The 72,089-nt window shown below is 42.6% G+C and overlaps 4 protein-coding genes across 4 annotated transcripts; 2 read left to right on the top strand and 2 right to left on the bottom strand.

Annotated features, from left to right (window-relative positions):
• Nucleotides 1-856: 856 nt before the first annotated feature.
• LOC117461117 (calcium homeostasis modulator protein 5-like) lies at nt 857-3,371 on the top strand. The gene is made up of 2 exons (XM_034102832.2): nt 857-1,490; nt 2,543-3,371. The coding sequence occupies exons 1-2, from the start codon at nt 948-950 to the stop codon at nt 2,930-2,932; spliced, it is 933 nt and encodes a 310-aa protein (XP_033958723.1). The 5' UTR covers nt 857-947; the 3' UTR covers nt 2,933-3,371.
• A 28,545-nt stretch (nt 3,372-31,916) lies between these two features.
• Nucleotides 31,917-39,306, top strand: rwdd1 (RWD domain containing 1). The gene is made up of 7 exons (XM_034101495.1): nt 31,917-32,101; nt 33,055-33,120; nt 33,332-33,462; nt 37,006-37,149; nt 37,618-37,750; nt 37,828-37,890; nt 39,000-39,306. Exons 1-7 carry the CDS (start codon nt 32,029-32,031, stop codon nt 39,110-39,112), a joined length of 723 nt encoding a protein of 240 aa, XP_033957386.1. The 5' UTR covers nt 31,917-32,028; the 3' UTR covers nt 39,113-39,306.
• A 9,989-nt stretch (nt 39,307-49,295) lies between these two features.
• On the bottom strand, nt 49,296-53,264 carry LOC117461088 (amine sulfotransferase-like). The gene is made up of 7 exons (XM_034102789.2): nt 53,156-53,264; nt 52,704-52,856; nt 51,812-52,029; nt 50,672-50,798; nt 50,462-50,556; nt 50,150-50,330; nt 49,296-49,963 (listed from the first exon to the last, which is right to left on the bottom strand). The coding sequence occupies exons 2-7, from the start codon at nt 52,852-52,854 to the stop codon at nt 49,851-49,853; spliced, it is 885 nt and encodes a 294-aa protein (XP_033958680.1). The 5' UTR covers nt 52,855-52,856; nt 53,156-53,264; the 3' UTR covers nt 49,296-49,850.
• Nucleotides 53,265-54,643: 1,379 nt separating this feature from the next.
• On the bottom strand, nt 54,644-63,315 carry zufsp (zinc finger containing ubiquitin peptidase 1). The gene is made up of 4 exons (XM_034102182.1): nt 63,188-63,315; nt 60,613-60,770; nt 55,244-55,464; nt 54,644-54,769 (listed from the first exon to the last, which is right to left on the bottom strand). The coding sequence occupies exons 1-4, from the start codon at nt 63,313-63,315 to the stop codon at nt 54,722-54,724; spliced, it is 555 nt and encodes a 184-aa protein (XP_033958073.1). The 3' UTR covers nt 54,644-54,721.
• Nucleotides 63,316-72,089: the final 8,774 nt, after the last annotated feature.

The raw sequence follows: 72,089 nt of genomic DNA, 5'->3' as shown, positions 1-72,089 counted from the left end.
ACACTACATACATATGAACCTGAAAATGAGTGTAATAGGGCCCCTTTAACACGAATGCATGTTATATACATGCACATGCACCCAATCAGCATATAAGCATCAGGCATTGTACAGACTAGTGTTGCTGTAATGGCAGCAGATGTGGAAGGGTTTTCCTGTGAAGCACTCACAGGGATTGAGTCTCTCTAATGGAAATGGAACATAAACCACCAAGAGGATGTGATCCCTTCCTCTGTGCACTGCTGCTGATGCTGACTGCTGCTCTGCAACGTATGGTATGCTCTAGATGGAAACATTCAAAAGCATGGATATGCTCTTATTCAGTATGACTTTCTGCGTGTAGGCTACACTTTCCCCCTGTGCACATTTTGTCATCCCTCATACAATTGGTTGATTTCATGCTTGTTGAATGCACTCTGCTGTCAGTGGAACTGAGGTTTGTTTGTGTGTGCTTGAAGAGAAACAAATCAAGTTGCCCTTCATTTCCTTTGTATACGAATGATTGACTGCTTTGTATTAAAGTGAGTGGAAACAGTTCCTCTGGTGTGTGTTCATTTCTGTTTTGCTTCAGGCTGCATTCCCGTCACTGTCACGCGACACAGACAGGTGCTTATAAAACGAGAAAAGCAGGACTTAGAGCTGTTGAGGGAAGCGTTTAAAGAGGAATGTATACATGAACAGAGAAGGAGAAGTAGAGTGAAGCTGTAACTGTACAACTGGGGCTGTGCCTTTGTTTTTAGTGACAGTAAAGCAGGGACTTCCCTTTGGAGAAAACGTATGTGGTGAGTAAAGTGAAATACTGTAGGGAGGGGGCTAACTGAAGGAGGAGTCTGGAGAGAGGCAGCCAAAGGGAGGGGCAGGGACAGGCTTGTCTTCAGCTGAGAAAGGAAATAACAACTCTTTCACACTGTCCACATCTCGTGGAGTGTGCCATTTCCGCTGACACCATGGATAACTTCCAGACCGTCCTGCGGTTCTTCATGAACCAGAAGGCCACCATTGGCTACAGCTTCATGGCTCTGTTGACTATAGGCGGGGAGCGTGTTTTCTCCATGGTTTCCTTTCAGTGTCCGTGCAACCATGATCAGAACTTTGCCTATGGGCTGACTTTCCTGTTGGGCCCGGCTGGCGTGCTGCTGATTTTAGGTCTCTTCTTCAGCACCAGGCTGTGGAGGCTGTATACCGGCTGCTGCCTGAACCCCATGAAGCTGTGCCCCCGGGGGAACTGCTTTGGCTCACTCAGGGTTTTTATGAATATCTTCAGTGGAGCCTGTGTGGCTCCTATTATGTGGCTCTGTGTGGCCCTGCTCAATGGGACCTTTTATGAGTGTGCTGTCAGCGGTCTGGACGATAACCTGGTGGTGGATCTGTTCTGTAAAAACAAGACTCTGAGGTGTCGGGAGGAGCTGGCCCGGGTGCCCTGTGACCGCTCCAAACTTACTGCTGATGAGCGGATGGAGCTGCTGCTCATGTTCCGAGCCCAGTCACAGGTGAGACACACACACACACACACACACACACACACACACACACACACACACACACACACACACACACACACACACACACACACACACACACACACACACACACACACACACACACACACACACACACACACACACACACACACACACACACACACACACACACACACACGACTTGACTACTTCAACTCCCACCTGGCTGGTCTACCTGCAAGGACCATCAGACCTCTGCAGCTAATTCAGAGTATAGCAGCTCAACTCGTTTTTCCACAGTTCTCCCAAACTACTCCGCTGCTCCACTCCCTTCACTGGCTGCCTGAATCAAGCTCAATACACTGGCTGTAGCCCCTACAGAGATCACCCTGATGATATTGCTATGACATCATAGGGTGGCCGATAGGGGAAGCTGATGCGTGAGGCTCAAACTGGAAGCAGATGTTAAGTGTTCATTACCAGGGCCGGTCCTAGACATTTTGGTGCCCTAGCCGAGATTATGATTTGGTGCCCCCCCACCCTCCTCCAAGTAATACACAATAGAATATATAAAGAATAAATGAAAAATCTCTTCAAAAGACCAATACACTACAAAAACTGAAACGTATTGACATGTTGGTTATATACATAAAGAAGGTTTCAAATGTATTCATTATTGTAGGGGGTTTCTTTCCCACATACCAGCCCCCCCTCACTGAAACGCCTCCATTGGACTCCTTTGTTTACTTCCATAACATAGTGACATCACTATGTTACATTCGTGCTTCCATTAGCTAGCACTCCAACACATTGTATGTGAAAGGCTAAGGGACGGGACACCTTTAAGCGGTTGACAAATCACAACAGACAAATCACAATCTGGTTTCAGACAGAGGGTGAAAAGAGGGGCTGCAGCACAGGCAGTATGAGAAAAATAAAGACCTTTTTGAAAATTAAAGCATGGAAAATTGTCACAGTAGAGACACAATCTAAGGTGATGTTAGAAGTGGAACTATTTCTCATGTATTTTGTATTCATTTCATAGTGTTGAGTGAGTGTGCATTCTTTATCTCTGTCTACAGATCCTCGGTTGGTGCATCATCATAATTTCTGCATTCGTGGGCCTCCTGGGTACCTGCTACACAAACTGTCGCTCCAAAGTCAGCTACCTGCAGCTCACATTCTGGAAACGCTATGTGGAGAAAGAGAAGGATTGCTTCGATACCTTTGCTGCGGATTACGCAAACAAACTGGCCGAAAGAAACCTGCATAGCTTCTTCGGGAACAGCGACCCTGCTCCGTTCCCTTTCCCCAATCACAGGGCATGGGAGGAGATCTCTGCACTGCACACCTTCTCCAGGAGCGAGCAGTATTACAGCACCCTGCAGCGCTACGTGGAGAGGACAGACAGGGACTTCACGCCAGAGAAGAGACCTGTGTTGGACGTTGAGCATGGAATAGAAATGCACTGACTGTGGGGACAATGTTAGCTAATAACCACTGTTTGTATTTAACTCTCAGTGTATTGTATGTGTGGTCTGACTCAGAAAAGCTTCCTCCTCACTGACAATGCTGCCACTTACTTTGTTGCACAAAACAATGTGACCAAATTGCAATGGTACTATATCTTCCCTAAACACATGAAGGGCATAACCACTATCGTATAGTCCCTAGCTATTTCACACTGCATGCATGTGAGGTGTTCTATTTCAATCTAATAAACACACTTACAGGAACATCGGAAAACACTGAGGTCATGTCCTGGCAGGGTTGGGAGTTTTTTTATTTATTTATGTCTTCTGTTACCTGTACAAATATTTAATCAGTAACCTAATCGGAGCATCACAATATAAAAGTAATGCAACTTTCTGTCACCTCAATATCAAATGCAAATAAATACGTGAGAAAATATGTTTTTTGTAAGAAGTGTATGTAAGACAACAGAATAATGTAACCTTAGAAAATAAGTAACCAAGATATTTAGTATGAAAAATTATTGTATTTACAGAAAAACCTGCCTTTCATTCAGCATATTCAGGCAGTAGCCTATACATCAACCATGAAACAAAATTCAAGACTGCCTCAATGACTTAAAAACGTGGATGACTTTTTGATGTTAAACACGGCCAAAACTGAAGTTATTGTACTCGGCCCAAAGAATCTACGAAAAACAAATTATCTAAAGATATACTAACTATGGATGACATTAATTTGGCCTCCAGTGAGACTGTAAGGATCCTTGGTGTTATATTCGATCAGGATTTATCCTTTAACGCCCACATAAAATCAATCTCAAGAACTGCCTTCTTTCATCTACGTAACATAGCAAAAATCAGGCATATCCTACCTCAAAACGATGCAGAGAAACTAGTCCATGCATTTGTTACCTCAAGGCTGGATTATTGTAACTCTTTATTATCAGGGTGTACCAAGAAGTCAGTTATGTCGCTTCAGCTGATTCAAAATGCTGCAGCACGTGTACTAACCGGAGTTAGGAAAAGGGACCACATTACTCTTGTTCTGGCTGCCTTACACTGGCTCCCTATAGAACACAGGATAGAATTTAAAATTCTTCTTCTCGCCTACAAAGCCCTTAATGGGCAGGCGCCATCTTACCTTAAATAACTCATTATACCATATCCAGGGGTGCCGCCAGGGATTTTGGGCCCCATGAAAATATATCACATTATTGGGCCCCACCACCAGGCCCAGGCCATGCCAACCAAGCACAATTGCTGCAATAAAACCTCCAGAACCCAACCGACTAATTTATGCTTTAAATAACTCTACCTGTACAGGCTTGCATCAATCTTGTAGTCCAATACTAACTGCACAGTGGCGAGCCGTCAGGGCCCTCTAGGCCCTCTGTGAGGGCCTAAGATATTCTAAGAAATAATATTTGAAAACATTAAAAAAAAACATTTAAAAAAAAATATTTTTTAATATATGTTTTTGTTGTTATATTTTTCATTAGTTTTACCAAAATAACTTGATTTAATTGTATGTAAAATAATATTTCCAAAGAAATAAATCCTTCGAATCTGCCTGTTCAGTTTCTGTTGGAATGTGAAGGGTTAAATGCCGTCTCTGCGTACTGTGAAGACGGGAGAGCTTGATGGTCCCTCTCTACATTCACAGAGGGCCCGCTATAGGAACTCAACGAGAGAGTAATGTCAAATGACAGTACAATTGACCAATCTTCCCTCTAAATGGGCGGGCTTTCTTTTCGCGGACTTTATGACAAGTTCCGCCCGCTGTGAGGTCTATGCAAGTGGTGCAGTGACGCGTCCTAAAACCCGGAAGTAAGCTTCGCTCGGATTCCCTCGACAGAAAGCAGTGGGATTTCTCCATAGGATTTTGGAAAATAGCTCGAAATAAGGTCTGTGGAAAACGAACCTGTTAGATACATGCACGTTTAGTTCAGACGGATAATCTCCACATGTCTACCCTACTTTTATTATTTTCGAATCATAAATCTAAACGATAGATTTATGATCGATATATTTATAATTAGCATAAGTTTGTTCATGATGGCTCACTTCAGTGATAGTGATGACATCGTTGCGAAATTATGAACCGAGTCATTTTCAAGATTGAGTTACAATGATAAACTGGAGTGGCAAAGGATCAGCTGAATGACCCACAAGTGCTTCATCCAAAAGGACAGGAGGATGGACTTTGTGTTTCAGTGATTTATCATCAAAGGTAGGCCTTTTTTCAATGCGGGCCGCCGTGCCGACTTAATTCATTTGTAATTGCTACTTGGCTGTGGGTGCCCTGTCATGAAAGGTGTTTATATAAATTGTGTTGTTCTGTGTGGTAGAGGGTCGCTGTCATTGATGCGTTTTGCACCCCGGGTCGCTGTTTTGATATTCCGCTGAAGTATACGTTGAGACGTAATATCTCTTCTTTTTTTTCGAGGGAAGGGGGGGTCAGAGGGCCTAGGTATAAAAGTCACGGTTCGCCACTGCGGGCTACCAATATGTCACAGTGTCGAGGAAGAGAGGTCGAGGGTTCCAGCATCCCTTCCGCATAATCCTCCCACCCGCTCTGGACCTGACCCCAAATGATGGCCTCGCTACGTGCGGGAACAATGGTATCGACTGCACAGTAACTACTTGAGGTTTTAATGATGGGTTAAGATCAACCAGGGGAAATTGCTTGCCCATAATCTGGCAAGTCTTTTTCCTTTTCTCCTTTTTTTTTTTACCTTTTTGTTTTGATATATATATATATTTTGTATTCCAGTCTCCCTTCAGATATGTTAAGTGGCATGGCATTCAACACAATGCTGCTCACCTCCTTCAGTTGGGAGAAAAGCTGGTTCAGCCTTATGGGGGGACAGGGCTGCTGAGCCTAGAGATGGATCTATTGGTCCTGGCACCAGGGGGGAGGGACAACTGATTTAGTATGAATAGCTGATGTACCTGCATTTATTAAATGTCAGCTAAAAGAGCAGTGAAATTAAAAACCTCTGCATTTGCTGTGAAGATTTTAACAGTAGGCTACGTACTTAATGTCAGCTTAGTCAATTATTATTTACAATGGACTTACTACGCTTAGCTAACAGTCTCATTTCCACCAATCATGGACACCCACCTTTTCTTTAGAAAAACTGGGTGACATAATGTCACCCTTTAGTCCCTCTCTCTTTTCTTTCTCTCCTTTCTCTTCTTTTTTGAAAGGCTGACTTTGTTAGTCGTTGAGATATGGATGGTCGATGGCCCTCTAGTCCAGGGCAAAGCCATATAATAGAAGAGTTACGACAACGGAAGTCCAAAAATGGTTATCGTCACGTGGTTCATGTAGACGAGGATCGTTCCCCGGAAGTTCATGGCGTGCAATGTGAATGCATTGATAACAGGAGATAGAACTACGATTTTTGGTAATTATTAGTGAATAAAGGTTTTGATTTGCAATATCTATACAACAAATCGATATGTGTATGTATTTACATCAATATGTTTTAAAAAATAAAATCGAATTTGCTAATATTAAGTGATAATATTAGGATTAGTGTGAACAACTAGTTTACATGTTAGGCTAACAGTGCCATGGTTAAAGAGCCTGTTGCTGTTTATTTATAGCTTTGAATTCTTTCAAACCAATATTATCTTCTTAAACTTGTATGGTAGTCAGGAGCTTCACTTTCTAATGTTTATTGATACATTTAGAGGGAGGGGATCTAAAGTAATGCTTTAAAATTCAGATTGGATTAATTTCTACCATTTTCTTAAATTCATGGTAGTTTCAGTAATCCCCTGGTAATTGAGGACACAAGCTATCTAAATGACTAATGTAATCTTTATGGCTTTCAGAAAGGACAGGAGACCGACAGGTGACTATCAAAGGACTAGCAGCAGCAGCAGCAGCAGCAGCAGCAGCAGCAGCAGCAGCATATGATGATGATGATGTTAAATGTGTTGTTTTAGGAACATCCATTGCAAATACATGGAATTCAATAAACATTGAATAGCATATCATGCAGTTTGTCGGTGCCTTTTCCTCCGTGTTGTCCTGGTTTGCTGTGCTGCCTCCTAGTCGCCACCATGGTTTGCTGTGCTGCCTGGGGATGCTCAAATCGCTCAGAGAAAGGAGTACGAATGTACGGCTTCCCCACTGACACAGAGCGGAGGAAAAAATGGCTGGCTCAAGTCAGCAGGAGCAATTTCACGACCAACAGCAACAAAATATGTGATGTAATTATATACAAACACTGCATTTGCACTTCTTCACAAAACGAAAACCACACCATTGGGAAAGCTTAATGTTTTGTTTAATACAAAAAAACAGGGAAAGGCTTGAAAAACACTGAGAGTTGAGACCCAGGGTGCAGGGTGAGGGTCTCAGTGCAGGTATTCAGGCTCCATTGAATCCCCCTCTGGTTCTTGTGCTGAGAGAGGGAGCAACAGACAACCTATTGGATGGGAAATGCCTTGGGGTGATAACGTGTTTACATATATAAAACAGTAGTATTAAACTTACCTTGTGTTTTCACTCTCACTTAAGTCTCTCTCCCTTTGCCATCAATCCAAAATCAGCTGAGCTGCAACATTATACATACAGGTAATAATCAACAGAATCACAAGGACACAATATGGCTCTGCTAAAAACACTCACTCTTACACGCACCAAAGTTATATTTATCTAATATTTAACTCCCTCCACCCCCGCATACAATCCCGTTTAGAAAACCCTCTTCTCTAATTCAACAACGTTGGACGAAATGACATTAAGAGAACGGAATTTACAATTAAAAGGCTGTTCAACGTGTGTTGCTAACTTGCTTCGATATGCTAGCTTAATCTGTTATCTGTAAACGTTCCCTAAATCTACTAATTTAGGAATAATCCACTGACATCCTTTAATACACATGTTAATTTGAATCAGATGTACTGATAATATCCGCAATATAAATCTTTAAACTTCTTCTTACCTTTAAAAGTCAGTCACGAACGGTCTATTATGCTGCAACTCTATAGCTCTGCTAGCCTTGGCGCTAACTTCCGGGGAACGATTGCGAGGCTCCACGATCCGCCATTGCTGTAAAAAAGTGGTCCATTGGAGTGAACGGAGATGTCGTAACTCTTCTATTATATGGCTCTGGTCCAGGGGTATTCAACTAAAATGTAACGAGGTCCAGTTAGAGAAAATGTCCCTATGCAAAGGTCCAGAACATCAACATGTCTAAGGGTGTGTTCACACCTAATTGTCCGCTCTCTGGTGCGCACCAGACCACAGTTTGTTACATTGTTTCATTTTTCAGAAGGTTCGGTTTGCGTTCACACTGGCAAAAACTCAAAGGGACTATAAACTTTAAACACAAGTCATGTGCACAGAAATGCTGTTCAACCATTGGTCAGACATTAAGGGGGTACAAACGCAAATCCCGGCAATTTCTAGCGGAGCCTCCGCCATGGAGCATCGGCACTTTCGATTTAACTGTATACAGTTTGGCTGAAACTAACTGACAAGAAAACAGCGGAGAAGTAACGGGCAGAAACCTTCCTTTTTACGCAGCGGTCCAGACATAGGTCAGACAGCGACACATATTCAGTTGCCAGTTACTTTGGCATTAGGGCAGGGATATCTAGATACTTCCCAAGGTTTGACTTAATGAATTGTGCTACTTTTAAAGCAAGCAACGATTTTTTCAAATCTGTGATCAAAAAGCTCCTCAAAAACGCTATCAAAGCAGTTCCTGCCGTTGCTACGTTAGTTCAAACAGTAACAACGGACATTTTTCTAAATCCACAAAAGCATTTCAATTAATATTGTGAGTCATGTCGTTACTTTGTTGAGAATGTGGGCATGTAATAAGCGGCATAATGTGCAGCAGCGCGGTCATTATGTGGAAAAGAACACCTTCATGCCGATCTAGATCCCTCCGCTTCACGTCGGGCTCCTGATCAGCCTGTCGGTGTTCTTTTCCTGCTTATCCATGAGACGTCCTGCAGAGGAGGGGCGTTTCACCGACGACAGGTGTTCTTACTTTTATGTAGCTGACGGAGAATTTTTACTTTACACGATACTGTTCAACACTTAATTCTGCTTTACTCTTTAACTAAACAACCGCGGATGTCTTGAAAGACTCTTTCGCTAAAGATTTTTTAAGATATCCGCGTTCTTGTGACACGTAAATACTGCGCTTCCTATGTTTTGGTGCGGACTGCGTTCACACCAGCAATGAACCGCTCCAGAGTTCGCAAGCAAGCGGTCCGAGACCACCTATTTTAGCGGACCAGAGTCCGGTTGTTTAGTTCACTTAAGAGGTCTCGGACTGCGTTCACACCGACCCAAATGAACCGCACCAAGCGGCTAAACGCACCAGGGTTCGATTCAACCGGACTATACAAGGCAGGTGTGAACGCACCCTAAGTTGCTTTATGAATTAGTGTGATATATATTGAAGTGACCTGTAGCTTTATCAATGTCTGTATGTAATCAACAACTGACTGCCAATCAAATAAAGAAAGTACAATTCATAAACAACAATATTTATTGTCAATTAACATTGAACTATACAGATATACAGTAAATACTGTGGATATGTGTAATGTTCCTCTCGGGCTGCATTTAAAAAGAAAAAAGAAAATAAATAAAATAGCTTTTGAAAATGTGTGCATCTTAAAAGTGCTTAATTTTAGATAAATAAAATAAAGTGTAGCAGCAGCTTGAGTTTCCCTTTTTCTTTGTTAACCGTTTCACATCATGACCTAACAGTTTCAGATGATTATAGAACAATATCAGTCTTTACACATCATAACAATTGAACAGTTTTAAAGTTTCTCTTTCTTTCCCTCTTATATTGCAGTCCCTCACTCACTTTTTTTAAATTCAGTGCGCGAATTGAGCTTGTCCTGCCAGGAGTTTAAATCTGGGCTAAAATTGTGTCAGGGCCATTGTTACAACCTTCCAAAGGCTGGAACAAACAGGGAGGCCACACAGAGTTAAATGCCAAATATATGTTTATTTAACAGGTTATTGAAGAACACCTCTGATGAATAATGTATGTAAGAATCAGACTGTCAGTAGTGTGAGCAGTGTGTGAGTGTGTGGAAGGGTGTTGTAGCATGTTGGAGGGTGCATCACCTAACACAGGCTGTAGGCTGAGGTTGCTGCAGCATGCCAGGATCTGAATCAGAGAGTGATCCTTGCAGCTGGGCAACTTTTATACCTTCTTGTGGCTCCGCCTCTAGATGGGCGGGCACAAACAGGACGACACTCCCAGTACCTGCCAGAGGACAGCATGGCAGGGAGCACAGCCAGGCAGAAGGGGTCGTCACACCCCCTCCCTTAAAATGGAGGACCCACTAGAGAGGCTTCTCAATTCTTAAATGTCCCCTCCTCGAGACTTAGTCCCGCCCACAGGAGATGCGAGCGGAGGACCGAGGAGGGGAACCGAGGAGAGAGGAGGGGAAGCAGCAGACGTTTAAAGAAATGAGAACTCCTCTCCTCTGAGCGGTCATATTAAAGCGACGTCCGTTCATTATTACGTGGCAACAGCTGCATCAGCTGTATAGTGTTTTGTCATATTTTATAATCTCTGTTAGATCAGCTGAACATTGTTCCCCCACATATTTTATTTGAATTCATTGAGAGTGCGGTATAATGAGACAATACCAGGCTACAGATGCGGGGACACACACACAAATATATTTATATAAATATATGCAATTTAAAGTATGAGAGCACTCTCATAATAACGTAACACAATCAGAGACTGGATATATCCCCCCCCCCCTCTCTCTGGTCGCTGAAATGGGGAATTGAAATTACGGGCCAAAAGTTGTATTTGCAAGTATTAAAAGTAAGCAGAGGACACCAAACCAACTGAGACCTGTCTGTCCGCCGCATCTGCGCACTGTACAACACACACCGACACACTGTACAACACGCACCTACACACTATAGCCTACCACACACACACCTACAGCTCCTAAAGCATAATCAGGCTTCAGCCGTTGTGTATTTTATTATGTGAAGCACTAAATGGTTTTAGAAAAATATCGACTCTTTGTTTGTAGATATCTACTAAACTAAAGCAAATAAAGAGAGTAGGCCTGTTATACTGAGTGATACATATTTTACACACTGCTCTGCTTTCTGCAGGACCTCACAGCTGTTCTCTCTGTAAACATCGCGTTGCGATGAGAGCAGTTTCTAAAATAATATCCAGGGGATGCATGCAGAGCTGTCATTGGCTGAGATAAGTCCGGCCGTGCGTCACGCCTCCACCGTTCCCGGGAAATGCATCCGCGGAGGAGCCGTGGAGGAACCATCAGTGTATCCTCGGTTATAGCTCCTCCAGAGAGCCTCCCTCGACGCTCGATCCTCGGTGTGCATTTAGAGAAATGAGACGTCCTTCAAAATGGCGCGCTGAAATTCATTTCCGGGTCACTACCGGAGGACCGAGGAGTCGAGGAGTCGAGGAGGGGAAATTTGAGTATTGAGAAGCCTCTTAGGATCCTCCAACCTGAGGCACAAAAACACAACCACCAAACACAATAGACACCACCAAAGTTAACCTTGAATTGTTCATACAACCTGCAAGCACACCTGTAGCCTCTTGCTCAACCCCTCAGCAACTTTGGTACCTAAGAAGCATTTTAAGAGAGGGCAAAACAGAAAAAACAGACACCCCTGCAGGGAGAAAAACACTAGTTAACCTAGGAGGTTATAGCTCTGGACATGGCATCAGCCACTGTATTATCCACACCTTTGACACGCCTAATGTCCAGATGAAAAGGGTGGAGGAAGAGACACCAACGTATAAGACGTTTGATTAGATCAACTAATTCTGTTCGCTGTGGCTCAGTTACATGACTCAACATTTCATTCGGTAGAACTTGGCTGTACAGAGCCTGAAGGGTGGGATCGTTATTTTGCTCATTCCCAAGGTCGCTACAAGAGAAAGGCAAATGAAAGGTAGGCACAGGAAATACAGATTCTTTTTTTTTTATCTTTTGTAAGGTCACAAACAATACGGCTGGCCGCACGTGTTACTGCGCCGCTGGCAGGCATCACAGAAGGGGTTTTGGGGAACTTAGCACCTTCTACCTGGGAGATTGGAGACTCAGGCCATACCCGATCACCAGCCAGGTCATTTCCCAAGATGATCTGTATGCCACCCATAGGCAGAGAAGGACGCACTCCCATGACCACTTCCCCTTGCAGCAGACTGGAGACTGTTAGTTTATGCTGTGGAGCAGAGAAGACGGTTAATCCCATCCCCCGGACCTCAACACTGGAACCGGTGTCTGTCTTAGGAGAGAAAGGTAACACTCAACAAATCCTCATTTGGGGACTCAACAAAAATATTCAATAGAAGCCATTTAACTGTTTACCGACCAAGGCAAGGTTTTTCCAGCAGTACTGAAAGACAGTTTTACATATGGAGACCCCAGTCCTCTGGCTAACTACCTTACCAAATGCTTACTGACTCACTCAACCCTAGTCTTCGTGTAGAATTGTGGTAGGATTTTAAGCACAAAAGCCCAGTGACCCGGTTAATTCTCAGCAATTGAAAATCACCTAGGCAGTCATGGAGTGCACCCGAGCAAATGCTCTAGCCACTTACTACACCAAAATAACAAACAAAAACAAAAAAAGGTTCAATGGAGACAACTCGTGTCTCGCATTGCTTATACCTAACAGGAATAAGGGTTCCAAACATTTGACAGCCTTTAACACAAAACAGCAATACCGGAAAACATAGCTTGCCTGGGACAGAAACACAACTGTGAGTAAGACCAGTTACTTAGACAGAGTAAGATCAACCTTCACACCATTCTCATACACATCCAGGTACTCATTGGTTACAGTGATGCAAACACAGGTATGGTGAAAAAAGAGAGAACTATTAGAAGCAGAAAAAAAACAGCATAATATACCATCTGACAAAGGCCTGTGCTATAATGCTTAAATTAACTGGCTATTCTTTATAATATACTCAGATCAATAGGAGACAGAGATGTTAAGTTATAAATCAAGGGTTTTTATTATTATTTACAGCAGGGGTGGGGAACCTTTTTACTTTCAATTTTTACAACATCCTCCGAGGGTCGTACAAATGATTGAACTCAACCTCTGCTTAAAAAAACTAAAATCACAGCCCATTCATTTGGCCTTTCTTTCATGCTGTGCAAAGAAAAAGCAACCAATCCAGATATCTCACCATGACTCACGCATGCATGCATGTGCACGGTGTGGCGTGACCACCAAAACAGAAAGATATGGACACAAGATGTGTGCAAATGTATTTAGTATCCTATCCATGTGAACATGATTTAAGTGGAGGGGGACCTAACCTTCTCTAGGGGGGTCCGGGGGCATGTTCCCCCGGGAAGATTTTTTTTAAAATATTGAAGTTAAAAGCATCAATCTGGTGCACTTTGAGAGCAACATGAAGAGATCTAAGATATACATCTTTCAACACCCATATGAAACAGAACTGTAAGCAGATTTTTCTTTTTGGATATTTTACAAGTCACTCCCTTTTTAAACTCTATTCTTGTTGTTTTTAACAACTTTTTTGTTACTGTCATATAGTATTTTATACCTGTTTTTCATTTAGTCTCATTAATAACTATAATGATCATATCAAGGTGTGCCTTAACCTCACTGAGCTGAGGTTATTTGAGCATCTCAGGAGAGAGCTCTCTTCCACCTGGTTTTAGAAAAGCTCTTTAAATTCGTTAACATAGCTAGCTACTCAGATGCTAATAACAACAGATCGCCACTGTGCTTACAACTAAAGACACAGCCACGCAAACACTGCGGCATGTGTACGGCTCCTTATGGGTATTGCAATATTTGAAGGGCTGGAGCGGCGTTCCGGTGCTCTCTGTCAGCACTCATTTCAGACGAGACATATACCACGTGAAGACACGTTACGCTCGTGTTGTGTTCAAGGAACCTGTCCTTGGCCAGGAAAAACAGGTACTCACTTGTTTAATTATTTTTGCGGTCTAGATTTCTTCTTCTTTTTTTAAGTGAGAGGTTGTCCGTCAGTCGGACTGACGGACGGACTCCCCACCCCCAAAAAGAAAACTCTTCGGTTCTCCACGAATTACACAAGTCACCCAAATCAGCGTAAAAAATGCGGGAGGTGCCGAGAAATCCTCTATTAATGTATTGATTATAGCTCCGGGTCCGTATAGGCCGGCGTCTGGGTCCGGATCCGGACCACGGTCCGCCTGTTGCCGACCCCTGCTCTAGTCCCTCTCTCTTGTCTTTCTCTCCTTTTTTTTTTTTTTTAAAGCCTGACTTTGTTAGTCGTTGAGACATGGATGGTACACACGTAAGTAGCCTACTAGCATCCCTCCTCACATGCTCTCACTCTCTGCTAGAAAGTGCCGGTGCTGCACCGTGTTTGGAGGCAGGACCAAACCATTACATGTAAATAGAAGGGGGTGTACTACAGAGGCTTTGGACAGTTACATTTTGGAAGAAAATAAGTTAAACTAATCGTAGGTTTAGTGAGTACATCAATATAACATGCTATTAATGTTAATTATTGATGAATGATGAAAGGTTACTTAAACATTTTTTTCTTAATGTTCTAAAATTGTTCGGGCCCCTGTCAGTCACAGGCCCTTAGAATCGCCCTAACTTTTCACCCCCTTACAGCGCCCCTGACCCTATCAGTGGCGGCCCCAGAGTATTTTTGTTGGGTAATCTATGGTAGGGCCAATCCATAGAGTGGCGAAGTCACGCCCACCTACTTCCGGTCCATGGGACCTTATTTCGGAAAAATGATGTATTGAAGTCAATGGAGAGAAAACGTATCTTTAAATCCCAATTGAATTGTGCCATGAATTACACATATGATGTTTGTCAATCTTAAAAAATAATTTCCATGTCAAAAAAGTCACAGTTTGTCGTAAAACTGTTGAAATATAAAACTATGAAAAATATGCAACTAGAAAGACTACAAATCCCAGATGTAAGTGATGTCACAATTGTTTTCCTCCACTAAGAGATAGCTAAGATCAGCGCCATATAGATATCATCTATATGGCACTGGCTAAGATAAGATAACTTTAACAAGATGCCTGTGTGCTTAGTACCAGGTTGTTATCATACCAGCAATGGGTCTTGCTCGTTCTTTCGCTTCCCGTCTGATGAAAGGACCAGGAGGGAGATCAAGTTAGCTACCTAGCTAGTAGCCAGCACATTAGTTAGCATCACAGCCTTGTCATTTTTATTAGCCTTAATATGAAGTAACATTAAGTAACCCAAAATGTTAAACAGTAAGAGTAGTAGTCATATTTCGTGAACCCTTTGAAGAGTACTCTCACCGGTGTGATCATTCTATAATACACAATTTAAGCCTGGGGGAGAAATGCTAACGCTAGCATCGGCGATCGCCGATCTTTTCTACTTCATGCTATCTGCACAAATGGTTGACATTAAACATTAAAAAGACCAGGCAGTTCAGAGAGAATCAAAGGAAAGCATACTGGCAGCTTTGCATGACATTCTTCTGGACGTGTTTCATTGTGGTGATAGTGAGGGTAGTCAATCGTTTTGTTGACAAGACAGTAGTGACGGCCATCTTGGTGATGTGTGTTGTTCTGCGAGACCAGAGATGTAGTTAATTGAGGCGGAAGTAGATGGGCGTGACTTCGCCACGTAATTACATACACGCTATATCGCCCCCCTTGACAGTGAAACTCCACGCGTGAGGTTTAGATTATTTCCCTGTCTCAATCCAAATTTAACTGTATGAAATAAAAAGGCACATTTGTCTTGTAGTAAATAAAAAGGGCGACCTGGAGCCAATCCTGCAATTTCCCCACAGGTGAAAGAGTTGACATGCTGAAAACCCAACCCCTGCAGGACCCAGGAGAGTTTTTGAAATACTAACATAAAATACACATTCTGGTACCCTATGGGATTAGTTTTGTATCATAAAGATAAAGCAACACTTTCTCAGAATAAAGCAAAACTATGAGGAAAAAAAACTGAGTCAAGCAAAATAAAATAAATTTCAAAAATAAAACTATAAGTTGCAAACAAATCATTTGTGTAATCATGTAAACTACTAGTATTTTTTCTTTGTTTTAACATAGATTTCTGTTTGCAGTTCTTGTTTCTTCTTTCTCAATGATCAGACTTTTGCTCTCGCTGCAGCTCTTCTCGTTTGCGCTCCCTCATTTTTTGTTTGAGATTTTGACACAAACATCCCAGGTGGGCGGGACTTTCAGGGGTGTGTCCCCATTGGCTACTCAGTTTTTGAGTGACAGCCCACTGCACCAGAGATCATACAGTGCAACTCATGCAGCAAACTCTGGAGTCCACTCGGCCACGTTAGTGTCGGTGTCTTCTGGGGAGTTTTAATGAACATATCGGACTTATCTTATGGATTGCTGTGCATTATACTTGTGTTGTGTAGTTTATAGAATTACTAACAAATAACTGCTAACAGAGCACTTGTATACTAATAAAGGACTGGCTTATCTATAGCCAGTTGAGTAGCACTTGAAATGTTTGGCTCTATGAAACCTGATGTACTTATATGATTCTGTTTTCTTCAAGGTTGTGTCTTCCTGGTCGAATGTACTTATTTAAGTCGCTTTGGATAAAAGCGTCAGCTAAATGCAATGTAATGTAATGTAATACTTTATTCCAACTTTTAATATTTTAATACCTGAACACAATGCTACTGTTAAATAATTTCCCAATTTAGGATTGATAAAGTGTCTGTCTATTTATTTTATACAGTAGATTAAAAAAACACATCTATGTATTTTCAAGCTAAAGATGATACAATACAGAGGCGCGGGAAGGTATTTTGAGTGGGGGTGCTGAGGTGCTAGGACTCCAGTGAACACTATTACGGGCACTATAGAGCACGCACAAAAGCACTCCCCACACGAAAACACACAGTACACCCGCGACTGTTACAATGAAGGCTCGATAATCAGCTCACGTCATATAGGCAGGGGTAAAGTGTTATTTTTTACGAATGGGGAGCGGACCTCACCTCCTCTAGGGGGATCCGGGGGGATGCTCCCCCGGGAAGATTTTTTTAAAATATTGTATTTAAAAGCATCAATCTGGTGCACTTTGAGAGCAACATTAAGAGATCTATGGATACATCTCTCAACACCCAGATGAAACACAACTGTAAGCAGATGTTGTTTTTCTTTATGGATATTTTACAAATCATTCCCCTTTCAAACTGTATTATTGTTTTACTGCCATATAGTATTTCATAAACTGTTTCCTTTATTCTCTTATTTTTTTTATAACTATAATGATAATATGAAGGGGAGAGAGAAGTGAGGAGAAGACGAGTGAGAGAGATATATAGAGCGAGAAGAGAGAGAGAGAGAGCGAGAGAGAGAGAGAGAGAGAGAGAGAGAGAGAGCTATAGAGAGAGAGTAGGTCTCTCTATATCTCTCTCTATCTCTCTATCTCTATCTCTCTCTCTCTCTCTCTCTCTCTCTCTCTCTCTCTCTCTCTCTCTCTCTCTCTCACTAAATGCGCTATTTCCGCACACTTTTTTTCTGAAATTACAGTCCTGCCATCCTCTCTAGTGTCTTGATGAGGTTCACGTAAAGCACGGTTAATGTAGGCTATTATATTATTGATGTAGAATTGTCCGGGGCTACAGAAAAAACATTCGGGGCAGGCCAAAATATTATTTTACCAACAATGTGGAATTTATTGGCTACATATTACACAGATTATGCACAGCGTGAGCATGCAATAACGTCAAATAATAATTCAGACAGGGGAGCTCCGCACCCCCTGCCTGCCGCTAAGGGGTGCTTTTTCAAAGACATGTTACATTTCAAAAGCATATTGCTATGTTTAGGACAAACAATTAAAGACTGCTTTAATTGAACAAATTCTACAATATAAAAGTGGCAGATTTGCTTTATTAAACAGACCAGACCGAGGCTGCATACCAACACAATTAGGAACATACTCACATCTTACTATATTGGTCTGAAGAGCTGAAGCATTCATACACAATGGATACAAACTGTGTGGTCTCATTATATATCCTGTGTGTTACAACCTGCCTTAAGGCTGGAACAAATAGGGAGGCCACACAGAGTTAAATGCCAAATATCTGTTTATTTAACAGGTTAAAGAAAAACACCTCTGATGAATAGTGTACGTAAGACTCAGACTGTCAGTAGTGTCAGCAGTGTGTGGGTGTCCGTGTGTGGTATGTCAGCCGGACATAACATAAATAACATAAATAAAAGGACATAACACAAAAAGGTGGATAATAATAACATCTATTAAATGTAAAGACATTTGGTCAAATGAAATGACACTGAGCCAGTGATAACAACAACGCGTGGAAGAAGCTGGTGCAGGTCTTTCTTCATGCCCCCCCCTCCGTGCTGGCCCCTCAGAGGAAGTGGGGAAACACCACACCACTCTGTCTCAATGATCCACACTGTTAATATGAGGAAAATAATGTTTTAGTAAATGAAAAATATGAAGTTAACAAATAAAACACAGCTCAGGGGCAGTTATGGACGGTAGGTTTTCCTACAAAATTAACTCAGCCACCATTGATTTTCATATCAAATTAGCGTGTTAATAAAATAAGCTATCATGGCTTTTACTTGCATATCCAAACAGAATCATGAAAGCCTGTTGGTAGAGTCAGGCACACAAGTCAGTTTGAGTGTGTGCACCGATGTCTGACTCTGAACGCTCACTCACTGCTAGCTATGTAGCTAACTGTTACGGCCCCTACACACGGCGGCGTGCGTTGCCGCTTCAACGCTTCTGCCCATTCACTTTGAATGGGGTGACGTCACGATTCACCGAACTGCATTGTGGTAGTAAAGCGTAGCTTTTCTCGCGGTGCTCGCTGCAAAAGTAGAGCAATGTTGTACTTTTGACGCCTCGATGGAGGCGTCAGCCAAACAAATCCCGTTTATGCCAATCTGCCAGTACAAGCGCTAGCCAATCAAACCGCGTGTATGCTGGGAGAGACTACGCAGGTCATTTCCTCATATTCCAAAAAATGGAGGAGAAAATAATCGTAGCGGTAGTGAATCACCCGGTGCTTTATGATCAGTCTCTGTTCACCTACCGGGATACAAACCGGAGGAGCCAGGCATGGAGGGAGGTGGCAGAGACAGTGGGTGAAACTGGTAGGTTTTCGCCTGTTGGGGAGTTTATATCCAGTTTACTTTGTTTGAATGGACAGCTAGCAGACATAGACAGTATTTAGCCAGCATGGAATGTTGCGTAAAATAGCACCATAGGCATTAATGTCATAAATGTAAAACCTTTTATGCAATTGACAGGAGAGATTCATGTGATTGGTTGTTGGTCGCGTTGCTCGCGTAAACTCCCCAAGCTCAAGACACGCCCACCGCCAAGCGGCAACGCTTCACCATTCACTTTGAAAGGGGTGACGTCACTTTTCGCCGAACTGCATTGTGGGAAGCGACGCGGAGCATTGCTGGTGTTGCTCGCTGCAAAAGTTGAGCAATGTTCAACTTTTGAAGCCTCGGCAGAAGCGTCAGCCAATCGAATCATATGCCAGTACAAGCTCTAGCCAATCAAACCGCTGCTTGTGTGTCAGGGGATTCATGTGATTGGTTGTTGGTCGAGTTTCAGACACGCTCGCCGGCAAGCTTCAACGCACGCTGCTGTGTGGACGGGCCGTTAGGCTACTTAGCTTGCATTGTTATGGATCTAAAGGTAACAAAAGCTACATTTCATAGCACAGCTTTACTTCTCACTTAACACGAAAAAGAAACAGACCGTATAGTACAGCACAAACAACACAAATGATCAATACTTATATTTTCACTTGTAGTGTATTACAATAATTGAAATGCTGGTTATTCTGGGGGTGTTCTGTGGTTCTATCTCAGCTACCGCACCGCAGCTGCCTGCACTGTACAATCGTTGGAGGACTGGGCTGTCACTCAAAAACTGAGTAGCCAATGAGGACGCACCCCTTAAAGTCCCGCCCACCTGGGAGGTTTGTGTCAGAATCTCAAACAAAAAGTGAGCAAAAGTCTGATCATTGAGAAAGAAGAAACAATAACTGCAAACAAAAACCTATGTTAAAACAAAGAAAAAAACTTTCGCTGTAGCGCCCGGTACATTAATGGGAAACCCTAAATGTTTGAGCACCCTCTATGAAACGTCAAGCTACCCACAGCACCCCCAAAAGAAATCTCTGGCGCCGCCACTGAGCCTGACTATTTGTGTTGGGGCTGCCGACTTTTTTTTTCTCCAAAGGGGGTGCCTGACAGAAAAAGTTTGAGAACCACTGTAGGGCATTGCGTTCCAAGAATGCAGGGTTGTTGGTTGTTCCTAGAGTCTCTAAAAGTACAATGGGAGCCAGAGCCTTTTCTTATCAAGCTCCACATTTGTGGAATCAGCTTCCAGTTTGTGTTCGAGCGGCAGACACCCTATCCGTTTTTAAGAGTGCGCTTAAGACCTTCCTTTTTGATAAAGCTTATAGTTAGGGCTGATTAGATTCAGCCCCTAGTTTTGCTACTATAGGCTTAGTTTGTCGAGGGACACCTTACTTCTTCCTTCTCTCTGTCTATACCTGTGTACTCTCATGTTCCAGTTTCCCCCAAATTTCTTTTTGGTGTCTATCTACGCTGGGATCCTGAGTCGAGGCTGATCCTGTTGCTGTGGTCCTCCTGGATCATGAGTCCTGGATGGATATCCTCGTGGATTAATCTTCTTATTATAGACACAGTGGCGTTTCTATATGTACAAAAGTGGTGGGGCACAAAAAACTCAGATGTCTATATATAAGCTTCTGCAGAGAGGTTCATGGCTGGTGAGGCGCTGGCACTGACTCTTCAGGTTTACAACTATATTAAATAAAAATATAATATTATTTTCAAAAGCTTTTTTTGTCTGATGCTTCAATTACTTTTAAACAGACAGTTCAACAGAAGGATACCCAAAAAAATGTAATTTTATCATTTAAATATTGAATTGTTCTCTCTTTGTAAGATCCCATTTTCAATAAAATTGCAGTCTTACCTTGACTTGAAGATGAAGTCCATTTGCCTATCCTTCTGGACAACAATCTCTATTACTTTTTTGTAAAAGTCCTCCTTATCTTCTTGTAGTTTCAAAAGTCATAAATCTAATCTAATCAATAGATTTATGATTCGAAAATGATAAAAGTAGGGTAGACATGTGGATATTATCCGGCTGAACAAAACGTGCATTTATCTAACAGCTACGTTTCCCACAGATCTTATTTTGAGCTATTTTCTAAAATCCTATGGAGAAATCTCGTTGCTTTTTTGTGGAGGAAAGCCATGCGCAGCTTACTTCCTGGTTTTAGGACGCCTCACTGCAGCTCTCTCTCCTCCTCTTCACACACCACACTTTTCGCGGCACACGTACTTACAGCCAATCAGCTCTGACTGAGTGATGTGAGATGACGTATGGTGGGGATGGCAGCACTTTGCCCCTATGGTCATTATTTTTTGCTACACACATTAAATAGGAAAATACTCTGAGCATGCGCAGTGTAGTTTTTGCAGTCACCGTTCACATAGTCAGAGGGAGGGGCAGGATCAGGTTTTGTCCCACATGGCTCTAAACATCTCAATAGGCACACACTGTAGACACTAATTAGAAGAGCACAGACTAAAACAGAAATGTACAGACGAATCAGATGATTAAACATGATCTTAAAATATATTTTATATATTTTTTAATTTATTTTTTGCATTTTGTTGTAATCATTATTTTTAATACTTTCTGCTGACACTAGGTGGGGCTGTGCCCCACCTGCCCCTAATGACCAGTCGCCACTGTATAGAGAGGCGAAGTCACGCCCATCTACTTCCGGCCCATGGGACCCCGGAAGCGAAAAATTAACATTGAATTCAATGGAGAGAGAAAACGTATCTTTTGATCCCGTTTGAATTGTGCCACGAACTACACATATGATGTTTGTCAATCTTAAACAATAAGTTCCATGTCAAAAAAGTCACATTTTGTCGTAAAACTGTTGAAATATAAGACTATGAAAAATACGCGACTACAAAGACTACAAATCCCAAATCCCATTCTGGCTCGCGTAAGTGATGTCACAGGCGATAATGCTCCAAGTGGTTGCGACTCGTAATTAAAGCGAAGAAGAAGAAGATCTCATAACTGATTTATTCCCTCCAATAAATAAGAGATTGCTAAAAATAAATTCACTTTTACAAGATGCCTGTGTGCTTTGTACCAGGTTGTAATCACATAAGTGATCATACTTATAGATCATAGCTCGTTCTATCGCTTCCCGTCTGATGAAAGGACCAGGTGTCGTTGGATCAGACATATAAGGTAATACACATGTTGTGCATGGAACACAGTCAAGCTAGCTACATAGCTAGTAGCGAGCACGTTAGTTAGCATCACATTACTTAGCCTTGTCATTTGTATTAGCCTTAACATGAAGTGAACCCAAATGTTAAACAGCAAGAGTAGTCATGATGGTAAGTATTTTGTGAAACATTTGAAGAGGAGCCTATCGCCCTCTCCACCAGGTGCTAAGGGGGCGGGAGGTAGGCTAACGGCAGATTAGCATCTGCGATCTTTTCTACTTAATGCTATCTGCTCAAATGGTTAACATTGAACATTAAAAGATCAGGCAGTTCAGGGAGAGTCGAAGGAAGGAAGGCAGGCAGGCAGCTTTGCATGACATGTATTTATTTATAGAAGGACCATGCATACAAAAACATTAATCGCAGCAAAGAGAAGAGATGCAATATGCCAGATTATAGCTAATAGCTAATTTCCATCTGTGGTCCATTCTTCTGGACGTGTTTCATTGTGATGATAGTGAGTCAATCTGTTTGTTGGAAAGACAGTAGTTGAGTGATTACTGAGAGAACATTATTAAAAGAGATAATTCTTTAAAGTGTTGTTACTGACCTTTTTCTCTTTTATTTCCTTTCCCTCACCTGTAACTGCTGCGACCCTGAGGAACATGCACACTGGACTGACCTGCTCTGGCAACCTGATTTCCACTGTACGTAATAGTATTTGGTTATGGTATATTATTTATATACATCAAAGGCACAATGCACCCCCCAGAGACACACATGTATTGAGTGTGATATTGTGCATAGGTCAAGTGAAATCATCTTTACACACTAGAAAACTGTAGGAGCGGCAACTTGTTTTGAAATTGAATTTTTAATATCCGATAATGAAGTTGATCTGTCTTCTTTATTCTTCTCTCTTCCCAGCTCCATCCATCACCGTGCTCTGTTCCTGCAGGTCCTGCTTGCTAATCATTATGCTCATATGTTTTCACACAATTACAAATAAAGTCAATGTATTGTATGACATGAAGTTGTGCTTCATTCGGAGACAATACATTCATTCTGCCTTCAACTGCACAATGACTGTGGACTGCACCGACATCCATGTAGCTGCCCCCCAGTAAGATGAACCAAGCAAAGAGGGTCACCATCATGCCTAAGGACATCCAGCTGGCCCGCTGCATCCGCGAGAGAGAGGGCTTAGACTGACCCGAGACCAGCACACCCAAACACAATGGCTCTTTTAAGAGCCACCTACAGTTTCAAAGAGTTGCAATCCTACGTTATTATAATTATTAAACTGGTTCATGTGTCACTTAGTTCACTGAACCGTGATGAATGAAAGAAATGAGTGAGGTAGTGGTTTACTGAAGTTACAAAGACATTAATATATGAGTAACAGGTCAGTGTAAACACAAGCTTCTGTCAATTATGGATCATTCAAACTATTTATATAAAAATATGTAATAAAGTTCTAAAACAAGTATTCGGTATATTCCTTGATAGCTTTTGGAGAAGGTTGTTTTTAAGTTTACTAAAATCTATCGTTTCAACTGTTTCACTTTATAAAAAAACTAATAAATGTTTAAAGATAGGAACTTGCCATCCCACTGAAAAACAGTCCGTAGAGATTTAAAGGCGTCGTTGTAGTTCAGTCCAACGTTTCATTTGGATTCATTTCTCCAACAGTCAACTATTTTCATAAAGAATATATATTTTTCAAAGTCAACTTTATTGTCAATCTTACTCAGTTTGTGTTTATAGACAGAGATCAAAAATACTTTTAAATCAAATAAAATTATACAATTTACAGATATGTATACATATATATATATAAATCCTATATAATGATGGTGGACACTTCACCTCCAGCAGGGCAGATGGCTGCACAAGTCCATCGGGGGATGCTCCCAAAACACCGACTCACTCACAAAGAGACCAGACTCGAACACTGTCTCCCGATAGGCCTGCACAAAAGCCTTCACCCCTTCGGCCTCGTTTACAACCCCCCAGTTGACAGCCATGACTCCGTCCAAGTTGTAGCCCCCGAGCACCCTCTTCATGAGGGACGCGCATGGAGTGGATGAAAGTCCCGACCGCAGCACAGAACCAAACTTGCTGGCTGTCAACCTGTATATAAATAAAGAAAGTACCATGTTTGTTAGCATGCTATAATAGATTGAATGAGCAATACAAGGATGGTCCGGATCTGGGGGTGGGAGGGGTTATTTTTCCATAGTTTTGTCTGATTGTTGTTATTGTTTGTTTTTCTGTATTTTTTGTAATGTGTGTTGTACTGGTTGTGATTGTACATTGTATTTTTCTAAATGTGTATGAATACATTTTTGAAAAACATTTGATCAACAATAAAAAAGGATTTGGTCAGGATCTAGACTCAGTGTGTAGTTTATTAATTAAGCAATGCTCTCTACATTAGGAAAACACATACCAGTGTACCCGAGGGAGTCACGCACAGCTGTGCCTGAATAACCAAACAAATTGACAAGATAACCAAAACCCTTGAATCTACACAGCAAATAAACTCAAATGACACAACAAGATGTAAAAGGAGATCACACATACAGTATAGTCGATATAAAACTGGCCGTTTCAATCTGAAGAGCAACTAAAACAAAACACGGGAGTTTACCTTGTTCTTGTGAACACCAATTGTTACGGTGGAGCGAAGGAAGCAGGTAGGACCCAAATGCAGATTAAAGTAATAATTCCTTTATTTCAAGGCTAAGATATAATCAAAGACAAAACAGAACACTCACCGACGAACTAATCATGACACAAGACAACCCGACAAAGAGAGACAGAAAACACAGAACTTAAATACACCCAGGACTAATCACATAAACACGAGACAGGTGAGGAGGGAGGAGAAAACACATAGGTACCAGGTGAACACAATTGGGTAATCAGAGAGGGAAACCGACAGAAAGCAAACAGGCAGGAAACGGGGGTGAACACTTTACAAAATAAAATAGGAAACCCAAAGATAGAAAAGGACACGAAAAATAATAACAGACAAATCCTAACAGTACCCCCCCCTCAAGGGACGGATCCCAGACGTCCCAAAACAAAAAACAAAAATCCAAAAACTCAAGCAGGGAGGGTGGAGGGGGTCCGGAGGAGGGACGCATCACTAAGCCACCAGGGTGGGAGGAGGGGGTCAGGAGGACGGGACTGAACTGACCGTCCAGGGGCAAGGCAGAGGACCAGGAAGGGGTCTCGGGCGGACGGCCCGGGGGTAAGGCGGAGTCCAAAAAGGGGGACTCGGGCGGACGGCCCGGGGGCAAGACAGAGTCCAAGGTGGGGACCATGGAGGGGCGAAGGCAGCGGCAGGAAGAGTCAGGGGGCCGGGCCCGAGGGCGAGGACCGCTGCACTCAGGGAGCTGGGCTCGAGGGCGAAGACCAGACAGCTCCGCAGGCCGGGCAGGAAGGCGCTGACGGGACAGTGCCAGAGGCCGGGCAGGACCCGGTGTCGGAGCTGGTGGGACAGGCCTCGGCAGGATCCCCCACGGAAGAGGACCAGGACACGGGATTGGCAGGACCCCCGGCAGGAGAGCAGTCGGCGGGGCTTCCAACAGCACAGGACAAAGGGTTGGCAGGACCCCCGGCAGGAGAGCAGACGGCGGGACCCCCAACGGGACAGGACAAAGGGTTGGCAGGACCCCCGGCAGGAGAGTAGTCGGCGGGGCCTCCAACGGCACAGGACTAAGAGTTGGCAGGACCCCCGGCAGGAGAGGAGTCGGTGGGGCCTCCAACGGCACAGGACAAAGGGTTGGCAGGACCCCCGGCAGGAGAGTAGTCGACGGGACCTCCAACGAGACAGGACAAAGGGTTGGCAGGACCCCCGGCAGGAGAGTAGTCGGCGGGACCCCCAACGGGACAGGACAAAGGGTTGGCAGGACCCCCGGCAGGAGAGCAGATGGCGGGACCCCCAACGGGACAGGACAAAGGGCCGGCAGGACCCCCGGCAGGAGAGCAGTCGGCGGGGCCTCCAACGGCACAGGACAAAGGGTTGGCAGGACCCCGGCAGGAGAGTAGTCGGCGGGACCTCCAACGAGACAGGACAAGGAGCTGGCAGGACCCCCGGCAGGAGAGTAGACGGCGGGACCCCCAACGGGACAGGACAAAGGGTTGGCAGGACCCCGACAGGAGAGTAGTCGGCGGGGCCTCCAACGGCACAGGACTAAGAGTTGGCAGGACCCCCGGCAGGAGAGTAGGCGGCGGGACCTCCAACGGGACAGGACACAGGGTTGGCAGGACCCCCGGCAGGAGAGCAGTCGGCGGGACCTCCAACGGCACAGGACATGGGGTTGGCAGGACCCCCGGCAGAAGAGTAGTCTGCGGGACCTCCAACGGCACAGGACCTGGGGTTGGCAAGACCCCCGGCAGAAGAGTAGTCTGCGGGACCTCCAACAGCACTTCAGTAGGGACTTTAGATGGGACTAGAGAAGGGACTAGAGAAGGGCCTAGGAAAGTGACCTGAGGAGGGACTAGGGAAGGGACTAGAGAAGGGACTACAGAGGGGACTAGAGAAGGGACCATAGGAGGGACTAGAGAACGAAACTCGAGAGGAGACGCGAGAGGGGAACTAGAGAGGGGACTTGAGGAGGGACTAAAGGAGGGAACTGGAGAGGGGACTCCAGAGGGGACTCGAGAGGCGAACTAGAGGGAACTGGAGAGGGGACTCGAGAGGGGACTAGAGGAGGGAACTTGAGAGGGGACTCGAGAGGCGAACTAGAGAGGGGACTCGAGAGGCGAACTAGAGAGGGGACTCGAGGAGGGACTAAAGGAGGGACCAGAGGAGGGAACTCGAGAGGGAACTCGAGAGGGGACTCGAAAGGGGACCTGAGAGGAAACTTGAGAGGGGACTTGGGTAGGAACTTGAGAGGGGACTCGAGAGGGGACTCGAGAGGGGACTCGAGAGGGGAACTAGAGAGGGGACTCGAGAGGGGAACTAGAGAGGGGACTCGAGAGGGAACTGGAGTGGTGACTTGAGAGAGTTGGTTCGCCAACAGAACACGGGGGGCTGGAGTCGGCCGGTATGCTGACTGGACTCGTGGAGCTGGCGTCGGCTGGAGAGCCAGCAGGAGACGAGGTGCTGGAGTCGGCCGGTATGCTGACAGGACTCGGGGAGCTGGCGTCGGCTGGAGAGCCAGCAGGAGACGAGGTGCTGGAGTCGGCCGGTACGCCGACAGGACACGGGGAGCTGGCGTCGGCCGGAGACGAGGGGCTGGAGTCGAAACCATGGCTGTTGGGGCCAGGACTGAGGCTGGAACCATGGCTGCAGGGGCCGGCACTGGAGCCGGAACCATGGCTGTTGGGGCTCGGGCTGCTAGCCTGGCCTTGCGACGACTCCTCTTAGCAGCCGCCTGAATACTCCGTGGACCTCCATAAGCCAGACGAGTTCCGGAATACGACTCCTGGACAGGAGCAGGAACTGGGGCAGAAGCACGGGTTGACTTCAGGCGGAACCCACCAAGGCGTATGGTGCCAGATTGGGAATTGGGAGACATGGAGCTAGCATGCCTAGGGCTAGCAGGCCGGGAATCACATGCTTGAAGGAAGTCCAAAATCCAGTCAGGTAAGAACTCAACGAAACATGGTTTCTCTACTGCCAACCGGAGCGCCTCTACCAGAGCGGCCCTCTTCTGCCGAACACTGGACGCTCCCTTCCACCAATCGAAGCAGCAAGCCAGATAGAAGGTTAAATGCTGCAATTCAACCTCCCATGGATCATCTGCTGGGTCCATTTGTGGTCGGGTTGTAATGTTACGGTGGAGCGAAGGAAGCAGGTAGGACCCAAATGCAGATTAAAGTAAAAAGAATTCCTTTATTTCAAGGCTAAGATATAATCAAAGACAAAACCGAACACTCACCGACGAACTAGTCATGACACAAGACAACCCGACAAAGAGAGACAGACAACACAGAACTTAAATACACCCAGGACTAATCACATAAACACAAGACAGGTGAGGAGGGAGGAGAAAACACATAGGTACCAGGTGAACACAATTGGGTAATCAGAGAGGGAAACCGACAGAAAGCAAACAGGCAGGAAACGGGGGTGAACACTTTACAAAATAAAATAGGAAACCCAAAGATAGAAAAGGACACGAAAAATAATAACACAGACAAATCCTAACACTAATGTTATCCACAGCATACACAGAGACCACGAAGTTCTAAAGGAGAACACTAGTTACTGAAACAAAACACGTTAGTGTACCTTGTTAGCTAATGTTAGCTAGCTGACATTAACGTTACACATTGCACTCATATTACTCACCAACATCTTGTAAAGCCGGTCCCGCTGCTCTTACAGAACCGAATAACTCCCCTTTCGTGTATGTACAGCTCTCAACGTGTCCAGACTTGTAGTCACCTCGTTTTATACTTTTATTCTCATTCTGAAAGAAACAGGTGACATTTGCTAACGTGACGGCCATCTTTGTGATGGTGACGCGTATTGTGCGAGACCAAGAGACCTGTAGTTCACTCAGCGGTTTCACACAAAAAAATGTGTAACTTCACAGTTTTACGACACATTTTAATTTTTTTGACTTGCAAAATATTCTTTTAAATTGACAAACATCATATGTGTCATTCGTGGCACAATTCAAACGGGATCAAAAGATAACCTTTCTCTCTCCATTGACTTCAATGTATAATTTTACGCTTCCGGGGTCCCATGGAGGCTCCCGGAAAGGGAGGGACTTCGCCTCTCTATAGACACATGCATTTCCAAACATTTGGACTACGTTGTAAATGTATTATCTTTTCAATTTACACACGGCATCTATTGCACGTCTGTCCGTCCTGGGAGAGGGCTCTCTCCTCTGTTGCTATCCCTGAGGTTTCTCCCATTTTCCCCTTTAAACTGTGGGTTTTCTCTGGAAGTTTTTCCTTGTACGAGGTGAGGGTCTAAGGACAGAGGGTACATGTCGTATTGTCATACTGTTATTCTGTACAAACTGTGAAGTCCACTGAGACAAATGTAACATTTGTGATATTGGGCTATATAAATAAACATTGATTGATTGACTGATTGAAACACATGAGCAGCACATACTACAGTTTCATTTCAGGGGTAAAAACTAGCGCTTACTCAGCCATCCCCCCTCAGATTTTATATGGGAAGTGTCTCATGCAGTGGATGTGACTAGCAGCACTTACAGTACTGACAGCAGGGCAAGACTGTGTTATACACGCTGCACACACGCTACTGAACACACTCTGTTAGTTTGGTTCAGTTGAGGTCGATGAGGTCGTTTTGCAGCCAGTTGTTTACAAAGATTGTACAAGTTAATCCACCAAATATATTTATATAATTATCCTGCAAAACTCTGTATCGACGTCACAAGGATGTTCCTAAGGAGTGCATCATACACAATGACAAGGTAGAAATTACATCATACACAATGACAAGGTATATGGTCACATCATACAAATACTTGGGCACCATTTTCGATGACCACCTCAAATTTGATGTATTGTGAAGCGGGGTCAACAGAGAATGCACCTTCTTCGCAAACTGAACTCTTTCTCTGTCAGGCCTTTCATTCTTTGTCGTTTTTACCAAGCATTCATTGAGAGCCTTATTTGTTTTTCTTTTATCTGCTGGTTCCATAGCCTCACACTGAAAGACAGGAACAGCCTGAACAGCATTGTTAAAACCTGCTCCAAGATCATCGGCGTGAAACAGAGAGACTTAAATTCCTTCTGAAACAACAGATTCTGCGGAAAGCAGAGAGAATTCTGAACTCTCCAGGTCATGTTCTCACGTTCTCACACATGAATTTCGTCTGTTGCCATCAGGGCGAAGATATGCTCTACCTGCTCAAAGGACTAATCGCTTTTCTAAATCCTTCATCCCTTCTGCACTCAAACTTTTAAATTCTTGAAAAGGCTTTTAACTTGATTATTTATTTATTATTGTGATGCTTTGAACTATTTATAGTGTATTATTATAATTATCCACATCTGTGCTCCCGGGTGTATCTGTGTGTTTTCTTCTTGTATGTTCCTGCCTGTGTACATGACATAAGCTGCTGCTCATAACCAATTGCCCCTTGCGGGATTAATAAAGTTGTTGATTGATTATAACAAGGATGGCACACTAACCTCGCTTTATCAGATCCTAACCTTTTGTAGCATTAATACAAACACGTATTTCCAACCATGAAACATTTGTAAAGTGTATTATTATATCCTGTATTGTTTACATTACCCAGCAATTTCCTCTTTTCTTGCCTATTAAAATCATGGCATGTATCTCTGTAGCAGTTTACTATATGTCTCTGCATTTGTTTAAACATTCCAACCTGTGGTATGAACACGTTTCCTCTTATGACTGGTGCTGACTGTTTACTCTGTTCATTTGTAAACTATACGCTCCGATTCTAGTCTCATGTCAGATCTAGGACTCCATCTGTATTTCCAAATTAACCGATGAAGACTATTAGTAGAGCCAAACCCTGCTACAACCCAATGGTCTGTTGTCAACTGTTGGGACAGACGAGTTGAAATTTGAATAATCCCTGGGGCTCATCCTCTGCTGAAGGTAACATTGTTGCACCATGTAGGGTCTAATAGTATTTAATTGATGTTTATGTCACTACCCGATCCGTCACCCTACCGATCGGTTCTGCGCATGTGCGAGATGGTCCGGAAGTCCGGACGGCAACCCAAGATGGACCCTTGACACAGTGGCTTTTCGCAAAGCTCAAAAAGAAAAACCGAGAGAGATGAGTTATTGTTATTACAACGTGACTTCACTATTATTTAACAACTCTTTTTATTGGGTTCTTTTATTTGGAGTTAAGTACATTGTCAGAATAAGTGAGAAATAGATTTAACTTCTGTTAGACAGCTATCATACTGAATACATATTTACTGTGAATGTATGCAAAAATGTATGGCATATGGCTGTCTAACAGAAGTTAAATTCATTCCTCACTTATTCTGACAATGTACTTAACCCAAATAAAAGAACCCAATAAAAAGAGTTGTTAAATAATAGTGAAGTCACGTTGTAATAACAATAACTCATCTCTCTCGAGTTTTCTTTTTGAGCTTTGCTAAAAGCCACTGTGTCAAGTGTCTATCTGGTGTTGCCGTCCGGAGTTGTCCAACATGGCGGACCCTCTCGCACATGCGCAGAACTGATCAGGCAGGGTGACGGATCGGGTAGTGACAGTTTAGCTAATGGTTGGCTCCAGTTGTGATTGTCTGTCTCTTGTGTCAGACCTATGATTGGCTGGAATCTCAACTGATGAGCTCCTAAGTTAATTAATGAATAGATTCACTCATAAGGTTCAAACATACACCAAGGCCTCAATCTTAAAGTATGCAGAAGTGTCATGTCATTATCTTTCTTCTCTTTTGGTGAATTGCAGTTGGAGAACTCAATAAAGTTTGTTGAAAAAAAATCCATGGATTCCGCCTGTGGGCTGCAGACCAGAACAATGGATACGATCAGTGTGTGATATGAAACTGGTGAAGAATTCCTAAATAAAGCAGAAATACGTACAGTTATAGCGCCAACGTGTATGTTGGGCACGTTTTTAAAAGTTAAACGATGTTTGACGTGTTTGAAACAGCTAAAGAAGTGTTAGTTATATTGTCAGACCAAAGAGTCCGAATCCCGATATGATCGATGAGCAACACGCAGCAGCAGTTAGCCTGTTAGCCTCCATGGTTAGTCTCAGATGAGCAAAGTGGGATGTTCTGTCTAACCTCAAGATAACGTGAAAATGACGGACTACGCAGAAGAGCAAAGGAATGAACTGGAAGCTATAGAGTCTATATACCCAGACTCTTACACAGGTTTGACTTTAATTCATGAAACATTAAACAGAGAAGCGATAGACAGCCGAGTTAGCTCCTAGTCTAGCAATGACTCACGACATAATTGACTGAAACATACATCCAACAAATGCAGCTAACTATTTCTGGGGCACAAAGTGGTACAACGTTATATGTATTGTTGTTGTAACGGTACTGCAGCTATATGCCAGACATGCTGCAGTTAATGAGAAGCTGAGAACATGACTATGGACAGTGAGGTGGCGCTTCTCCGAACTACATTCAGTTGTAGTAACTCTATCCTTTTTAATGCATATATGTATAGATATGGTCACTACTTCAACATTTTAGATAACGACCTATATAACGCTATACATTCCTTATTTCGTTTTTGTTATTTTCTAATTACCTGAAATGGTTACTAATTAGTGCAATTGATTAAACGGGATCAACACTTCACATCAAATATATAAATATGATAAGATTATAAAATACAAAGTATTGTTAAATATTAAACCAGTAGATTCCTACCTCTTTGTTAAAATATTACATTTCCTATTCAAGTGATATAATGATAATAGGCTACTAACATATTTTGTCATATTATACTTTTTGGTATATCTATTTTTTCATGTAAATCTATATTTTAATGTTATAATAGTTTGGGTTTTTATTAATAGTTTTATTTTGTGGTCATTGCCTTACAATCTATTGTGTTATGTTCACATTTCACAAGACTGAATACATTGAAAACGACCCCCTCCACCAGGCAGCTGCACAAACATAATGCCACTCTGTAAAACTGATGCAGCAGTATGTAATAAGGCATCAAAACATGTTGTAATGACACTCCTTCAAGCATTACGTTTTAAGACAGATTGCTCTCTGCTGTCAGATTAGGAATTGTCACATGGTGTGTTAAATTAAACCTCTTTATTCAATAGCATCTGATACTAATACATGTGTGTTTGTAGTTCTTTCAGAGAAGCCTATCAGCTTCACCATCAATGTAACGTCAGATGCAGCGGAAAACGGTGAAAGTGAGTAAATGTCTTCGTCTATGGTTGCAAATTGTTATCCATTCCACACATGTGTTTAACACTGTTAGGAAATCTCACCTTGTGCACAATGAAATGAAGCGATATTGAATGAAATAGCATATCAAAGTGGACTTGAGTTGTGCAAGCTATATCGTAAACACCCTATTAAATGTGAGTTTAATAAAATGAGTCGTCTGTTTTGTTCTTGCAGCCGTGGAAGCAACATTAAAGTTCACATATGTAGAGAAATATCCAGATGAGCCCCCGTTGTGGGAGATCCACGACCAGGAGAACCTGGAGGACAGCGACATGGGAGAGATCTTCACCTTACTGCAGCAGCAGGTCGGTCCATATCTACTTCATTTATATCAGTTTGTACTTCTATATAATTAAAGGATCCATACCTCAAATATAGTAGTTGATGACAATACCAGTAAAACAAATTGATTACCATGGTAAACAAAAACTAAAAGACACACTTTGCTGCTGTCAATCAAACACCAACACGCCCACCAGCTGAAAAAGAAAATTAGAATTTGTCATATTTCAAGGGCTGCAACGACATATTGACTTTATCGATGAGATCTAGGTGCATTTTTTACATTTATGTTCCGTTCCGGAGATGGATGCAGCCGGGCGCCGGGAGGATTTCACTGTGAGGGCTGTTAAATCTATTTCAGAAAATAAATTAAATTGATTTAACAGTGGAATAGCCTCAGACATGCTAAATAATAACAACATATGCTACACTCAGATAGCATGACTAAAACTGATTTTAACCATCTCGGGCTGGACTGCACATTCATAAAGCCTGCATTAAGCAACACCATAAGAGCACGGTGCAAAGTATATACATGCTCTTACAGTAGTCCTCTGTACAGAAAACTGTAGTTCCCCACAGCAGACACACATTAATAACAACCGCTGGCTAGTCATAAATACGTTGGATAGTGTAAGTGCAGTGGGATTCTCTTGAAACCCGGTCGCCTTTTCTTAAGTCCTTTTTGAATTCTCCTATCCACTATTCCTTAACCCCATGAACTTCAGACAGAGGTCCAGGAATCGTGGTTAGGAAAAGACGATAGGAGCTGATTTTTGGACAATTCCACTGCAACCCTAGTCAACACCATTCAATATACATGCAAATTACAAGTGTGGTCTACACATGTTTGTTGAGCGTGTGTTCTCTTGCGCCACATGGTGGACACGAGAGAGGGTTCCAGATGTGTAATTTGTCAAATTCTGCGTATCACACTCCATGCAAAAATAATGTCCAGGGTTGCAGTCGAATTATCCAAAAATCAGCTCCTATCGTCTATTCCTATCCACTATTCCTTGACCTCTGTGTGAAACGTCACGGGGTTAAGGGATAGTGGATAGGATCATTCAAAAGGACTTAGGAGAAGAGACTGCTGTACTTTAGAGAATCCGACTGCACTTTCACTATCCGACGTGTTTATGATGCGCCAGCGGACGTCATAAATGTGCGTCTGCTGCTGTGGGGAAACTATGGAAACAGTTTTCTATAGTGGACTACAACATGGATGTTTAATAAGAACGAGGGACTACTGTAAACTCATCTAGAGACTCTGCACCGTGCTCTGTTGCTGTTGCTTTATGCTTTATGAACGTGGACAACAGAGAAACATATTCTTCATGATCAAAGTTGGAATTGAAATAAAAAAGGAAAGTGAAACTTGGGCTTCACAGTATTAATTCACATGAATCCCAATACGTATGATTGTATGAAAAGTGTTGAACGTTCAAAACAAAGCACTTTGGCAAGTTACCACATAAGTTGTCAAATGCTTAATAAGCACCGTAACTTTCATGATGTCATTTCTCGGTCATAATCGGTTGTTTCCGTAAAGGGCCGAATGTTGTGTCACGGTAAATGCTGCGGCTGCAAGGCATTGTGGCGCAGCATTTTCTCCTCTCCTTTCGTCAAGGGAGGTCCAGTGGTTCCTAAGCTAAAGGAGCGGGCCCGGCGCCACGAGGGGGCAAAAGGGGGCATTGCCCCCTCAGTTGTATTCTTTGCCCCCTCACTTTGAGCATCATTCATCCACCAAAAAGTACATTAAATGTCACAATTATTAATTAACTTTAAATAATTATTTTCCCCAATACACGTTACTATGTTTAGATCAGATACGTGGGCAGGCAGTCAAGCAATGTGTAAAAAAGCCTCAACCCCAAGTGAGCTTGTAGTCTTAATGTTAGCATGTGTGCTAAGCTGTAAACACAGTCGGATGGGTAACCAAAACTTCCCCGTTTTCCGGGCAGAGTCCCCATTTTCGGTGGCTGGTACCCGGTTGAAACTCCCGAAAATGTTCCCGTTTTTGAACGTGCGTTAAAAAAAATAGAGCAAGGTGAAATCAAATGTTATATGTCAGTAAAAACAGAGTAACAGTGTTGTGCCTGTTTGTAGCGTTAGCGTATTTCTTCTTCTACTACTTCTTCTTCTTTTTTCTTTAATGGCGAATCGCTTCCACTTGGAGCATATATCGCCACCTACTGTTGATTTATTAAATGTTTATATTGAATCCTTGTCCTCAGACCAGTGGTTTTGAGGAACTTGAAGATCAGCTTGTTTACTTCATTTCTTGATTTACATATTGATTTGTATATTGAATTTAAATCCAAACAATATGACATCAACAAAAAATAAGACGGACAACTACAGATAGCACCACACATGATGGTTACTTGTTATTATTTAGGGCTGCCAGTATGGATCAGGTTTTTTCCAAAGCGAGCCCTTTTACTAGAATAATAATATATTATGTATTATATCAACCGTATTGGTACAATGAGCGATATCTAGTGACGGATTTTCGAACATTGATTTGATTTTTCTCATGGCAGTTAGACTCTAGAGACAAACCAGGGGACTTTATTTTTATTTGTAATCTGTGTCTGTCCATTTGGTGTAGTATTTGATCCAATATTACATTTGGTTTATAAATTAGTCACTTTCTTATGAAATGCCAGGTTTTAGGCCTTGATTTGAACATTCAAAAAAAAATCAACCAGATTAATGTTTCTTTAATCCTGACCTGACTAGAGGTAAGTAAATCTGTATAGGAAGACGAGTTAAGGGATAGAGGAGAAAAGGTTATGGTATAATTACAGAGCCTCTCCATTTATAAATTGAGGAAATCAATGTTAGTCTGTTAACCAAAGTGCAGCCATCTATCTATCAACTATCTACTATCTATTATTAAAGATCAGAGGAAAAGAACAGAACGAGAGGGGTAAATCCAGAATAAAAATAAAGAAGCAAAGAGATTGTAGAGCAGTGAGAAGGAAAAAAGCTTGGTGTGTCAATTCATTACAATCGCCCCCTCGGATTTTTTAACAGCCCCCTCAGTAATTTCATCCTGGAGCCGGGCCTGTAAAGGAGGTTACAAAGGAAGTTTGAAACCTCCTTTCCTTTCATCTAGAGAATTTGAACGGCACTTATGATGGCTGTCACTGAGGGACTTCCGGGTCATTTCACTGTGTTAGGAAGGTTCCTAAGCTAAATGGACTATTCGACCGCAGCCCAGGTCTCCAACGGTCAGGGCAAAGCACGGCTGCATCAATCAGCATTCTGCTACTACCCCCATTGTGTTTGGAGTGCCAGGACCTGTTCATTGCTGCTTGCAGCTTTGATTTATTATTTTAAATGTATTAAATAATTTTTTTAATAAAGCCAAGATATCTGTTTAAAATGAATAGTTATTTTGGATCCTTTGGACAATAAATAAACTTTAATGTCACAAACTAGCAGCGCTCTGATGATAAAAAGGATAAACAGTTAACAAGGTTTCCCTACATTCGTTTTTTGGCTCTTGTCTGTTATCATGGACACGAGGACTAACAGTGTGTGTGGTTGCTCTACAGGCAGATGAAAACCTGGGCATGGTGATGATCTTCACGCTGGTCACAGCCGTTCAGGACAAACTCAACGAAATAGTGGATTTGATGAAAAACAGACGTGAGGAGGAGAAGCGACGGATAGATGAAGAGGAAGAGGAGGCAGAGAAGGTGGGAACATTTCACATACACGTGATAAGTTTTACATTAGATATACTTTATTGATCCCAAATTGGGAAATTGTTTAGTTATGGCAGCATGTTTACGAGGCATTTCACATGTGTAAGAATGGGAACAAATAAATATAAACTGTAAATATATACAAATCAACAGTAGTAATATAAGTATCTGAGGAATGCACAAAACAAAAATAAATAGAATACGTTTGAAAACCCTGTAATATTCCAAAATCACTACCAAAATATATACACATAGGATACTATATACATTATAGAAGGATGCAATACGATCATTATTAAATATTGTGAGTCAAGTCGTTCAGTAAGATGTTCAGATCTGGTCTAAAGCCAGAGACTTTGCTGAGCTCTGAATCCACACTTTGGTTATTTTCCGCAGCAGTATTAAGAAGTTCAGTCTAGCATTTGAAGTTGAATATAATGATAAATGTGTGTTTATCAGGTGGCCTTCCAGGGCACCGTAGTAACAATCGAGAACTTCCTGGCGTGGAGAGGCAGGTTTGAGCTGGAGATGGCCGAGCTGAGGAGTAAAAGACAGAAAGAAGAAGAGCAGGCGGGAAAAATCAAACTCTCTGGTAAACACTGAGTCTTTTACTCAACATTTCTCCGTCAAGGCTCTATGAAATACTAAAGAAAATGTGTCCCTCCCCAGGTAAACAGCTGTTTGAGACAGACCACAACCTGGACACATCGGACATTCAGTTCCTTGAAGACAGTGAGTGTTTAAACTGATGTTGTTATCATTGTTGTTCAATTGAATCGGATGTGATTATATGGTCAAAACATGTTGGAGACTTGTGGGGCTATAGAGCCCTGAAAGAACGTCAAGAATATGATAACGGGCCCTATCATACTTTTTGGAGCTTTCCCTTTCCTGTAGTGTGTTCTATAGGTTGTTGTGCATGTATATTGTCTGCAAAGGCTCAAATCCCAAAGTTACCTTCAGAGGGAGTTTCTCTCCCACACACTGTGACCTGGGGCCTCATTTATTTACGTGGGAAGGTTGCTTACGTAGTAGAAATAAAAAAAATAGGTACAGAAATGTTCGCCGGTTTCCCTTTATAAATCACAATCGACTCGAAATGCGGTGCAGCTTTTGCGGGCTTCACGTAACGCCCATATTTGCCTATAAATAGTCAAAGAAACGCCCATTCATTTATTCAATCTGACTGACTGCATGAAGAAGATCGCAGGAAACGACGACAGAACAGCTAAAAAAGACATCTCACACCGTGTCAGATTTTGGTTATTTTGGGGAGGTCGAGATAAATCATATTGTTTGGTGGATGCAGTTTGAACCGAGTAGCAGCATGGAGGTCGGATCGTCACCAAAATAAATAAATAAGTTGTCCGAAAAAGGTTCATGACAAAAAAAATACGTTTGTTAAATCATTTTAAGATTGGCTTTAATCAATGTTTGAAAATGTATTCTTCATATATGATAAATGAGAGGTAACATTTTGTTTATGGTATTATTTCCACATATTTCTCTCCATTCTTCCTTCTGCCAACGCGGTGTCGCAGTTTCTCGTCTCTCCCGTTTTTGTGCTTAGTGCGTACGCATGGGTTAGAGTTTGCGTGGAGGACCGCACGTTTTCCCGTCAAGTTAGTATTTTATAAATCGCAAACATTGCGTAGAAACTGGCATACGCCATTTTTTGAGCGTATATCCCTTTTATAAATGAGGCCCTGAACATTTAAGCATGTACACATGTCACACTAGAGGCACAAATATGAACATGAAAATTAGCATGATAGGGCCCCTTTAATAACTCTAATCTTTAATGTTCTATTCAAACTCAAACCTGCTCCCTCCCTCTGCAGCCGGAAACAACGTGGAGGTGGATGAGTCCCTATTCCAGGACATCGAGGACTTGGACCTGGATGAGGACGACCCGGACTTTGACCCTTTAGCCATGGGGAGTGACGAGGACTAAAGCAGGAGAGGACAGACTGACGGTCAGAACAGACTGCTCTTCGGGAATATGATCTGACAGGAATATGATCTGATGTGTCTAACATCACAATTACCTTTCAAAGACTCTAACAGCAGCTGCAGAGGAATTCCTCAGAAACAGAAACACATACATTTTTCATTTCTATGCCCCAACAATAAAATTGACAAAATAAACCTGTGTCCTGGCTCTGTTTGACCCTGCTGATGGCACTAAAGCATTCCGCCTGCCCTGGGGCAACACACTCTCACTCCCTAAGCGTCCAATAGCGAAGTTTGGTCAGTGTCCGTGGCGTCCAGTTGTGACGCTCCTAGGCTCCTTCAGCGTCATAAAGGGACGCAAATAGCTTTCAACTGATTGCAATGTATTCCCATCTGTGTCGGGATTTGACGCTCATGGAAGCACGGCATTCGTTTGTGTCGGCTGCCCTTAAAGGTAATGTGAGCGTCCATTCCCAGGAGTAAAGGATGGCAGAAGACACTACACTACCCAGAATCCCCAGCTATCGTTTGGACTACACCATGTGCTCTGTTTGACAAACCCCGTGATAGTCCTCAAGCTCTGTGATTGGAGAGTGTGCTCCAAGGGTTAAGCCGATTCTCGAACAGCACTTGAAATGGGATGGAACCACGGCAGACTGTCCAAAACTGGATTTGAACGGGTCCACCGCGTCCCCCCTCCCCCACCCCGTCCCCAGAACTACACATGCTGGCTATTCTGTTTCGCAACATGTTCTCTATGGCATGTCTCTACTGGGAGTTATAGTTTTAAAAGACGTTTTCGTATTTCCCATAATAAGAAGTTGCCAGTATTAAACTGTGTACATCCCTGGAGGTTTAGGGGACAGGAAACACTCACATTTAAAACATATAATTAATAAATGGGTGAAAATTGCTTGTGCCCATTATGGGCAGTATTACTATATATACCCACATGCCAGCTAAGGTCTGTGACGACCCCTCCCCCCTTCTGCCTGGCTGTGCTCCCTGCCTTGCTGTCTTCTGGCAGGTACTGGGAGTGTCGTCCTGTTTGTGCCCGCCCATCTAGAGGCGGAGCCACCAGAAGGCATAAAGGTTTCCCAGCTGCAAGGATCAATCTCTCTGATTCAGATCCTGGCATGCTGCAGCAACCTCAGCCTACAGCCTGTGTTAGGTTTGATGCACCCTCCAACATGCTACAACACCCTTCCACACACTCACACACTGCTCACACTACTGACAGTCTGATTCTTACCACATTATACATCAGAGGTGTTCTTCAACAATCTGTTAAATAAATATATATTTGGCATTAAACTCTGTGTGGCCTCCCTGTTTGTTCCAGCCTTTGGAAGGTTGTAACAAGTGGGGGCTCGTCCGAGATCACTTCCGGTGCTGGATAAAGGACATGGTGACCTATTTCAGTCAGGGAGTGTTCACACAGCTGGTTGGTTGACTCTGAGTTTTGTAGGGGAAAATAGGTCAGGTTGATCTTACTGTCTAAGTAACTGGTCTTACTCACAGTTGTGTTTCTGTCCCAGGCAAGCTATGTTTTCCGGTATTGCTGTTTTGTGTTAAAGGCTGTCAAATGTTTGGAACCCTAATTCCTGTTCGGTATAAGCAATGAGAGACACAAGCTGTCTCCATTGAACCTTTTTTTGTTTTTGTTTGTTATTTTGGTGTAGTAAGTGGCTAGAGCATTTGCTCGGGTGCACTCCATGACTGCCTAGGTGATTTTCAATTGCTGAGAATTAACCGGGTCACTGGGCTTTTGTGCTTAAAATCCTACCACAATTCTACACGAAGACTAGGGGTGAGTGAGTCAGTAAGCATTTGGTAAGGCAGTTAGCCAGAGGAGTGGGGTCTCCATATGTAAAACTGTCTTTCACTATCAGTACTGCTGGAAAAGCCTTGCCTTGGTCGGTAAACAGTTAAATGGCTTCTATTGAAGATTTTGTTGAGTCCCCAAATGAGGATTTGTTGGGTACTTATAAAAAAGATCAGCTTTTGAGAGTGGCTGACCATTACGGTCTTGAACTTCCCAAAAAGTTGAATAAAGAGGAGTTGTTGGTAGAAATAAAGGCACAGTTAGTGGAAAAAAGTATTTTGTCTGTCTTTCTGGGGCCTACCTCCCAACAGTCAATTGAGTCAGGTAATGTTTCAGGTGTGGCTCCAGTCCTGTCTGGACTTGGGGTTGGACTGTCATTTAAAGAACAGAAGGAGCTTCTCATGCTACACTTGGAACGTGATGTGGAGATAGAAAAGTTGAGACAAAATGCCCGTCTTCAGGAAGCAGAGATCGCTCAAGTTCAGGTTAGACAAAAACTAGACTTGGAGCGCTACAGATTGGTGCTGATGAGTGAAGGTAAGCTTCCAGCTGAGACCAGGAGGCTGCGAAAACTGTGTTGTGCTCGGCTCCTGTCCTAGCAGCACCCCAGATGGACCAGCCCTTCATTCTTCATGTGGATGCTAGTAAGGTTGGAGCTGGGGCTGTACTCGCGCAGGTTGATGAGAGCGGCTCCGAATGCCCGGTAAGTTTCTTCTCTAAGAAATGTAACTCATCAATTAAACTATTCTATCATTGAAAAGGAGGCACTGGCACTCATCTGGGCGTTAAAGCATTTGGAGGTGTATGTTGGGAGTGGAGTTGGGCCCTTGGTGGTCTATACAGATCATAACCCCCTAACCTTTCTGCACTCGCTCCAGAATCCAAATCAACGCCTTATGCGTTGGTGTCTCTTCCTCCAGCCTTTTCATCTGAACATTAGGCATGTCAAAGTTGTGGATAATACAGTGGCTGATGCCATGTCCAGGGCTATAACCTCCTAGGTTAACTAGTGTTTTTCTCCCTGCAGGGGTGTCTGTTTTTTCTGTTTTGCCCTCTCTTAAAATGCTTCTTAGGTACCAAAGTTGCTGAGGGGTTGAGCAAGAGGCTACAGATGTGCTTGCAGGTTGTACGAACATTTGAAGGTTAACTTTTGTTGTGTCTATGGTGTTTGGTGGTTGTGTTTTTGTGCCTCAGGTTGGAGGATCCTAGTGGGTCCTCCATTTTAAGGGAGGGGGTGTGACGACCCCTCCCCCCTTCTGCCTGGCTGTGCTCCCTGCCTTGCTGTCTTCTGGCAGGTACTGGGAGTGTCGTCCTGTTTGTGCCCGCCCATCTAGAGGCGGAGCCACCAGAAGGCATAAAGGTTTCCCAGCTGCAAGGATCAATCTCTCTGATTCAGATCCTGGCCTGCTGCAGCAACCTCAGCCTACAGCCTGTGTTAGGTTTGATGCACCCTCCAACATGCTACAACACCCTTCCACACACTCACACACTGCTCACACTACTGACAGTCTGATTCTTACCACATTATACATCAGAGGTGTTCTTCAACAATCTGTTAAATAAATATATATTTGGCATTAAACTCTGTGTGGCCTCCCTGTTTGTTCCAGCCTTTGGAAGGTTGTAACAGGTCAGAAGAGCTTTATTTAACAGCTGGTCTTATGTGTGTGACCCATGTGATAACATTACATTACATTAATTGATAAGCCTGAAACATGCACTTGTCAAGGTTCAGAGGCACATTTTGCAAATATGGCAGTAGCCATCGATCAGCTTAAGATAAAATATACTTTATTGATCCCAAGTTGGAACATTTGCGTTACATCAGCATGTGTAACAGTTAAATATGCAGTTGTGTTTATTTGAAAATCATTTAGTATAATCACACAAATTCTGTGTTTTATATTCAACAATTCTGTGTTCTTTATTTATTGATTGTTCAATACCTGACAAGGCCGGAGATGAAATATCTACATACATCTTATAAGAGTATAATACATTATGTATAATATCAGTTAAAATAAGTGCTTCAACATAGTTAACATTGCTGGAGGTATGCACAAATATTGATAGATGTCTTGTAATGCACTATTGAGGAACCTGCAACCCAGGTTTTTCATTCAGTGCAGAACTACACCACAGTTGTGTAGGCCTATATGATATGTCAATAAACCTTAGAAAATCATGAAATCTTGAAAGGGATGTGCAAAATAGTCATTACATACAGTCTTTAATTAACTATTAGTAGAGAATAACGAGTAATGAATATACTTTATAGGGATCCTATTAATATCTAATAATAAAAATAATGAAATTCAATAACATGCTTTAACCACCAGGGGCCTATACTACGAACCTGGTTCAACCTAACCTGGATATGTTTGAGTTAGCCGGTTGGCCTAATCCAAAACATACGCGCTCTCGCTAAACTGTACTACGACGCTGGTTATCAAGTGGATCGCTCAAGCCAGCCGTGTCCTATCTAGTTAGGTGCGCGTTCACATGAAAGGGGTGGTATTTGGAGCATTCGACCAATCACAAACATGGAGAAGCGTACTGACAGCGCAGCGTCATACTTCCTGAATGAAAAGTGAACTTTAATACTAGTCAAAAATGAAGAAGTTAAACTTTAAACATCCATGACTTAAACACTTTATCCAGGATAAAAGCCACAGAGCTGCACCTGCAAGGTGAATACAGCTGGTAAAAGAAAAAGTGTTTGAATGCGTACATTAACAGGTTTATGATATCACTGCCCCGTCTAAAACACGATCTGACTTCAATTACATTTGTCTCGAGTGTTTCGTCAACTTATGTGTTGCTTAAAATAATACTTCTGCATACAGTATGTGACACTGTGAGTGTTGCACGGCCAGATACGGCTCAGCTGACTCAGATAAGGAGATATATGATACATTATGAAGTGATATGCCGCGGACTGTACTTAATGTACTCTGATCCGGTTACTTATGTTGTGGCCGATATTTAAGTAAGCTTTCTTAACGCTAATGTTATAATAGTCAGATTGCTCTGAAGATGGAGGTGATATTCTATTCATGTTCACGTTCACACAGTCGGTGATTTTTGCCGACCGTCTTTCCTGCGACGGCAGTTTTTCTGTATTTCCTTTCTCCTGTAATATGACTTGATCGCTTTAAACTCCGCACACTGAGCTCTGATTGGTCAGCAGGCGGTGCTTTCACTGAGTTGAGCTCTTAGCCTGCAACCTAACCTGGTCACGACCAGGTTAGCTGCTTAGCATATATTACCATGGAGATCTAGCCTGCTAAAAAGAGAACCAGCTTCGGATGACCGGAAAGCCGGAGTTTTCCCTGAATTTAGCCGGCTAAGCGAAAATCCTGCTTCGCAGTATACCCCCCTGGTGTCCCTTTATATCAACTGTGCACCTTTATGGTGTAAATACAGCCTATCTACCAATTGGATCAAATATAAAAGTGAGCCGAATTAGTGTTGATACTGCAAGGAGACGTATTGTGTGAAAAGAAATGTAAGATGTTGTTTAATGGCTGATATATTTGTGATCCACGTCACGTTTTCAGTTCCTCATGTTTGTCTTCTCATCAGGGCTCTATAAATACAGAACTACGGCAGATATGTAATATGTAATGCAGCCGAACCGTGTATTACAATGTCGTTATGTGATGACTTTCAAAGAGAAAAGCAAGCACACTCGGAATAAAGTATTATTATTTTTTTTTTTAAATGTTTTCGGTCTGTTAATGACGATGTGCTGTGAGATGTGAGACTGGAATTGCACAGGGGGGAAATAACGTAGGCTATCTTTAGATGCGGATTTTGTTAAACTAATATGTTTAGGCTGTGGACCAACACTATACAGTGACGGGAAAGGGGGTAGCAATAAAGATAACACCATTAAACAGTTACACAACATAACAGAAATAATATCGATAGCAGCGTCCCTAGCAACCACCTTGGTAACAATGAAAACGTCGCGATTTCCTGAAGTAATCTTTGTAATAACTAGCAAACTAAAGATCATGTACATCCACTGCACACATAATCTGAAATAACAACTCATATTTCTCGCATCAAATGACATCAAAACGCATTTTAATGGCCAAACTAACTTTAAAATAGGCATTTTCTACCAAGAATAAAACGAATTTCGGCCATGTTTTCTTTTTCTGCAGGGAGAAATTTGAAGATCATGTGACATAGACGCTGGGGATTCTGGGTAGTGTAGTGTCTTCTGCCATCCTTTACTCAGAAAAAATATTTGTTTCTCCGAATCGAAGGGGAAAAATACAAAAGCATTGCACACAATTTAAACCAATCAATGTTGTGTAATTAACAAGGATAATCTGGTGTTTTTTAGTCGATGAGTAGTGCAGATATCACTGTAAAATCAATCGACAGTAAGAGGAATACTTACTTCCGGGTGTACAATTCTCCGTTATCCAATGGGAATGGATGCTCACATTGCCTTTAAGGGCAGCCGGCATAAACGAATGCCGTGCTTCCATGAGCGTCAAATCCCGACGCAGATGGGAATACATTGCAATCAGTTGAAAGCTATTTGCGTCCCTTTATGACGCTGAAGGAGCCTAGGAGCGTCACAATTGGACGCCACGGACACTGACCAAACGTCGCTATTGGACGCTTAGGGAGTGAGTGTGTTGCCTGGGGAGGAAAGAATACAGTATACTTCATTAGCATGATCATTTAAAAAAGAGGTGGATAAATACAGATACAATGTTTCCCTCTTTAATGGGGCAGCAGCAAACCATTAAAATACTCAAGGAAATACTTCAAAACAGTACACTACGTTTTTCCATAAAATACTTAATTAATATATGTACTCAACATTAGAGTACAACGACTGATCATCATTTTAACTCTAATTACTTGAGTGAAGGATAATAGTATTGCTTGTAACAAATACACAAATTATCAATAACCTGTAGAGCAGGAGTGGGGAACCTCCGGCCCCCGGGCCGTATACGGCCCGCGAGACAATTTGGTGCGGCCCTCGAGGTCATTTATAAACACACGCAAAAAAGAAAAAAATGTAAGAAATCTATGCCGCAAAAAATTAAACAAGCGAGTGCCTGTTTTTCCTGGCCAATGTCAGGGTCCTTGAACACAACACGAGCCTAACGTGTCACCACGTGGTATATGTCTCGAGTGACAGGGGTGCAGTTCTGACGGAGAGCACCAGAAAGCCGCTCCAGCACTTCAGAAACTGCAGTACCCATAAGGAGCCGTACACATGCTGCAGTTTGTGCGTGTCTGTAGAGGCTTCTCAATACTCAAATTTCCCCTCCTCGACTCCCCTCCTCGATACTTAGACCTGCCCACAGGAGATGCGAGCGGAGGACCGAGGAGGGGAACCGAGGAGAGAGGAGGGGAAGCAGCAGACGTTTAAAGAAATGAGAACTCCTCTCCTCTGAGCGGTCATATTAAAGCGACGTCCGTTCATGATTACGTGGCAACAGCTGCATCAGCTGTCAGTGTTTTGTCATATTTTATAATCTCTGTTAGATCAGCTGAACATTGTTCCCCCACATATTTACTTTGAATTCATTGAGAGTGCGGTATAATGAGACAATAACAGGCTACAGATGCGGACACACAGACACAAATATGCAATTTAAAGTATGAGAGCACTCTCATAATAACGTAACACAATCAGAGACTGGATATATCCCCCCCCCCTCTCTCTAGTCGCTGAAATGGGGAATTGAAATTACAGGCCAAAAGTTGTATTTGCAATTTAAAAGTAAGCAGAGGACACCAAATCAACTAAGACCTGTCTGTCCGCCGCATCTGCGCACACACTGTACCACACACACACACACACACACACACACACACACACACACACACACACACACACACACACACACACACACACACACACACACACACACACACACACACACACACACACACACACACACACACACACACACACACACACACACACAGCTCCTAAAGCATAATCAGGCTACAGCCGTTGTGTATTTTATTATGTGAAGCACTAAATGGTTTTAGAAAAATATCGACTCTTTGTTTGTAGATATCTACTAAACTAAAGCAAATAAAGAGAGTAGGCATGTTATACTGAGTGATATTTATTTTACACACTGCTCTGCTTTCTGCAGGACCTCACAGCTGTTCTCACTGTAAACATCGCGTTGCGATGAGAGCAGTTTCTAAAATAATATCCAGGGGATGCATGCAGAGCTGTCATTGGCTGAGATAAGTCCGGCCGTGTGTCACGCCTCCACCGTTCCCGGAAATGCATCCGCGGAGGAGCCGTGGAGGAACCATCAGTGTATCCTCGGTTATAGCTCCTCCAGAGAGCCTCCTCGACGCTCGATCCTCGGTGTACATTTAGAGAAATGAGACGTTCAATTCATTTCCGGGTCACTACCGGAGGACCGAGGAGTCGAGGAGTCGAGGAGGGGAAATTTGAGTATTGAGAAGCCTCTTGTGTCTTTAGTTGTAAGCCCAGTGGCGATCTGTTCATCTGTCATACTGATCATACAGTCAATAACTTTGTTGTTATTAGCATCTGGTTAGCTAGCTATGCTAACGAATATAAGAAGCTTTTTCTACAACCAGTGAGGTAAAGGCACATCTTTATATGATCATTATAGTTGACAAGAGAACAAGAGAATAAAGTAAACAGGTATAACATACTATATGACAGTAAACAAAAGTTGTTATTAATAAACAAGAATACAGTTTGAAAGGGGAGTGATTTGTCAAATATTCATAAAGAAAAAGAAATCTGCTTCCAGTTCTGTTTCATATGGGTGTTGAGATGTATCCATAGATCTCCTAATGTTCCTCTCAAAGTGCACCAGATTGATGCTTTTAACTTCAACATTTAAAAAAAAATCTCCTCCCGGGGGTGCTGGAGGAGGTTAGGTCCCCCCCCCACACTTAAATCATGTTCACATGGATAGGAAACTAAATACATTTGCACACATCTTGTGTCCATATCTTTCTGTTTTGGTGGTCACGCCACACCGTGCACGTGCATGCATACGCGAGTCACATAATCAGTGGCGTTTCTATATGTACAAAAGTGGTGGGGCACAAAAAACTCAGATGTCTATATATAAGCTTCTGCAGAGAGGTTCATGGCTGGTGAGGCGCTGGCACTGACTCTTCAGGTTTACAACTATATTAAATAAAAATATAATATTATTTTCAAAAGCTTTTTTTGTCTGATGCTTCAATTACTTTTAAACAGACAGTTCAACAGAAGGATACCCAAAAAAATGTAATTTTATCATTTAAATATTGAATTGTTCTCTCTTAGTAAGATCCCATTTTCAATAAAATTGCAGTCTTACCTTGACTTGAAGATGAAGTCCATTTGCCTATCCTTCTGGACAACAATCTCTATTACTTTTTTGTAAAAGTCCTCCTTATCTTCTTGTAGTTTCAAAAGTCATAAATCTAATCTAATCAATAGATTTATGATTCGAAAATGATAAAAGTAGGGTAGACATGTGGATATTATCCGGCTGAACAAAACGTGCATTTATCTAACAGCTACGTTTCCCGCAGATCTTATTTTGAGCTATTTTCTAAAATCCTATGGAGAAATCTCGTTGCTTTTTTGTGGAGGAAAGCCATGCGCAGCTTACTTCCTGGTTTTAGGACGCCTCACTGCAGCTCTCTCTCCTCCTCTTCACACACCACACTTTTCGCGGCACACGTACTTACAGCCAATCAGCTCTGACTGAGTGATGTGAGATGACGTATGGTGGGGATGGCAGCACTTTGCCCCTATGGTCATTATTTTTTGCCACACACATTAAATAGGAAAATACTCTGAGCATGCGCAGTGTAGTTTTTGCAGTCACCGTTCACATCAGAGGGAGGGGCAGGATCAGGTTTTGTCCCACATGGCTCTAAACAGCTCAATAGGCACACACTGTAGACACTAATTAGAAGAGCACAGACTAACACAGAAATGTACAGACGAATCAGATGATTAAACATGATCTTAAAATATATTTTATATATTTTTTAATTTATTTTTTGCATTTTGTTGTAATCATTATTTTAATACTTTCTGCTGACACTAGGTGGGGCTGTGCCCCACCTGCCCCTAATGACCAGTCGCCACTGCACATAATCCTCCCCATATAACATGTGGGCATCTCACAGTGGAATTTACTCGTGCTGTCCGTCACATAGACACTGTTTAGCTGAAACTCACACAATGCTTCACTTCACACACACTGTTATATGACGCATAAGCACTCAGTGATGGAGCAGCATGATGAGGATTCACAGTGGAGTATATAATCTATATATTAGAGTCCATACACAAAAGACGGAAAATAAGACACACTTTTCAAAAGCATCTGTGTTTATTGAGTTGACAAACAGTGATACAAGTTTCTTTAAAGTATAATAATTTAATCTAGTGCTGGAACTGTTTATATATATATTTGCATATACATGCGTATATGTATAAAATATTATTGCAAGTATGCCTAAATCAATGTGAATCATTAGAAAGGAAATAGACGTATACTTTATGTAATCCACCTCGTAGTTCTTCCATGTTCATACATTGCACAAATATGACAACCGTCAAACAATGATTTATGTGACGAAAGACTTCACAACATCTACTGGATGATCAGAAGAAAATTAAGTCCACTAATATATTATATAGTATACACAGTATTATATTTTTTTATATAGTGGATCACTGTATTGAAATGAAGCTTTTCATAGATTTATCGTTCTGAAATGCATGTAAACTAAAAGCTGCCTGGATGAGTATGCTTTGGAAACTGTAGTAGAGTAAAGTGTTATCCCAGGCTAACATGTACAGAGACTGAAGGAATGAGATAGCTAACATAGTGTTCATCAAGCTGCAACTTGATCACTAAATGTCCTAGATAGCCCAGATAAAACGTAGAGGGATGTCCTTCATCTCTCTTTGGAAGACCTGGTCGAACCTCTCGCTCTGGGCCACAGTGAAGTGATGCTTCCAGTCACCGATGGTGCCTAATGTTTACAACATGAAGGAGAAGGTTGTAGTCATACACACTCACTGCCATGGATATTTAGTCTCGATAGTTAGGCTTTTCCTGAAGTACTTAATTTTTTTGTTTTGTGTCATCTCTACTTCAACCCATCTTGTGTCTACAGTGGTTGACAACCCTTTCTATTTTAGAAAAGCCTAACTCTTACCTTTCCTCATGAATATTCCCTCGTGGTGGCTGAACAGGTATTGTGGAACGTGCTCGTAGTTGGCATTAGAGATCTTCTTCATGTTGTTGAAGGTACTGTGTTTCACCACGTTGGCCAGCTGCTCAGGATTCAGCTCTTTCTCCAGGAACACAGCAATCCTCTGCACTGCTGAAGGCAGGTCCTGGACCAACATGAAAGGAAATGCACTTTTTTGTATCTGATCCTTCTAAACAAAAGCCTACAACATGTGTAATGATTGTTGCTTATAACGATTGATGCTTATGGACATGATTCAATGATTTCAGGTCCTACTTGAATCATTTCTTCATAAGTGATGAACAACATGTTCATATCATCCTTATGCGAGTACCAAGTCTTAACGTGCTCAAACCAGCTGCACCCAAACACTGCAATGAATAATGCACACAGTTACCACCACAATGCAGACATACATCATGAGTTGCTCACAAAATACCACAGGCAACATTCTCTGACATTATTTTGCAACTGAAGACAACTCACCATCTCCTCTCATGAATTTCTCGAAGAAGTCATCGAAATCCTTCGGGGTTTCCAACATTTTTGCGAGCTTATGGAAGTAGAAGTAAGATACAAGGATGTCTTTGGGATTTCTTGCCACGTAGATCACCTTCAACAGGAACAATTACTTAAATAATACAAATAACTGTAATAAAAATGAGTGTCCCATACCACATTGTAGTGTGTTAGTACATGTTTGTATAGTGTATAAACAGGGATGCAAGAAAGGCTTTATTTTCATGTGCAAAGTAGCTACAGTGTATATTTGGCAATGAACAACTTAAGTCACAGGCTCCTCCAACATTGCAACATGAATATATATCCGACATAAAATAAATTAAACCAATACAAATAATGAAATAAATAACAGAATATAAATAAAGTAGTGCAGGAGAACGTTGCAAGATGTGCAAGTAAATAAAATAAAATATAAATAATGCAAGAAGAGTCTATATACACGTAAATGGAACATGATATATATATAAATAAATAGCAAGATGCAAACAGATGAATGTTTCTGGAGGCACTTGACAGAGCTCATGTTTAATGGTCTTAAGGCCTGCCCTGTGGAATGAAACTGTCTCAGTTGTGTCTTGTTATTGTCGGGGAACATACAAAAGACAGTTTTCTAATAGTTACATCTTATTTTGCAACATACACACACCTATTCAAATATCAAAAATATTTCCGTTACTTTAATAATAAATGTTAAATGACCCGTTCCTTGCAATCATTCCAAAGAAAAGTGAGAAGAAACAACATGTGTGAGAACACATTATCCTGCACGATGATGGCTAAAATGATATTAATGTTTTATCTTGATTAATATTGAGATCATGATCATATATCATGATTATTAACCGGTGTAAGTGCTAGGTTAGTTGAAAGCAATAATATTAAGTTGCATCTAATATTTGTTATTTAAACTTAATATTATTGCTTCTAACTAACCTTATACAGTTATGTAAAATCCGTCGACATAATACATTCAATTCAAGTCAACATTTCAGTTTTCGGCCCCTGTGTGTGAACCCCGGACAGCCCAGGCCCAATTTACCCCCTGCTTATAAATACTAAATATGGGGACATAAACATTTGTGTAACACATGTGAGAGAGCTGACCTTGCCCTTCTTCTGGCTCAGAGCGGAAGGCATGAACTGGTGCTGCAGGTGGCTGACCCTCATCCTGGGGGAGGGCGTCGTGATGAACGCCTGCCTGTTGCCATTCACCTCAATCCAGGGCATGAGATCAGCGTTGGAGGAGCTGCTGAGCCTGCTGATGTCTGCCAGGTCTCCCTTTGCTTCGAGGAGCAGCAAGATCTGCTGCATCCAGCTGGTCCCTGCCACACACATCGCAGAGAGAGTGAGCTCTGTCCAGGGACTGTTTTCAGACTCTGCTCTAACTGATCATTTGACACCCAAATCTATTCGCAGCACACACAAAGACGGAGATTCGCACATCAGTGGTGTAAAGTAACTAAGTAGATTTACTCAAGGACTGCACATTAGTACAATTTTGAGGGACTTGTACTTAATTTGACTTTTTTGATTTTATGCTACTGTGTACTCCGATACAATTCAGAGGAGAATTGTGTACTTTTACTCCACTACATTTATGTAATAATTTGGATTAATGATGTGAAATATAATCAACTCTTAAATCAAATTAAAGTAAAACTAAAATTAAAAGCACTGATAGAAAACTATTTTAAGAAAACTATAATAACATAAAAAAATATTAAAAAATATAGCAGTATTTACATTAAATAATAATGAAATCAGACTTTAGTTCCACCATGCAGTATACAAAGTCATTCCAACTAGCTGCACCTTTACCAGCTTTGAGAACACTTTAATGATCAATCATTATAAAACACATCATATATTATTCTGAAATCTGCATAATGAGTAATTCTACTTTTGGTACTTTTAGTATATTTTAATTCTAATACTTCTCTAATTTGACTAAGCACACTGACTTGAGGTGACACCCTCTCTTCAGGACCCCTCTCACCTGACTTTGGGTATGTGACCACAAACACATCGGAGTCTCTGATCTCCAGGTCTTGGATCTGGTCCACATCGTCTGGATCATGAATGCCGTTGATCAGAGTGAAGCCTCTGTATGGCACTAGCTCATACTCACAAGCCTCGACTGCTATCATAGCTATAAAGCAGGACAAAAAACACGTGTTCAGCCCCCTTTCTTATTTGAAATGTCTAAAACAGCAGTTCTTTTTGATTTGATGCTCCATCGATACATATTAACTCTTTCATGTATACTCTCCTATTTAGCTTTGATTGGTCATTCCTGACTTTGATTACATCTGCAGAAGAAGATGCTCTACCAATAAAAAAATACTGTCGAGAAAATCTATCTATTTTAAAGTGGCTCCCAAGGGCCCCATATAATCAGTGCAAGGCTGAAAGAAGCAATGCACAGAAAGTGATCCACATGTAGCGTACCTGCTCTGCTGCCGATGCTCCAGTGTCTGCCCACACCAGGAAATGCGTCTTATCAAGAAAACTGTCCTGAAACCTGACCCGACGCAACCCCCCCCTTCACACTGCGAGGAACAGAGAGCTTCCCCTTCTCCCTCCCTGTGGGGAACAGCACATTCTAGAGCCGCTCCACAGCAATACACAGAAACAGAACAATTCTCAAGCAGCTTGCGCAACGTCAAAACAAGGTTCTGTTGTTACAAAAGGAGCACTGATCCAAGTGACACTCAATCAAACAGTGTGGATACCTAACCATAAAATAAATCCACTATCAACTGTTCTGTTGTCTTACTAGCTTAATGACCCATGCATACTGTAAGATCACAGAAGCTGAGGTGTCCTGTATCCTAGTTACCTGTACAAAATGTAATTAGTAGCCTAATCAGAGGGTCAAAATATAAAGGTATTGTCACCAGATTACTTTTCATTACCTCAGTATCAAATGCAATGCAAACAATAGAAAATAAATATCAATAAGATGTTTTTACGTAAGTGTATTATGTAAGACAATATCACAACAATATCACCGTAGAAAAGAAAAAAACAAGATATTTAGTATGTAAAATGTGTCCTCTGCTCCGAGATTCATGAAGCATCTGCAGGCAGCAGGCTGTACACCAACAATGAAACACATGAGCACATACTACAGTGAAAAAAAAGCAGAAATACAATCTGAGCTGACCACAGAACAAGCTCACACACACTATATTATGAACATATAGGTTCACCCACTGAATTAAAACAAGAACAACTAGGTCATGACGCGGATTGGGACAGTGGGCGTATAGATTCACACTGAAAGTATTAGCCTAGAACAGTAGAGTTTACAGAGAAGAGATAACATCAACAAACACTATGCTTTTAAAAAAAATCTTTTACTAACATTGTAATCTTGCTTTTCATTTTTAGAAATATAACAGTAATCTGGTAGCACCTTTAATTTAATGCAACTGTAAGAGTATTCGGTTCCCTTGTTTTTATATGCTGGTTTCATTACATCTAATCTGTTGCTCTCCAAGCCTGTGTCCTTAGTACCAATGTAATCCTGCAAGTAATCCCCAATTTTCGGAAATATAATTAATCTGATTACGTATTTTTTATATAACTGTAAGGGAATACAGTTACCTTTTTTGTATCCTGTCCTCGGTGGAGTGGATTGGTCGTTACACTTTTTACTTTCATTCGATTCCCTCAGACTGTATCCTTGATAGAGTGTGTAAGTGTCATCTAAGAATGGAGTGACAAGGACTCATTAAACGCATCAGCTTCCCCTGGAGGTTAACCTTTGACCTTATGAAACTGTGATCATTTCCTAGAAGTGCTTTAGATTTGGGATGTGTCAGCTGCTACTCCATAAACAGGACCGTAAGCCTCTCACACGTTCACTGTGAATAACTGAACAGCATGGAGAACAGAGTTTTTTCAAAATGTTTATTAGAAAAACAACTACAATAAATAGTTCCTGAAGTGAGAAATCACACGTTTATTCACAGTAAAAACAAAAACAAGAGATAAAGTGTCTTCTTCCTCTCATGGGATCCTCTCTGCACATAATGTTCTGGAGCTCACGATGCGCCTCTGAGAAGAGATCAACAGACAGAGATTAACACACACACACACACACACACACACACACACCCTTTCTCATGTCCCAGTTTGAACCTCCTCGACTCCCCCCTCACATCTCAAACGGCCATGACAATTACAGGAAGGGGAGTCGGGGAAGTAACTGGAGGAGTCGAGGCCACGGGTGTAAGATATGAGAATTCCTTTCCTCTGAGTGGTCATTTAAAAAGCATCAGCTTTCCATTGTTTTAATACCGCTTTATTTCCAACCCATTTACTTTTAACTTAATTCACAACGTGGCTTTATGTGACACACACACACACACACACACACACACACACACACACACACACACACACACACACACACACACACACACACACACACACACACACACACACACACACACACACACACACACACACACACACACACACACACACACACACACACACACACACACACACACACACACACACACACACCTGTCTCTCCTCTGCAGACAGCCCCCCCTGCACTGCCACCAGCTGGTACTGTGTGTGCTTCAGGCTGCGCGGGGGCTTCCGGAGTTGTTTCAGGGCTGTGGGCAGGGTGTCTCTGCTCAGTAGCCTCCTGGTGTCTGATGCTGGGGAGGCGGGGTCCAGGAGCAGCAGGCTCAGGCTGCCGTTCCTCCTCTGCTCCAGACCCACGATGGAGCGGCTGTGGCCTGCAGGGGGAGACAGGTCACAGCTGTGAGGGACAGCCTCAGACCGGTGTCACAGAGAGGGGGGAGGGGCACAGTATTGTTTACATTTGGTATAAAGCCTCTTCTGGCTCTGCAGCTTAGGCATCAGGCAGCATCACACAGGTTTACCCCAAGGATGTTTGTGTGAAGCAAGTGATTCGGAAGAACTTTGAGCAGATTATTTCCTGAGAATTCAGCATCCAAAATATTTTATTTTAGGAAATGTTGATAAAATGTTCACTGTATTATATATATGTTCAGTCAACCGTACAGTAGAGCGGTGCAGTGATGATGTATTTCTGTAGGCCGACCTGTTGGCATTGCAAGGGCTCCCTCCACAAAAGTTGACAACATGTTTATGATACTCAACACGTTTGGTTCAGAAGGAAAATCTCCAAATATTTACAGGACACCATTCTGTGATTTTTAAATCTTAAATGCTATTGCAGAAGTAAAAAGCTAATGCCATAAACAGATGACATCACGGTCACATGGGTGCACATCACCACGGTTAAGCTAAAGGCGGATCATGTTCGACATGGTGACGTTTGGAAGGGTCAAACCGCTGTTGCTATATGTGTTTTTCTGACACATATAAGCTTCGGAAATTCACGAGTGGGGTATTAACAGACGTATTTTATGTTGGACAATAAACGTGAAAAACGTGCTTCTGACCACACACGTTAAAAGAAAAATCATCTTCAAGACGAGGGAACCAGAAGTGATGACATATTATTAATATATACATTGCATCCGGAATGTATTCATACCCCTTCACTTTTTCCACATTTTGTTATGTTACAGCCTTATTTCAAAATGGATTAAATTCATTCGTTTTCTCAACATTCGAGGCACAATACCCTTGTGAGACTGACCGTTGAGCGGCCCAGACCAAGCAAGCAGGCAGAGGCAGAACGTCCACAAATATAACCCGACGTGGGCATTTATTAAAATCATGTGCACAAAGTTCACAGCCTCAATCCTGCTGTTCTCCTTGCACACATCCTGCAGCCACAAGGATCTCACACACCCAGTTACAAGGAAACAGCACCTAAATACACACATACTAACAAGACACAGGTGAGGGGGAGGAGACAACACAGGACACCAGGTGCACTCAATCATCAGCCACAGACATCAACATATTATTTGCACCCTGATTACTCTCAACCGCTGTCATCCTTACACCAGCATAACTACTCTCGGCGCTCTCGCAGACTCCCCTATCTTTTCAGGCGGAGCCGAGGACCCGACCAGCACCTGCCAGACGACATTCCAATAAATACGGTTTAATCAGTTAAAAAATACTACCTCAATCATTAGTATAAATTATGTGCAAATATGTAATGTCAACTGTACTGTGCAATCACGCTAATAAAGTGCAATATTACCCGGCCTGAAGCCGCCGGTCCATAGTGACGAAGTTACCTTCGTCACAACCCCATAATGACAAAGTGAAAAAAGTTTTTAAATTATTTTTGCTAATGAATACAAAATAAAACACTCAAATATCACATTAACATAAGTATTCACACCCTTTACTCCAGGGGTTCCCAAAGTGGGGGTCGCGAGAGGATTACAAAATAAAAAACAAAATACAATAAAGTATTATCAATTTTTTTAATAATTTTTTTTGAGGACCAATAAATAAAACCAATAGAAACCAATAAAAAAAAACACTCACGGACCACCTAACTCCACAGATATCCCAAAACAATAGGCCTGCTCACCACTCCAACAGTACATAACAGCCTAATAATGACAGCTTAACCTTCTCTACATCGCCTCGTTCACACAATAAATCAACAATACAAATACAACTACAGATTATATAAGCATTTAGTTCAAATGCGATTTAAAATGCTCTCAGGTTTTACACCTCTTATGAAATGTAGACTACATTTATTACGGAGTTTATGTCCGAGCCAACAGACTCACAGAGCGTTGGCTCCTGAGAGATATGCAAAATACGCCGCATGTAGTACGACACAAGCCTCCGCTGTGGATTTTCAAAACAAAATACAGTAAAACTACGGTCGCAGGCCCAAATTGAACTCTCTCTGAGGTCTAAGCCATGTTTTCACATGTTAGGCTCGCCTGGGCTTTTTTTGTAAAAATGCTATTAAAACATGAACCTTGGTGACCATCATGCTGGCCTGCATGGTCTGCCTACACAACACAAATACAAAAACGTTTTTGCAGCCCCAACAACAGCCTCTGGTCATCAACAGACTTCATGCAGTGCTTCATTGGATGTATATATTAGATAATAATCTCTATCTCACTCCTAACATCTAAATCTACTTCCAGCATGGATCAATGTTCATAAAATACATCCATTGTTTGTTTTATAGGCTTCTTGAAATCCAAAAAAACACATCGATTTTCTAGAACAGATTACAAATCGCCAGAAAATGGTACAAACAAGTGGCAACATGTGTGACGAAGGTGTTGCGCTGGGCTATATCATGCAATCGAAATTGAAACTTAAGCTCACTCCATTGCGGAGATATCCCCTCTGGCTGGGCCACTCGAGGACATTCACAGACTTGTCCCGAAGCCACTCCTTTGTTATCGTGGCTGTGTGCTTTGGGTCGTTGTCCTGTTGAAAGGTGAACCTTCGCCCCAGTCTGAGGTCCAGAGCGCTCTGGAGCAGGTTTTCATCAAGGATCTCTCTGTACATTGCTGCATTCATCGTTCCCTTGATCCTGACTGGTCTCCCAGTTCCTGCTGCTGAAAAACACCCCACAGCAGGATGCTGCAGCCACCATGCTCCACTGTAGGGGTGGTGTTGGCCAGGTGATGAGCGGGGCCTACTTTCCTCCAGACATGATGCTTGGCATTCAGGCCAAAGAGATCCATTTTGGTTTCATCAGACCAGACAATTTGTTTCTCATGGTCTGAGAGTCCTCTCGGTGCTCCATGTGGGCTTTCATGTGTCGTTGGCTTCCTTCAGGCTACTCTATAAGGCCTGATTGGTGGAGTGCTGCACAGATGGTTGTCCTTCTAGAGCAGGGGTGGCCAACCAGTCAGAGGTTAAGAGCCACATTTTTTCTATGTTACTGCAAAGAGCCACATCAAACACACAGTCACTGATACCGCTTGTTTCCGTTTTTTTGTTTTCTGGAGACAAGATTTCAACGTCACTGATGCATTTGTGTGGCATTGGGATATATATTTGTTAAATCCTCTGGAGCAGAGAGAGGAGCTGTGGATTATTGTTATTGATTAATGCATCAGTGTTTCTTAGGGTCAAAAACACTAAACTCACAACTTAAAATGAAAGCGTTTAGTTTATTTAATAAAAGAGCACATGTTCAATGTGAAAAGTGACCGTAGTTATAGATTATTTGCAATTTGGTGCTATATATTTAAAAAAAAAAAATTATATATATTTTTTAAACACCTTGCATTTCAGGGGGGGCAGCGCAGCGCCCCTCCAAGACAATGGTAGGGGAAACACTGGATAGTGTTTAATCAACGATAGGTTTCCCCCCCCTCAAAGGTGATTTGTTCACTGCATCGCAGGTATTATTGTGATTGGCTCTTGGGCCACATCAAAATTAGACGCTGACACCACACATACACACCGGGACGAAAGTAACGGATCGATTTTATCCGAGCCCAAACAACTTTGACCGGCCAAATTACCTTAATACTTAACAGACCTACTAAATATCAGGTTTAACTGTCAGGAGGAGCTAGTGTTGTCACGATACCAACATTTTGGTTTCGATACCAAGTCAAGAATTGCGATTCGGATTCTTTTTCGATACTTTTCTTAAAAAAAGGGAAACAGTCTTAAATGTAATTATTGTGCTTTATTTCACACCAGAACCATAACCATAACACACACTTTTAAACAATGAGAACAATAAATAAAATAAATGACAAGATTTCCTATTAAATACAATTAATACATTTCTTACAGACGGGCCTCGTGGTGTCCGTAGGCTGGCCCTCACTGTCAGAGATATAGCTCAAATACTTCCAAATTTCGCTTCTGACGTCTTTTTTGTCAACAAGCCGAGGCGCAGCGGCAGTTGCACTCCCACTTGCAGTTGCAGCCATGCTTCTCGTTTTCTCACATGCTCTGGCAGCTAGCGCGTGCACGAGAGAGGGGAGGGACTTAGAGCGTGCTTGAGAGGGAGGGAGTGGGACTGCAGGCACGGCTGCAGGGAGTGGAGCAGAGCGCTGAACACACACGGCTCTTATTAAAACGGCGCTTTCTCACCGGAGTACTTTTCCCCGTCATTCTTAAAGTACCGATACTAATGAAACGGAGGAATCGTACCATTTTTAACGGCAGGGTATCGCGGTGCCTTTCAAGTATCGGTACACCGTGCAACACTAGTCAGCAGTCAGTGTCTCTCCCCCAAACTCACACATATACAATTCGATATGAACTGAAGAGCCGCATGAAACTAGGCAAAGAGCCGCATGCGGCTCGAGAGACATTTTTCTGTACCCTTCCCCAGATCCGTGCCTTGATACAATCCTGTCTCTGAGGTCCAAAGACAATTCCTTGGACCTCATGACTTGGTGTGTGCTCTGATATGCACTGTCAGCTGTGGGACCTCATATAGACAGGTGTGTTCCTTTCCAAGTCATGTCCAATCCATTTAGTTTACCACAAGGTGGACTCCAGTCAAGTTATAGAAACATCTCAAGGATGATCAGTGGAAACGGGATGCGCCGGAGCTCAATGTTCAGTGTCAAAGCAAAGGGTGTGAATACTTATGTACATGTGATATTTCATTTGATTATTTTTAACACATTTGCAAAAAATTCTTAAAAACGTTGTTGCTTTGTCATTATGGGGTATTGTGTGTGGGACATTGAGAACAAAAATGAATTTAATCCATTTAGAAATAAGGCTGTAACATAACAAATTGTGAAAAAAGTTAAGGGGTATGAATACTTTCCAGATGCACTGTATAATATAACTAATATCAACTCATTCCTGCACCACTCTATATTGTCGTAATATTGAAAGAAGTATTTGATCAGAAATATTGTGATTTGTTTTTTCTCCACATCGACAAACCTTATTTATTAGGCTTCTGTTTGACACATTCAGTGATCTCTTTCCCTGAATATATGGTGGTGATGGCAGGTGTTTCTGTGTACCTTGGTGCTGCAGGTAGAGCGGGGGCATGGAGGTTTGGATGAGTCGGGGGGGCAGTCTGCCGCTCCTGCTGGACTGGAAATACTGCTTCACCCAGTCAAACAGCTGGGGGTGACTGTTATCAGGGCCTGTGGGCCGGTGGAAGTCGATGATGCGAGCACTGAAAACACAAACAGTACAAAGTCTTACTGAGTGTGATATTTAGTATGACTGTCCAGCTTAATGAAGATTCTAAGAAAAAGGCTTTGTGTCTACTTTTCTTGAATTTCACCAATATTCCAGTCACTTGTACCCCATGCATCCCCTCAAGTACCCCTGGTTAGGAACCACTGCTATAATGCATGTTTTTGTGCATACCTGTATACCAATATACTAATGCACGTGTGTGTGTGTGTATTGTGTACTGTACAGTGCGTGATTCATCTTAAAAGGTTATATTCTTGGTCCTTTTCTTACAATGTAATGTCTCTTACTGTGTCTATATATGCATCGTACGCACCAATGAAAATTCCTTGTATGTGTTAACCTACATGGTAATAAACCTGATTCTGATTGGTACATAGGTGATAGCATCATTGTTAGGCTTACAAGCTAAAAGCATTGACAAATAGAGCTGCACTCCAAATAGGGTTTGTTTTCCTAATTTTCACTCATAATTCTGTGTGACTGGCGGAGCCACACACAGTCTAGTATTCAACATACTTATTAGCATTCGCACTATAGTTCTTCTGTTTCTTTAATCATCTTCTTCTTATTTGTGCGAATGCTGTGCAACTATAGTTCTTCAAATCTTTAATCATGTTCTTATTATTTCAACCAACATTTTGCCGTCGAATAACTTCAGCCTACTTTCAGCTACAGAAACCATTCAAATATCAAAAATATTCAGCCTTTTCAGCACATGATGGGAAACTTTAATTTTTTTGAAAATATTTTATACTTTTTGAAATATTCAGCTTTTTAAACATGTAACTCAATGGGAGGAACCTTCAAATCCTCTTTTACCTACACCTTACGCCAAATGCTACTTCTTTCACATACTTTCAGCTACAGAAACCATTCAAATCTTAAAACGTTCAGCTCCTTCAGGACATGTGTGCGATGACTTTTCTTGTTTATGACATTTACACTTTTTGGGAGATTTAACTTAGTTTGGAGCTTGGTAAAGAGGCCGTCTTTTAACATTAGTGTGTATTGCGCAGCTCGTTAAGTCTAGAGTGCTTTGTTCTCAAAACAGAGTGGAGGAGAGCTTGAAATTCGCCCACATTTTATTTTTTAAACCTGCCATAACTCCCAAACCCTACACTCCTTGGACATAATTGTATGCTTGAATTGTAGGAAAACCTCTCTTCGGTTGAAAAATAAAAACATTTTCAGCAAAGAACTTTAAGAAAATGCCTTTCAACATGTCTCCAATAAGGCCCATTGTAAATGCAGCGTCATCTTTCATCACAGCACCAGCTGCACACCTTTAGTAAATCTACCAGAAATGCCACATTATTGACCCGAAAGTGCATAAAAAGCAGACTCCGACGCTCCTGATATGCTTCATGCGTTGACATTTTACCGAAAGCAGCTACCGTTTTTAAACTATAGTTAGAAATGTAAGAGGTTTATTTCTCATTCAGAACAATGGAAAGGCTCTCCTTTCACAGAACATCTCCATGGAAACCTTTGATCTTTGGGCTCACGTACACAGGTGTTTGATCTCTGGACACACACACACGCACACGAGTTTAAAGACTGTCTCAGCCTATTATTTTCTGTCTGATGGAGACTTCATACTGACTTCAACACGTTCCACATATTTTATACATTATTGGTGACATTTGGTTTTAGTTGAAAAGTTTGCAGTTAAAATATTCTGATGCTTTTCAAAGCGTTTTCACTTTCTTTTCTCTTCTTAATACACATTCATTGACTATTACTTACATTTAATATTTAACTCTTTCAGCTCCAGAAACCATTGAACCATTACATTATTCAGCTATTTCCGGACATTGAGGCTATACATTTTGTCGTTTATACATTTTTAAAATCTTTTATCAGAATCCCTTTATTAGTCCCACGGAGGGGAAATTTGCATAGTTACAGCAGGAAAAAGAGACAGACAGCTTAATGTTACATATGTGACATGCATTTAAAAAAATATGTACCAAGTTATGATATAATACAAAAAAAGATATAATAAAAAAAAAAAAGTTACACAATAAAAAAAAAATACACATCCTGTAACAGTTCTTAGGATTTAGCAGCCAGGTATTACACAGTTATTAACGGCATCTATATATATTGCACATCTAGCACATACACGGTTGGTATTTAATAGCAGCAAGTCACACAATTTACATGCAAAATACACACCTCACACCTTGTAACAGTTCTAAGGATTTAGCAGCCAGGTATATATTACACAGATATTAACGGCATTTATATATTGCACATATCTGAGTGTTTAGTGACATAGTTTGTTGGTATTTAGCAGCAAGGGGTAATATAGTCTGTGTTGAGGTGTGTGTGTGTGTGTGTGTGTGGGGGGGGGGGTAATATAGTCTGACCGCTGAAGAAAGGAAAGACCTGCGGTATCTCTCCGTGAGACAGCGGGGATGTAGCAGCCTATCGCTGAAGGAGCTGCACAGTGAGGACAGGGTGTCCTGGAGGGGGTGGGACACATTGTCCAGCAGGGAGGACAGCTTGGCTGCCATTCTCCTGTCTCCCACCACCTCCACAGTGTCCAGAGGACTCCCCAGGACATTGTGCCATCCTTACCAGTCTGTTCAGTCTCTTCCTGTCAGCAGCCGAGATGCTGCTGCCCCAGCAGGCCACACCATAGAAATGGCTGATGCCACAACAGAGCCATAAAATGTCTGAAGGAGTGCCTCATCCACCCCGATGGCAGGCTGGTAGACGAACTGCAGCGGGTCCATTGATGGTCTCGGGCCGAAGGTGTCCAAGGACCAGCCTCTCCAGGGTTTTCATCAGCTGTGATGTCGGCACCACCGGCCGGTAACTGTTGAAGTCCTTGGGGTGAGGGCTCTTTGGCACAGGTACCACACAGGACGTCTTCCACAGTTGTGGTACACTCCCTTGCTTCAGGCTCAGGTTGAATAGAAGCTCCACAATCCCACACAGCTGGTCCGCACAGGATTTCAAGAGCCTCGAGCTGATGCCACCTGGACCCGCCGCCTTCCTCGCTTTACACTTCTGCAGCTCCCTCCTCACCTGGTTGGTTGTGAGGGACAAGGTGTCGTCAGCAGGTGGAGGGGAAGGGGGGGAGAAGAAACAGGGGCTGATGTGAGAGGTGTCTGTGAGCTGATGGCCGGGGGCTGATGGCCGGGGGCTGATGTGCTGTTTACACGAGAACGCAAACGGTTGTATCCGCAAGTTTTCTCTTTCGTATAGCCCGTTCGTTCACACGAGGCCGTAGCGGAAACGAGGAAACGGACCCCGCAAACGATAACGGGTCGCAAGGTGGATAGATCTGCAAACGGAGCGCTCTGGGGGGGCCAAACGGATCCGTGTGTACGCCTGTGAAGCTGACAATTGAGCGGCCCGACCAAGCAAGGAGGCAGAGGCAGAACGTCCAAAAATACAACCCGGTGTGGGCATTTATTCAAATCATAAGCACATGATTCACAGCCTCAATTGATGTTCCCCTGAACACAGTCAGCAGCCACCAGGATCTCACCCACACTACCAGCCTCCAAACAGACAGGGCAACAGACCCTAAATACACACACTAATCAGCAATTCGATACACAGGTGGGGGGGAGGAGACAACACAGGGCACCAGGTGCACACAATCAACAGCCACAGACATGGGGGAAGGGGAACACTTTTAACATGAAACCAGGAAACAGAGACCGACAAACTTAAATAAATTACATATATTCCCATGCTTCCTGTGCAATGTGTTTAGTGCTACATTACCCGTTACAACGCCCTATATGATCATTTCCTGATAACGACCACCTCTGCTGCTCACTGCTGTATTATAATCAGTAGCTACTGCCCATGCTACAGATGTTAGTGCAAAAATATATAGCTCGACCATGCTACAGATGTTAGTGCAAAATCTACAGCTCCTCTACCACAACCATCAGCAACAAGTGGACATGGAGAATTACATGAACTATCCATCCATCTATCCATCTTCTCCCGCTTATCCGTGGTCGGGTCGCAGAGGTAGCAGTTCCAGCAGAGAGCCCCAAACTTTCCTTTCCCTGGCCACATCAACCAGCTCTGACTGGGGGATCCCAAGGCGCTCCCAGGCCAGCGAAGAGATATAATCCCTCCACCTGGTCCTAGGTCTTCCCCTTGGTCTCTTCCCAGCTGGACGTGCCTGGAACACCTCCCTAGGGAGGCGCCCAGGTGGAGTTGGCATCCTAACTAGGTGCCCGAACCACCTCAACTGGCTCCTTTTGACGCAGAGGAGGAGCGGTTCAACTCCGAGTCCCTCCCTGATGACCGAACTTCTCACCTTATCCCTAAGGGAGACACCAGCCACCCTGCGGAGAAAACCCATCTTGGCCGCTTGTATCCGCGATCTCGTTCTTTCGGTCATGACCCATCCTTCATGACCATAGGTGAGGGTAGGAACGAAAATGGCCCGGTAGACAGAGAGCTTTGCCTTCTGGCTCAGCTCTCTTTTCGTCACAACGGTGCGGTAAAGCGACTGCAATACCGCTCCCGCTGCTCCGATTCTCCGGCCCATCTCACGCTCCATTGTTCCCTCACTCGAGAACAAGACCCCGAGATACTTGAACTCCTTCACTTGAGGTACATGAACTACATGTTACTAAATCCACCGCGGGGCATAAACAGAAGGGCAACCATGGCAACCATGCTCGGGGGTCTTCTTCGCTGCTTTTGGTGTATTTTGCGGCAAAAGTACAGCGCCACTTACAGGCCCGGCATATGTACTACAGCGTCTCCAGCGAGTTGGATTAACATTAACCTTTCTGTTGGTCGCTTGTTAGCAGACCCTTCACGCGATGGCAGAGCGAACAGGTACAGGCAGGGCCCATAGTGATAGCCCTATAGTATAAATATACTATCCACAAATAAACATATGGACATGGGTTACTATTTAAAGGGGACCTATCATGCAAAATGCACCTTTGTACGTATTTTATACATAAATATGTGTCCCCGGTGTGTCAGGGAACTCACCAAGTGTCAGAAAACACAACCCTCTCTCTTTTCCTCCATACCGAAATCTCTAAAAACGGGGCTGCAACGGATCTGATACAGACTGATACAGATTTGAAAATAGTCTGACGTTAGTGACGAGGCGCTCCGCCTATATGGCCAACTCTCCACCAATCAGGGGAATGAAAGGTTGCCGTGGCATGGTAACAGCATGGTAACATGGTGCTCGTAACTCCGCCCCCTCCTTTGCAGGGGGTGTGGTCAGCTGCAGCACATGCAAAGACAGGGTGAAGGAGAGCAAAATAGAGCGAAATGAGGCATGGCTAAAATGCATGATCTGTTTGGTATTTTGAAAAAGAAAACGGATAAATATACCTTATATAGGTATGGCCCTACAATATATTATTCAAATATAGCATGATAGGTCTCCTTTATAAAAAGAAATAGTGAATGTATTTAGGAACCTATCCATGTGATTTTAAGTGGGGGTGGACCTCAAAATCCTCTAGGGGGGTCCGGGGGCATGCTCCCCCCGTAAGATATTTTTTTAAATGTTGGAGTTAAATGCATCAATCTGGTGCACTTTGAGGGGAAAATAAAGAGACTAGATCTATGGGAACACCTATATATGAAACGGAACTGTATACATTTCAATAATAACCAATAACATCCCATTTCCAATATGAAAAAACACTGAAACTTGTTTATTTATTTATTTTTGGTAAATGTCTGCAAGTGTGTCTGTGCTCCTGAATCAGCCTCTCCCCCTCTCCCCCTGCTCTTCTTTGAGGCAGCAGCAAAGACTAGTTTTAGCTCTCAACAAGTTTTAAAAGTGTCTTGCCTTTTTTCACCTAGTTCACTTTAAAAAAAAATGTTATTCATGCATATTTTACTAATCACTACCCCCTCAAATGGAAATATGTGTTTACATAAATGGTGACCAAACCGTTTGAGACCCACTGCGAACTTAGACTAAGTTAACTATCTAAACACTCAGAGAGTCCTTTACCTCACATGAGCTGAGGTTATCCCGAGCTTGAATGACACACAGAGACCAATCAAGGGCTTTGATTTATGATCTGTATGGCAGTGGCCATGTCGGCAGGCCACATCATGTAGACAGCCAGTCACCCTGTGTGAGGCAGACCCACATTTGCGCAGCGTTGCGTTCACAATACATACAACAACAAAAAAGAGACGTCCATCAATGATGACAGGAGGCACAGCACTCTGTCTGATGGACAGAATTGTGTTCATGTCATGATGACTTATATATTTACTTTGAATGAATTCACAGTGCGGTATAGTGAGACAATAACACACACACACACACACACACACACACACACACACACACACACACACACACACACACACACACACACACACACACACACACACACACACACACACACACACACACACACACACACACACACACACACACACACACACACACACACACACACACACACACACACACACACACACACACACACACACACACACACACGTCCTTTTCAAGGTTCTTTTTGGGGCCAATGTTTGATTCTAATATATCTGTGTACAATGTTTGATACTAATATATCTGTGTACAATGTTTGATACTAATATATCTGTGTACAATGTTTGATACTAATATATCTGTGTACAATGTTTGATTCTAATATATCTGTGTACAATGTTTGATACCAATATATCTGTGTACAATGTTTGATACTAATATATCTGTGTACAATGTTTGATACTAATATATTTGGTTGATGATTAGAGGTAACTGAGTTATTTATTTTGTTAAAGTTTCAGCTATTCTGTTTCCAATTCTGTCATCACATTATTTAATATGATTTGTTAAAATATTGTTGTTTCTTTTTGATGTGGAATATTATGTATTTAATTAAATAAAAAGCAATGTTAATTTAGTTTAGTTAATTTAATAAAATTAGGGCTGTCAAACGATTACAATTTTTAATTAGATTAATCACAGCTTGAAAATGAATTAATCATGATTAATCACCATTCGAACTATGTCCGAAATATGCCATGTCTTTATGTATATTGTTGTGGGAATGGAAAGATAAATGAAAGAAGGCGGATATATCTATTTAACATACAGTATGTTTATTATAAAAAATGTCTGCGTGTCAAAATGAAAGACAGCCCACACACCTATCAATCATCAAACCGTGGGGTCTTAATTCATTACGTGTTGATTTCTATCAACGGGGGAGTACCTCAGGAAAGTCGACAGGGGGGGACTAGTGGAGTACTTCGTGACCACAGAGTGTGAACGTTGTGATCAGCTGTTTTAGCGCAGTTCTCCAGTGAAGGGGGGAGTCTCCCTCCGCAGCCGGTTGGCGTAGTTTTGGCACAATTCCGTTGTACAGACCGACGTTAACAGCAGCCCTGTCTGTGCACACGGAGACCGACTCTGTCGTCCGGTGATCTAACCGCCTTCTGGAAAAGCTTCACAAGTACGTCGGTACGCAAATGCGCTTTGTGACACAAGTGACGGTACGCATTTCAGATTACGCACATAACCTGCGTAGCAGTTATGTGCACCCCTGTACTACAGCAAAAGTGTTCTCCGTCGGGACTTCCTGCAACAACACCACGCCGTTATCTTGATTCTGATTGGCCAGAAGACATTATCAAAGATGTTCTATTGAGAAGACGATCACTACGTGACAAAAGTTTTCAAAACCGTTTCTGGTCTTCGGTATTTCCAGACAAGTGGCTACTGAAATCAATCTTACTAACTGCTGTCTGTGCAATTTACTCCGTGCGAGTTGGCAGACTTTATTTTGCTTACTTTAACATCATTTTTCATGGTGGGGCTAAGCCATTTCTTGGGAGGGCATATGATTTTCATGGGAGGGCACAACACCGTCACGTGCTGCGGGCCTGCGGCACAATATATATATCAAACAGCAAGGCCAACAGCATTGCGCAAAGACCTATGGCAAAGACGCACACTTATCGCAAATACATACACAAATAAAGGGCAACATAGAAACCACTTTTGAAACATTGTGTGCGTGGCAGCACAGACACCGGTAAATCACGAGCAAGGCACACTGGTTAAGGATGGCAGCTTCCTCATCGCTGCACTCGGAGAGAAATAATAGAGACGGAGACGATGAACTGCTGTTAGCTCTATTATGGCATTGTGCATGTCGTGAGAGGTGTACGTTGCTGTGTGGGGAATGCTTTCCATTATTTTGGCCAACTCTGCATCTTTGTACTGCAGCGTATACTCAAACAGCGATAGGAAGAGCCCACTGCCTGACTCGGACATGCTGTGGAGTGAATCGTGGTCACCTCTGAGAGGGAGTTGGTTGACAGCTAAAAAAGCTATAATATCAACGACAGCTGACACGTAATAACGGCTACGTGCCAGCTGATCTGCACCAAAGTACTCATTTCCTTATTTGTTTCCTTGCTTATCTGTCTCTCTCTTTCCACAAACTCTCACATGAAATGTGTTCTTTTGATGCGGCATGCCTTAGCAGTCCTTTATCAGTCTGTAATGCGTGTTTCCAGTCGCAAAAACCTTTGACAGTAAAAGCCGCATCAGATGAAGGCGTATTTACTTTAAACTGTCTACAGGGGAAACAAAAGGCTGCGTCTGCTTTTAACGAATCTTCAAGCCATGGTCTGTTGTTGTACCATGTGCTTCTTTCCTGAAAACAATCTCCCTGGAAAACGATCCAGTTTCACCTCGTTGGGTTTATCAACCCCAAGATCATCTGGGGCTGTTGGTCTTTGAGCGGTTGCTGGCCCAATAGTACCTGTTGATGTGCTGCAAGGTAGCATCTGTAGTGGAGGCACCGGTACGGAGCAGGAGGAGGATGCTGGCGGGTGTGGTACAGGGTGTGGCAACGCAGGTGGTGATGGTAAGGGCAGTGGCACAAGGAGCTGTGCCTCGGAGGCTTATTTGACGTAGGCTGCGATTTTTAGTTACTATCTGACATCACATACATCGTAGCATAAAAGTTCACAGTTTATTTATAACAACAAAAAAATAAATATATATTTTTAAATTTTTATAAATAATAAAAATCGTGTTTATTGGGGGAGAGCAAGAATGTCAAATGGGAGGGCCTGGCCCTCCCTCGGCACCGGTGTAGCCTACCCCAGCGCTGCCACTGGTGGGATGTATGGGGCGGGCAGCATTAATATATATATATATATATGTATACACTAGGGCTGCAACAAACGACTAATTTGATAATCGATTAATCTATCGATTAATGAAACGATTAATCGACTATTCGGACTATCCTTGCACAATTTCTCTAACGCTCTTATTTAGCCATCAACTTTTAGATTTAGCTTGAGGTTGTTTAGGCATGTGGAAACTAACAATGAAGACAATAAAGATGAATACTTGATTCAAAAATACATATATGATTTAAGGCTGTCAAAATTATCGCGTAAACGGCGGTAATTAATTTTTTGAATTCATTGCGTTAAAATATTTAACGCATTTAACGCAAGCGCAGAATGGCCCGCCCCATACATGCCACCAGTGGCAGCGCCAGGGTATGGCTGGGGTAGGCTACACCCATACCAAGAAATGGCTTAGCCCCACCATGAACAATTATGTTAAAGTAAGCAAAATAAAGTCTGCCAACTCGCGGAGTAAATTGCACAGACAGCAGTTAGTAAGATTGATTTCAGCAGTCACTTGTCTGGAAATACCGAAGACCAGAAACGGTTTTGAAAACTTTTGTCACGTAGTGATCGTCTTCTCAATAGAACATCTTTGATAATGTCTTCTGGCCAATCAGAATCAAGATAACGGCGTGGTGTTGTTGCAGGAAGTCCCGACGGAGAATACTTTTGCTCTAGTACATCTCTATATACATCGATACAACATTATGTGTTGATAGAAATCAACACGTAATGAAATAAGACCCCACGGTTTGATGATTGATAGGTGTGTGGGCTGTCTTTCATTTTGACATACAGAACAATGTTATAATAAACATACATACATACGTACATATGTTAAAGGCGGGGTAGGTAATTTTGAAGAAACCAGCTCGAGTGCGCTAGAATTTGAAAATACACAACCGGAGAAAATCTGCCACTTCCTTACAGAGCCCCTCCTCCAACACACACGGACGCGCACATGACCAATAAGGGCACGAGATAAGTTTGTGCACAGATGGAAGGCTGACAGGCAGGTAGGCCATCCAGCTACTTTAGCCGGGCCGGCTAAAATGATTGGTCGTGCTTTTTACAGTACTACGGCTTCCACAGATGACATTTTGTTATGGATTTTTTGTCAAAGCACTTAATAGGCTTGTTTGAGACAAGCGAGACCTGCGCAGTTGCGATCAACGTCTTGCTAGTGCTTTGCATGATGGTTAGTCATTTTGTCCGACTTGCTCTGGAGGCTCGCCTACACGAGACGTTGAAATCTCGTGGGACAAAGACGCCCGCAGCCTTGAGAGCGAGGTGCGGCGAGGTGGCGCAGTTCCTCTCCACGGGCTGCGGAAGCAAAATGCTTGATGGGTGTCACTCATGGATGTACCCGATCCGTCCCCCTGCCAGATCGGTACTGCGCATGTGCGAGATGGTCCGCCATATTGGACAACTCCGGACGGCAACCCAAGAAGGACACTTGACAGTGGCTTTTAGCAAAGCTCAAAAATAAAACGAGAGAGAGATGAGTTATTGTTATTACAACGTGACTTCACTATTATTTAACAACTCTTTTTATTGGGTTCTTTTATTTGGGGTTAAGTACATTGTCAGAATAAGTGAGAAGTTAATGTAACTTCTGTTAGACAGCCATATGCCATGCATTTTTGCATACATTCACAGTAAATATGTATTCAGTATGATAGCTGTATATATGTTATACACTGCTCTGCTTTCTGCACGGACCTCACAGCTGTTCGCACGGGAAACGAAAGCAAACAGAGAGGGGCGAAACGGGAGGAAAGGAAACAGGGAGGAGCGGGAAGGAACAGGGAGGAGGGGGGACGGGGGGAAAGGAAGCCGAGAGAGAGAGAGAGAGAAACCGGCGGACAGACACGGGCCCACACACACACACAACACACACACACACACACACACACACACACACACACACACACACACACACACACACACACACACACACACACACACACACACACACACACACACACACACACACACACACACACACACACACACACACACACACACACACACACACACACACACACACACACACACACACACACACACACCCACACACACACACACACACACACACACACACACACACACACACACACACACACACACACACACACACACACACACACAC

Source organism: Pseudochaenichthys georgianus, chromosome 16 (genome assembly GCF_902827115.2).
Source record: "Pseudochaenichthys georgianus chromosome 16, fPseGeo1.2, whole genome shotgun sequence".
NCBI classification, from domain to species: Eukaryota; Metazoa; Chordata; class Actinopteri; order Perciformes; family Channichthyidae; genus Pseudochaenichthys; species Pseudochaenichthys georgianus.
Note: the sequence above shows the minus strand (reverse complement) of the source record. Positions and strands in the feature narration are given on the sequence as shown.

Excerpts from the sequence above, each read along its gene's own strand:
- LOC117461088 (XM_034102789.2), bottom strand. The coding sequence starts at position 52,854 with ATGATAGCAGTCGAGGCTTGTGAGTATGAGCTAGTGCCATACAGAGGC. Across the intron at positions 52,030-52,703 it reads GGTCACATACCCAAAGTCAG|GGACCAGCTGGATGCAGCAG; the intron begins GTGAGAGGGGTC and ends TGTGTGTGGCAG. Across the intron at positions 50,799-51,811 it reads TGAGCCAGAAGAAGGGCAAG|GTGATCTACGTGGCAAGAAA; the intron begins GTCAGCTCTCTC and ends TTCCTGTTGAAG.
- rwdd1 (XM_034101495.1), top strand. The coding sequence starts at position 32,029 with ATGACGGACTACGCAGAAGAGCAAAGGAATGAACTGGAAGCTATAGAG. Across the intron at positions 33,463-37,005 it reads TCACCTTACTGCAGCAGCAG|GCAGATGAAAACCTGGGCAT; the intron begins GTCGGTCCATAT and ends GTTGCTCTACAG. Across the intron at positions 37,891-38,999 it reads CATTCAGTTCCTTGAAGACA|CCGGAAACAACGTGGAGGTG; the intron begins GTGAGTGTTTAA and ends CTCCCTCTGCAG.
- LOC117461117 (XM_034102832.2), top strand. The coding sequence starts at position 948 with ATGGATAACTTCCAGACCGTCCTGCGGTTCTTCATGAACCAGAAGGCC. Across the intron at positions 1,491-2,542 it reads TGTTCCGAGCCCAGTCACAG|ATCCTCGGTTGGTGCATCAT; the intron begins GTGAGACACACA and ends CTCTGTCTACAG.
- zufsp (XM_034102182.1), bottom strand. The coding sequence starts at position 63,315 with ATGGCAGCCAAGCTGTCCTCCCTGCTGGACAATGTGTCCCACCCCCTC. Across the intron at positions 60,771-63,187 it reads CTCACGGAGAGATACCGCAG|TGCTCGCATCATCGACTTCC; the intron begins GTCTTTCCTTTC and ends TTGTGTTTTCAG. Across the intron at positions 55,465-60,612 it reads GCTCTACCTGCAGCACCAAG|GCCACAGCCGCTCCATCGTG; the intron begins GTACACAGAAAC and ends CTCCCCCTGCAG.